General features: G+C 55.4%; 1 protein-coding gene, 1 long non-coding RNA gene and 1 pseudogene across 4 annotated transcripts; all 3 read left to right on the forward strand.

Annotated features, from left to right (window-relative positions):
* The first annotated feature begins 3,057 nt into the window (after window positions 1-3,057).
* Window positions 3,058-12,776, forward strand: LOC116571665 (annotated as a pseudogene).
* Window positions 12,777-18,074: 5,298 nt separating this feature from the next.
* Window positions 18,075-23,691, forward strand: LOC116571667. The gene is made up of 4 exons (XR_004277942.1): window positions 18,075-18,491; window positions 19,347-19,435; window positions 19,994-20,956; window positions 21,752-23,691. It is a non-coding gene; the product is annotated as an uncharacterized LOC116571667 (long non-coding RNA).
* A 20,742-nt stretch (window positions 23,692-44,433) lies between these two features.
* Window positions 44,434-58,352, forward strand: RFLNA (refilin A). 3 transcript variants are annotated; one of them, XM_032309812.1, is made up of 4 exons: window positions 44,434-44,466; window positions 44,783-44,965; window positions 55,187-55,296; window positions 56,889-58,352. In XM_032309812.1, the coding sequence occupies exons 2-4, from the start codon at window positions 44,786-44,788 to the stop codon at window positions 57,217-57,219; spliced, it is 621 nt and encodes a 206-aa protein (XP_032165703.1). In that variant the 5' UTR covers window positions 44,434-44,466; window positions 44,783-44,785; the 3' UTR covers window positions 57,220-58,352. The 3 variants fall into 3 exon arrangements, with proteins under 3 accessions (XP_032165703.1, XP_032165704.1, XP_032165702.1); XM_032309813.1 differs by lacking the exon at window positions 44,434-44,466 and adding an exon at window positions 44,480-44,497; XM_032309811.1 differs by lacking the exon at window positions 44,434-44,466 and having other exon boundaries at window positions 44,619-44,965; window positions 56,889-57,219.
* The last annotated feature ends 429 nt before the right edge of the window (window positions 58,353-58,781 follow it).

Below are 58,781 nucleotides of genomic sequence, written 5' to 3' on the forward strand. Positions count from 1 at the left end.
AAGTAAAAAGAAACAGGTGAAATTAATTCTAATAAATACTTTATTGCACCCAATTTATTTAACACGCTTTCATTTCCAGGTAATCAATACACAACATGGTTAATGTTTCACAGTTTTCTCGCGTTACACCTTTGGAATCCTGCGTAGTTCACATGCACAGCTTATCCCCGTTTGGATGAATTCATTTTAAGAAGAATGTCCGAAGGACCCACCAGGCTGCAGGAGACTACACAGCCGCCACCCCCACACCTGGGCACCTACTGCCTCCCAGCTCAGACACCTGCCACCCCTCCCTGAGGACTTCCTCTGCCCGCAGGAGCCACCTTCATCCTTGAGGCGCAGGGACACCCGGCCCCCAGCAGACCACTCTGAGATGTGCCCTCCACCAGCGGAACGGAACCCCAGATGCCCACTTTGCCCCCTTCCCAGCTCCCCCTTTGCTGCCCTCTCTCTGTCTCCCCTTCCCCACCCCTCGCTGGCCTTCCTGGGATCACCTCCCACATTCACTCTTCATACCAAATCCTCTTAGGATCTGCCCTTAACGGAACCCAATTTGGAAAATACCTATGGTACCATATCACATGTATAAGTTTTTAAACCACACGAAGCCGTACATTAAGCCTAGTCTGGGGGATATGAAGACATGTCCGGGAATGAGAAATACCAGATTCAGGGTGGGTGGGGGGTAAAGGTCTCAAATGATTTGAAACATTTTCTCTTAAACACGGGTGGCGGGTACAGAGGGGTCTGCCCTTATACTTCCTGAATATCTGAAATACTTCCTCATCGTTAGGAAGGAAACACAAGACAGGTGTATGTGCATCTGGGCAGTTGAAGGGAAGGGGGCAGTTCAGTGAAGAAATGTTGGGAGAGCAAATAAGCTGAGCCCAGGCTCTTGCCGAGGCCGCGGGGACACCTCCGACCCCTTACAGCAGGGGCAGCCCGGGTGACGCTGGCTCTTCTGTGTCACTCTGCCTGGGTCCTGGGGACCCAAGGCAGCCAGGAGGGCCGAGGCAGGGAGACCACGGTCACAGCCCCAGCACGACGGCAGGGGTGGGGACAGAGTCCGAACAGCAGAAAGCATGGGAAAACATCACAAAGGTGGAACCCTCCGCCCTCTTTAGCTAATTGCAAGCAGGAGCCCCCAGCAAGCCAGGAGTCAGCGGGAGGCTTCGTCTGGGTGGCAGGTAAAGGGGAGGGCCTCCCTCAGGAGTCTGGACACCCAGGGGGTTTATTTATTTGAATCTGTCGGTTTGCACAGACCGACACATCATTTGTACTTATTTGGGAGACGGGCCGAGCCTGGAAGCTCTCTGACCTCAGCACGCTGGCTTTCCAGGTAACAACGGGGCTCTGTGTCCTCCCCGAGCTCTGAGCCCCCATTCAGGCCGGCCAGCCCCTGCCTGCACTGTGCACGTGACCGCCGCCTCCGGGGCTGTGCAGGCGCCTGGGGGAGGAGAGGAGACAGGTCCACGGTGGCAGGCTCCTAACCCTTCTCCGTGCCAGGCTGTCCTGGGGTGCAGGCGCTCTCGGGAGATCACTGGGTGCTGTAGGATTAATGACCTCAACTCTTCATCTCTCTTCATAGCCCCATACTGTGCTGTGTAACTCACTTCTCCAGCTCGATCAGGCTTCGTTTAAGAGTACAGCTCCATGGGGAGCCTGGGGGGCTCGGTCGGGTAAGGGTCAGCCTCTTGATCTCAGCTTAGGTCTTGATCTGAGGGTTGTGTGTTCAAGCCCAGCGTGGAGCTCACTTAAAAAAAAAAAAAATACAGTTCAATGGGTTTTGGCAATTGTGTAGCGAATTGATGTCATGTCACTAGCACCAAGAACATGACCTAGAGCTTTCCAGTCACCCCCGACAGGTTCCCTCTTGCCCTTTCGCAGGCTAGCCTTACCTCCAAACCTCACCCCAGGCAACCTGACATTTTGCTTCTTCTAGAATTTTATATAAAAAGGATCTCATCTATTTACTTATTTGAGAGCGAGAGCATAAGTGGGAGGGAGGGACAAGGAGAAGGAGAAGCAGACTCCCCGTCGAGCAGGGACACCCCACCCCACCCCCACCCTGACGCAGCGCTCGGTCCCAGGACCCTGAGATCATGAGCTGAGCCAAAGGCAGATGTTTAATTGACTGAGCCACCCAGATGCCTCTCTTATGATTTTCTTAATAACGTTTTATTTCCTCTGGCTTACTTTAAGAAGAAAGCATATAATACACACAGCATACAGAATATGTAATCATCATTTTTTTGTATTATCTGTAAGGATTTTGGTCAACAGTAGGCTATTGGTAGTTAAATTTGGGGAGTCAAAATTATATGCAGATTTTCAACTGTGTGGGGGCCAGCGCCCCAAACCCTGTGTTGTTGAAGGGTCAGCTGTCTTTGTCTTTCTGTGTCTGGTTTGTTTCACTTGCCATAATGTCCTCTAGGCTTACCCCTATGGCAAATGGCAGGATTCCCTTCTTTCTTGCGCCTGAGTGATATTCCGTTGTAAATATGTATCACATCTTGATCCATTCTTCTGTCAAGGTACATATTTAGGTCATTTCCGTATCTTGGCTATTATGAATAATGCTGTGGTGAATGTGAGAGTAGACACCTCTTTGGTTTTTTAAAGATTTTAAAGATTTTTAAAAATATTTAATTTTAAAATTAAAAAAAATTAAATTTAAAATTTAAAATTAAATAAAAATAAAATTTAAATTTAAAAATTTTAGAAATTAAAAATAAAATCTTTTTAAAAGATTTAAAAAATTTGTTTGACACAGAGAGAGAAAGCGCAAGTAGGGGGTGCCAGAGAGGGAGAAGCAGGCTCCCCGCTGAGCAGGGAGTCCGATGCAGGATTCGATCCCAGGACTCTAGATCATGACCTGAGCCAAAGGCAGAAGCTAAACCATCTAAGCCACCCAGGCGCCCGAGAGTAGATACCTCTTTAAGACCATGATTTCATTTCCTTTGGATATATACCCAGAAATGTGATTGCTGGATCAAAGAGTAGTTCTAGTTTTAGCTTTTTGAGGAAACTCCGTACTGTTTTCCACAGTGGCTGCACCAGTCTGCCTGCCCACCAACAGTGCATGGGGGCTCCTTCTCCACACCCTTGCCAAGCCCTGTTGTTCCTTGTCTTCTTGGGACTAGCCATCCTGACAAATACGAGGTGAGATCTCATTGTGGTCTCAATTTTCATTTCCCTGATGATGAGCAATGTTGAGCATCTTTTCATGTACCTGTCAGCCATCTGTAAGTCTTCTTTGGAATAAACATCTCTTTAGGGTTTCTTCCCAGTTTTAAAGCAGGTTGTGACTATTTTTTTATACTGAGCTGTATGAGTTCCTTATATATTTTGAATGCCAGCCCCCTGTCGGATAGTCTGCAAATAGTTTTTCTCATTCTGTACGCTGCCTTTTTGTGGTGTTGATTGTTGACTTTGTGATGCAGACATGTCTGGGTTCATGGATCAGAAGAATTAATATTGTGAAAATGTCCGTACTACCAGAAGCGATCTGCAGACTGAATGCAACCCCTTTCAAAATTCTAATTGTTTTCTCAGAAATAGAAAAAAAAAAAATTCTAAAATTCATACAGAACCCCAAAGCGATCTTGAGAAAGAAGAACAAAGATGTGGGCACCACGTTTTCTGATGTCAAGTCATATTACAAAAATACAGTAATCAAAAGAGTATGCACTGACCTAAAAACAGACTCACAGGTCAACAGAACAGAGTAGAGAGCCCAGAAATAAACCCACGCCAATATGGTCAGTTAATCTTTGAGGAGGGTGCTGGGAGCACACGCGGGAAAAATTGTCTCTTTAATAAGTAGTGTCAGGAAGACTGGATTTCCACATACAAAAGAATACAATTGGATCCTTACCGTGCATCCTCTACAAAAATCAACTCAAGCAGGATTAAAGACTTAAAACGTAGGATGTCAAACCATAACCCCTCCCAAGATAAGAATTTGAGTGCAAGGAGCGTGTTTTTTTGGAAAGTGACAACAGGAAGCAGACAAAGGAAAGGGCAGCCCTGGAAGACTGGGGTTGAGACGGGGGAGCGCGCCTTAGAGCCACACCCCCACCCCTTCTCCCCCAACCAGGGCTGCTCCGTGGGCACCACTCAGGGCTGCCCCTGTGGGTGGTGGGTCATGGCCATGAACTCCGGAGTGCAGAGGACATGCGCATGTAGCAGCCATAGCCTCTCCTCCCCTCTCCGTCTCCTCTGTCCCTTTTGGATGATGGGGAAGCGCAAGGATCCTAAGTAGGCGGGAACATGCTTAAGTCTCAGAGCTCCCGAGGTCACCACCGCACTTTGGAGCCCTCTGATGAGCCCCACGACTCGGGGTCTGCGCAAGGGGGGGCTCCAGGTGTGATCCATGCACATCTTTGGGGCTCTACCCCCACCCCCAACCCCCGTCCTTGCCCCGTCAGTGCCCGAGTCTGGTCCCTGAATCCTCCTCACGGTCACTGCCGCTGATAATTCTTGAGCTAACAAGCATCCCCTTTCCTGCCCGGGGCCTTGATTGGTTTGTAGCCTGGGTTATGCCTTCGGGTGGATGGAGCTTAGGAGTGCCAGGGCTGCCTCCGGAAACCCAGGGCCCTCCTCCTCTGGGATCAGCTGGGTCCCCAGGACACCTGACCTCTGCTGCTGGGTTACCACCTCCCACGCAGAGCCCCTGCCGACCTGGGGTTCACCAGCGCAGTGCAGAGACCGGGCTGCCGGACAGGACGGGGCTGGCTGGGCCCTGCTGGGCAGTGCACACTCCTCCAGGTGCTAGGGTGGCGTATCCTGGGGCATCCTCAGAGCGGGGCTCCCCCGACAGCGCAGGGCCTGTCGCTTGTAATAACCCAGCAGGAGGGGTTCTCCTCTCTGCTCTAACCCATGAGGGCAGAGCCTACCCCTGGGGTGTGTGGCCTGTTCGGGGGTGGGGGGGGGGCTCTCTGCCTCTTGGAAGTCACTCGCCCTGGTTGTCTCACACGGTTTGGGATTTCTCCTGGGGTAGGGGTTGCCTTGGAAAGGGTCACTGCAGGGGAGCAAAAGGACGATTTCCCCGTGCAAAAAACTAAGTTGACTTAAATGGGCTGAAGTCACAGGACAAAAAAGCTATCTCTTCCCAACCCCTCCCACCCCACCGCTTTCCCCCAGCTGATTCTTACAAGGAGAAAGATTCAGCTTGGCACCAAGGAGTCTATAATGCCGCTCCAGATTTCTCTAATTTTCCTTTCCCTTTTTTTTTAAACAGCAAAGGTTAGGCCTCGGGCTGCAAATCTTACCCAGCTCATCCTCCCAGTTAGAATTGAACAAACCTTCTTTTGTTCTCATCAAATTTCCTTTTCCAGTTGTCTGCACATGGCGTGTGCTCCTGGTTTTGCATTTAGGGGTCAGATAGGAAATCTTCTTTGAAATTAATTTATTGTAGCTTTTTTTTTTTCCTCTTACAGTGAGTCTTTAATATATTTTGTAAATAATAATGTGAGTTGGGATCGGCAAACTCTGGTCCTGGGTCAAATGGAGTGTGCATCCTGTTTTTGTCAATAAAGTTTTATTGGTACTTAGCCACACCATCATGCACACTGACTCTGACTGCTTAAAGCCTACACAGCAGAATGGAGTAGCAGCAACAGAGACCATCAGGCCCATGAAGCTTGAAATACGGACTGCCTGACCCTTTACAGAAGAAATTTACTGATCTCTAGTATAGCTGGAAAACCCATGTAGGAAAAAATAAATAAATAAATAAATTATATATATATATATGTATATATATATATATATATATATATATATATATATCTGGTTAGCAAATGATTGACATTTGGAAAATATTAAAGAAACTAAACATGAATTCCATCTGCAGGGTCTTCAGTAATCATAGAAACTTACCAACCTTACAGTTGTGTGTCTAGCTACTGACTCAATCACTCTGAGATTCTGACATGATGACCTCACGAGCTGGAATTTGACATCTCAGGGGGATTGTGACTGAACGAATTGGTGAGGTATTGGGGACAAGGGTGTAATTGATTCTCTTTTCCAGCTGGGTGAGACTTTGATTTTCTTTTCTATCTTAGGGCTTCAGACCCATGCCTTGTTTTCCATTTTGTTCTCTGGTAAATTTGAGTTGTCTGCCAACTAATTATTTAATTATAGTATCTGCCACTGATTCAATAAGCATTTATTAAGCTGAAAGCTGAATTAGAGATATAAAATGAAAGACACCAACTGTCCTCATATTTCCTGGAGCTCACCACTACCACTACATTGACTGCCACCACTTCTGTCACCATCACTACGACTGTCATCACCACCGTCACCACCATCACCATCACCACCATCATCCCCACCATCACCAACATCACCATCATCATCACCATCACCATCACCATCAACACCATGACCATCACCACCATCACCATCACCATCACAACCACCACCACCACCACCATCACCACCATCACCATCATCACCATGACCATCACAACCACCACCACCACCACCACCATCACCACCATCACCATCATCACCATGACCATCACAACCACCACCAGCACCATCACCACCATCACCACCATCATCATTACCATCACCAGCACCATGACCATCAGCACCACCACAAGAACCATCACCACCTCCAGCATCACAAGAACCATCACCACCACCAGCATCACCATCACCAGCATCACCACCAGCACCAGCACCATCACCACCACCATCATCACCAGCACCATCACCACCACCATCATCACCATCACCAATATCACCACCACCACCATCATACATCATGATCATCATCATCATCACCATCACCACCCCACCCCCACCATTATTACACAAATGAGACAACTTTAAATTGCCTCCATGCTTGAAACACCATAAGGGTGCCACAAGTGGTCTTAGAGATAAAATTTCTGAAGAACGTTAAGGAACCCCCATCTTGCTATAGCAAGATGCCTGGTGCAATGTCCACCAGGCTGGAAATAGATCGATCAGGGCTGTCCCCTGCCAGGAAGATCAATCTTTAATGGCTTTGCTCCAATTTCCCCGGGAAAGTGTTTATGGCTGAGGAAATCGTATATTAAATTTGAGTGGTTCATAAATGCATTTTCTAAAACTCTGTTTCCTCTTTTCTTTATTTGCTTACTCTAACTTAGTCACTTAGAGTGACTAAGCAAAATTTAGTGAGTGAGTCTCTGTCAGCCACCAGGAATAGAAAATGGGTGACTTGTACTCGGAAAAGCACGACCAAGGCTCGGAGGGCTCTCATCATTGAGGTGCCAAGACAAACACACTCATAGCCATTGCCGTGGAAGTAGTGGCTTGTAGTTCAATGCCAAAGGGGGAATAGGAAAAAAAAATCAGGAGGGCAACATAGAGAATGATTTCCCTCAACAACGTTTGTGCAGAGCCTACCTGTGGCATTGGGGCAGAGGACCTACAAACTACATGACAGCCCTTTGGGTAATTTCCACAAGAATGGAGGTTGACAGAGACCAAAAGAACCATGCCTCCATTTCAGAAGCAGAAGTCCTTGGCTTAGACAACCATATGGGCAACGACATACCTGGGTGAAGGGTATAAAACAAGGAAAGACAGATCACGGGCAAACCAAGTCTGAGGGCTCGCCTGGGGCTCCCCCTGTTAGTTGGGGACAAGGAGACAGGATCAAACAGAGCAAGATCAGACACTGGATGGTGTTGAGAAGTGTCATAATTATTGTCCAATATGGCAGCCTATGACCCACGTGGCTAGAAGCATTTGAAATGTGGGTGCTTTGATGGAGAAACCAAATCTTTAGTTTAATTAAATTTTAATCAATTTAAATTTAAAAAACTGATATTTGGCTCTGTTCTGAGAGAGCTTTACGTATGTTTGGAATAACTCTGGTTGATGAATGTAGCTTTTCAACTGTGCATTTTATGAAATTTACAATTTCTTACAAATTATAAAATTTACACAATTTACACATTTCCGATAGAAATGTAAAACATCAAATTGACTGGTGTGTAAGTACAACCTGCATATTAAATTTTGAAGACTTAGTATCCCCCCAAAAAGAAGGTAAAATATCTCATTAATAGTTTTTTTATTTTGACTGTGCATTGGAATAATATTTTAGCTGTACCGAATTAAATAATGTATTACTAAATTTAACTTCACCTGCTTCTTTTTACCCTTTTTTTTAAAAAAAAGATTTTATTTATCTATGTGACTCAGAGAGACAGAGAGAGCAAGAGCAGGGGGAGAGGCAGAGGGAGAGGGAGAAGCAGACCCCCTGCTGAGCAGGGAGCCCGACACAGGGCTGAGATCCCAAGACCCTGGAATCATGACCTGAGCGGAAGGCGGAAGCTTAACCTACTGAGCTACCCAGGCGCCCCTCCCCTTTTAATGTGATGAGTAGAAAATACAAAATTACACACACAGCTTGCATTTGATTTTCCCTGAAGGGTGCTGCCACGGTCACCCAGAAGCCAGCAGACACTGCGGGACCCTCCAGAGTGTCCACTGACTCTGGCCAACTGTCTAGGTGCCCTCCGTCCTCTGCCCACTCCCCAGCCACACCTCAGGAGTAAATGTTTGCCCAGAAGCTGTGGTTCACCCAGAGAGGAAGTATAGTATCATTAGAAAAATGAATCACATGTTAGACATTTTACAGTTCACAGTGTTATCACTGATTCTGTAATATTCCACAGTCTCAGTTCAAGTAGTTCGCTGGGAATTTTGACTTGGGTCACCAAAGGAATTGGATCAGCCTCGGTTGGGCTTCTCAAGACCCCGCGAGTCCTGTGTCCTGGAAGCACTGGGTTCTAGTGACCGCAGGGAGATTTTTTCGGAGTTTGAGAAACATCGCAATGCAAGGTCTCTGTAAATCTAGAATTACTTCAAATGAAATTTGGTCATCAAAAAGATATGTTCTGGGGGCGCCTGGGTGGCTCAGTGGGTTAAGCCTCTGCCTTCGGCTCAGGACATGATCCCGGGGTCCTGGGATCGAGCCCTGCATTGGGCTCTTTGCTCAGCAGGGAGCCTGTTTCCCCCTGTCCCTCTGCCTGCCTCTCTGCCTACTTTTGATCTCTCTCTCTCTCTCTGCCAAATAAATAAATAAATAAAATCTTTGTTTTTTAAAAAGGTATGTTCTGAATCTTGGACATGAAACCACTCCGGAGATTCCTTATTTGAGGCCCCAGCCTCGCACTCTGTGCTTTTTGAAGGAGTCACACTCGAGCTTTGGCGTTCCAGCTGCGCAGCACTCAGCACGGCTGGCTCCAGGGCACAGACCCGGGGTTCGTCCACACTGAGACATGGCCTAAGCTTAAAATACATGCCAGATTTCAAAGGCTTTGTATGAAAAAATAATGTAAATGTTTAACTAATAATATATATACTGATCACCTGTTGAAATAACATTTTAGATATATTGTATTACATAAAATACACTGTTATAATTAATTTCTTTCTTTCTTTTTTTTTTTTTTTTTTAGCCTACACGGCTACTGGGAAATTCAAAAACACGCACGTGGCTTGCATCTGGGGCTTGTGTCCTGTTTCCGTTGGACGGTGCTGCTTGGAACATCCTTCTCCTGGTGCTCCTGGAACATCCTCAACTGGTAAGTGCTCCCCCTCGGGCGGATAGCGGGAGACCCTGTCCGAATCCGCTGAGTGCGACCGCAGACAGACGCTAGGTAAGCCTCACTCTCCTCCTCTGGAGGGTGGGTGTTGTGACAGTGGCCACAGCCGGAGCCTGTTACGTGGATTAAATGTTGTATTCCGTGTCAAGTGCTTAGCGCCCTGCCTGCCTCATCGCAAGCCTTCGCCGCATCAATCAAAGGTCATTGTCCACCCCCCCTTGAGTCTGTCTCCTTTTCTTGCCCAACACGGTTTTGCTTTCCCCCGCCCGTCCTCCGTGGCACCCTGCCCTCTTTCCCCACAGACCTTCCTTCTTCTAAGATGCGTGGCTCTCCATAGTTCTTCCAGGAAAAATATCTTCGTGGTATCTTTGTCCCCCTACTTACTGTCCAGTTTCTCCATTTCTTTTTGCAACTCCCAGGGAGTGGCCCACATTTCGTTCCTCTACCTCTTTTCCTTTTCTTTTTTAAGACTTTTGGGGCGCCTGGGTGGCTCAGTGGGTTAAGCCGCTGCCTTCGGCTCAGGTCATGATCTCAGGGTCCTGGGATCGAGTCCCGCATCGGGCTCTCTGCTCAGCAGGGAGCCTGCTTCCTTCTCTCTCTCTCTCTCTCTGCCTGCCTCTCAGTGTACTTGTAATTTCTCTCTGTCAAATAAATAAATAAAATCTTTAAAAAAAAATTTATAAGACTTTTATTTGTTAGAGCAGTTTCAGGTTCACCGGGAAATTGAGGGGAAGGTGCAGAGAGCTCCCATGTACCCCCAGCCCCCCATGCACAGCCTCCCCCATCGCCATCCCACCAGATGGCGCGTTTGTGGCACCTGAGGAACCGTCAGTCGCCACAGCACGTGGCTTACCTAATCGTCCACTCTTGGCCTCAAACACTCCGTGGGTCTAGACAGATGTGTGGCACATACCCATCGTTATGGTCTAGACAGAGGTTCGTACTGGCCTGGAGGTCCCCTGTGCTCCCCCTGTTCATCCCTCCCCTTCAACCCTCAACCCCTGGCAACCTCCCATCTCTGTACGGTCTCCTTAGCTTTGCCTTTTCCAGAATGTTCCATCGTTGGAATCATACAGTAGGCAGCTGTTCCCATTGGCTTTTCTCAGCTCATCAGAGGCGTTTAATAGCCCGCTTTATCCACCCGTCACCTGCTGAAGGACGTCTTTGTGGCTTCCACGTGTGGACGCATGAATAACGATGCTTTAAACGTCCGTGTGCAGGCTTTTGTGCGGACGCAAGTTTTTAGCTCCACTGGGGAAATACCGAGGAGCACGACTGTGGGATCTTATGGTTGTTTCTCCACTTTTGACTCATCTTCCACTTCCCCCAGGCTCCCCAGCCAGGCCGGCTGCTGCCTGCGCACGGGGCCCAACCCGTCTTAACACTCCCCGCCGGGAGTCTCACCCCAGCACACCTCCTACCCAGTCTTCAATCTTCTCAACCCTTTAGAATAAAAACAAAACGAAAACAAACCTAAGAGCGTTCTTTTTTACCGAAGTACTTCTTGGGACTACAAGCCAGCTCAGTCCCAAAGACATCCAAGACTCCGCCTGCCCGTACGTGGCGGTGGGGGGTGGGGGGAGTGGGGGAGCCCACCTCCTGCAGCCTGCAGGCCACTGTCCGCGGCGGGATGGAACCCTTCCCCCTGGCCCCGAGGCGAGGGGTTCCCCCGGGGAACAGAGCCCCGTGCGGGCGCCCCTCCGAGCCCGGTCACTGGAGTGGAACGCTGGGGTCTGCCGTCGGCTCCCTCCTTTGTCCCGCACGTGCTAAGCAGTAAACAGCCCTTCAGGACCCAAATAAAAAGGCCTTTATGGAGAGAACAAACACAAGCAAATGCCAGAATCCAATTTAAGTGAATAAATAAACCCAATTCCAGAGAGTACAGGCCACAAGATTTCAGGGACACGAGCCAAGCACGTTGGTTTCTCGTAAATGTGGGGGCGAGGGGGAGGTCTCGGCCCCTGTCAGCAAGCCCGGGCCCTCCAGCACTGAGGGTCCCGGGCCCTCAAAGGGAAGGCTCCCCTACTTCTCCACGCGCAACGAGCTTTCAAGTTTGCATAGGAAGGCGAGTGCAGCCTCCCAGCACGCTGCGGACGGGCACCTCGTCCTCCTGGGGCCTGAGACGGGGCTGGGGACGGGGACGGTGATGCTGGACCCGTGTCATGGTCAGTGCGTCCTGCCGGCCACGCTAGCTACTGTGTCATTTCCCCCCACGAGCCCCACCGCCTCGTCCCCTCCTCTGAGGACCTTCCCTTTCCTCCGTTGGTCTGCGCTATGCACAATGTTCGCTAGAAGCTTCTCTCTAAGGCGACACGCTCCCTTCTCTCTGCTCGCTGAAGCTTCTGTCTCCTCCAGACTTTGGCTTCCTGCATGGCTTCCCTTGCCTCACGGCCCCAGGGCTCCCTTTGTGTCTCTTGACTTCCGTCTCTCCATCCCTGGAGAGACACCCCCCGAGAAGCCAAGTGTGGGACAGGCTTCATACCTGGCGATTTTACGACCCGCCACCCCTCCTTCTGGGGGGTCCTCAGACCACCCTCCGGGCAGGAGGGAGGAGTGGGCACTTTGGTCCTGGCTAGGGGACACGGGTCTGGCCCGCACCTTGCACCAGATTGGTACAATATCTCTTCCCAGCATATCCATCCACCCACACCACCATTTAAGTACTCTCCTGCGCCAGGCAGTGGGCAGGGAAGCATAAGAGAATTAAACATTCTTCCTCACAGGGAGCTCTCCGTCTGCAGGCAGAGAGCCACAGCAGCTTCTAAGACAGCGCCCCAAGCACGGGGAGTGGGGCGGGAGGGGCAGGGGGGAGGTGTGTGGGCAGGAAAGTGTGCCTGGAGCAGGGCTGAGTGCTGGGGGCCGGGTCAGAGGCAACGGCCAGAACTGTCCCTCCATCGTCACCGGGCCCAGGCCTGGAGCGCGGCCGGCCAGCACCGCGGTGGCCTTCTGGGGCGCAGAAACAACGTGGTATTATTTGGGGGAAATGGGGCATCTTTGCGTGTCCGCTCTGTCACTTACACCTCTGGTTTTGACCTGAAGTCTGGCTTCTGGGGGGCGCCGGGAGCTGTGGCTGCCAGTATGAGGAGGGGCCAAAATAATAATAATAATAATAATAATAATAATAATAATAATAATATCTATGTCTTTGCCCCAGACGCCCTCCACCCCCCACACACTGTGCTCTTGTGCAGGAGAATTGGAACAAAACCAGAAGCCAAGGTCCTGAGCCTCAGGGCCCGCTGAGGGGCTGGGGAGCTTGCTCAGCTCTGGGCTCCCTGAAATCCCGACTCTTTTTCAAATACTGTGGAATTGGTTGAAATCCAAAGTCAGTTTTTTCAAGTTGGGCTCCCCCCCCCCCCTTGACCCTGCTTGTGGCTCTGTGGAAACTTAACCTTCCTGTGGACGTGCATGTGTGTGTGTGTGTGTGCACACGCATGTGAGTGCATGGGCAGGTGTGTGTGCACACGCATATGACAAGAGAATGAGACGGAGGATAGGAACTTGGGAACCGATCAGCGAGCCCAGAACTGCGGTGAATTCCTCTTCGTCTCCGTGGCCCACTCGCACTCAACAGCGTAAGTTGGAAACGATGTTTAAAGTTGACGCTATGTCATTCTGTGCCGAAGAAGAGTTGTGTGGGCTCAGTGGTGTCTCCTACACCCAGTCATATGTTGAAGTTCTAAACCCAGGACTCCGGAATATGACTTGATTCTGAAATAAGGTCTTTCCAGGTATAATTAGTTAAGATAAGGTGACACAGCAGTAGTGTGGCCCTAGCCAATAGGACAGGGGCATTTTGGACACGGACACACAAGCAGAACGACATGTGGAGTTGAGATCTGTATCTCCAGGAGCCAAGAAACTTCCTGAAGCTGGGACACAGTCTTCCCAGCACCTTCAGGGAGAGGATGGCCTGCCAACACCTTGATCTTGGACTCCAGCCTTCAAAACGATGAGACAAGACATTTCTCTTGTTTAAACCACTCAGTTTGCTGTTGTGGGAACCCCAGGAAACCCACGCGGGATTTGCGAAGCTGTTGGTTTCCACGGGTGAGTCATTAAAAGGCATTCTTTTCAGTAGCTTGGGATGCATTTTATTATTATTATTTTTTCCCAGCACGTACCTTCCTTTGTTGCTAATTGCTGGGTAGTGAATTTATAAAAAAATGAGGCTGCTTTTCTTCACCACACACCAGGACTGTGGTGTTCCTTCCTTCCTCCTTTCCAGCACCCCTGTGTGCTTAATCCACATCTGCTTCATTGTTTCTCCTTCATGTTAAAACAAAATAACACTCCGACCCAGGCTTCAATCCTGCGAAATGGGGAGCAACATGCCTTGATGGGCAAGATAGGGCTGTGAAGACAAACGTTTTGGTTACAATGCTTCCAAAGTCCTTTTTATCTCCAGCTGTCACGTGGGGACATCAACATCTTATGAGACCTGAAAAGGTCATACACACAATACAGACACAAAATACGTGACCTGGGCAAAATATCATGCCAAAGGCCCCGGTTTACCAAGATGCATTAAGTTGCTCATTCATTTGGTAAGCACCATCGAGAACTTTCTCCCCGTCAAGGAGTGCTCTAGGTTTTGGGATGCAAACTAGAGCAGAATGTTCCTTGCCCCTTTAGGATTTCCCAGTCCTACCGGCGTGTCAGCGCCGTAAGTAGCAGAATGTGATCGTAGCTATGGGAATGATATCTGAGTGGTTTTTTCAGCCCTCAGTGACAGAAACCCAACGTAAATCAATGAAAACAGGAAAAGGAAATTTATTGGGTCTCTTCACTGCAAAATCTAAAGGCAAGTAGATGCCTTCAGGCATGGCGGGTACCAGCAGTGCCATCAGGCATTGACCTTGCTCTGCCTCTCGGTTCTCCTTTGTCCTGTGTTGTCATTCTTAGATAGGTGACAAAGTGGCTGCTGAAAGCTCCCAGTGTCCATTTAGGGACCCAGCCGTAGAATCTCCTGCCCAAAGACGCCGACCAAAATCCTAGGGAGTGTTCTGGTTGGCTTGGTTTCACTCGTATCCCTGTCTGGTGGCCCCGTTCCGTGGCTAGGGGTCGGAAATACACCAGATGGCCAGGTCTGGCTCATGGGTCCACGCCTGGTGCCAGGGAGGAGAACCAGCTCCTCTCAAACCAGAAGGATTTAATGTGGAAGAGAAGTGGTGTCCCCAAAGGCAAATGGGGAATGGGGAATGAGGATTGAGTGGGCAGAAACAACAGAGTCTGTTATAGAACAGGGGAGGAGGCGAGTGCTCTGCCTAAGACAGGAGTGAGGGGGCAGAGGAAGCTCCAGGAAAGGGAAAATGCTTTGTGCCAAATACTTGAGCATGTCGCCAAGTGGAGAAGTCATTCTGTCCATTTGGGATGAGGTTAATTTAATAAGAACAGCAGACCGACCTCCATGATTTTCTTTCCTGGATTGTATATTTCAGTTCTAGAATTTCCATTCCGTTCTTTTCTTCTTCTTCTTCTTTTTTTTTTTTTTTTACAGTTTCTATTTCCCTGCTGAGATTTCCCATCTTCTTTATTCTTGTGAGTGTGTTTTCCTTTATACCATTGAACACAATAATAACGGTGGCTGTAAAATGCATATGTGATTGTCCCAAAATCTAGATCGTCTCAAGGTGGTCTCCTGGATTGACATTTCTCTTAAGAGTAAGCCACCTGTTGGGGCACCTGGGTGGCTCAGTGGGTTAAGGCTCTGCCTTTGGCTCAGGTCATGATCTCAGGGTCCTGGGATCGAGTCCCGCATCGGGATCTCTGCTCAGCAGGGAGCCTGCTTCCACCTCCTCTCTCTCTCTCTCTCTGCCTGTCTCTCTGCCCACTTGTGATCTCTGTCTGTCAAATAAATAAATAAATTCTTTAAAAAAAGAGTAAGCCACATGTTCCTGGTTTTTTGTATATTGAGTAATTTGGGGTTGCATCTTGAGCATGAAGAAAGTTACATTGTGAGGGCTTTGGACCCTATTTCTCCAAAGATTGTTGTTATTTTTGTTAGACATGACATTAGGTGGGTGGAGCTAATCCTTCAAACTGTGTCTTGGGGTTTTAGGTGGATGGAGATTATAGTGCGCTGGTGGCCAGAAAGCACCGGCCATCATCCTCCTCTTTCCCTGCCTGCCCAGAGGAGGAACTTTCTCTCGGGGTCCAGACTCACATATCCTGGCATGCTCTCAGGACTAGGAAAGGAAACAGGACTAGAGAGACTGACCTTTGTGTTCTCTGAAGCTGCCTACGAGGCTGTGATGTGGGGCACGGTGACTGTAGTTCACGATGATGTATTATGTACTTGGAAGTTGATAAGAAAACCAACCTTCATTGTTCTCACCCCTCCAATAAGGTAGCTCTGTGAATGACGGAGGTGTTCACCAATCATTTCCAAATATAAACAAGTATCACATCGTCACGTCAAACACCTTAAACTTACCCAGTGTTCTATGTTAATTATATCTCAGTCAAGCTGGGAAGACGGCCATCCATCAAGGTCCCTCCCTCTTCCGCCATGAGAGCACACAGTGAGAAGATGCCGTCTGTGCGCCAGGAAGCCGTCCTCACCAGCCGCCAAATCTGCTGGCTTTGATCTTTGACTTTGACCTTTGATCTCGGACCTCCTGCCTCCAGAGCTGTGAGAAACAAATGTATGTTGTTGTAAACCCCCCCAGTCTGCAATTTTGTTACACAAACCCAGCCCGAGACAGCCGTGTTCCTCCAACTTTTCAAACTATGACCCACAGTTAGGAACACTTTCTGTCTCCATCTGGACAGCACACACGGTCCCCCCACACGCACTTACAAATAATACACACTCACACACTCAGGTACACTCCCCCCCATACACCACGCATATATACTCACACCCACGCACACACACTCACATACACCCACACCCACACTCACACACACAGACACGCACGCACACTTCCCTGATCCAGACCAATCTGATGCCCTCTACTACCTTGTGTTCTCTTTCATTATTTAAATGCTGCTCTAGGGCTCACTAAGTTGATTCCGATACTCATTCGTGGGCACCGTCCTCGTTTTGAAAAATAGGGCGCTGGAGAGACAAGGAGGCAGGGGCAGGAGGGTTTATAACCGCTTTGGTCATGATAGGAGAAACGAACCAAACAAAACCAAACCAGGAAACAAAGTGCTGGTGAGGAGGAGTAGGAATGGAGGGCCTTCACGCGGAGCGGAATTGTCCATGACGGGCAGGACATGATGAACCACGAACCAGCAGGGTGTGTATCCATGTGGACGAACCCACAAAATAATGTGGAGTCAAAGAAGCAAGTTGTAGAAGAATAGATACAGTTGCAGCGATACATATGGAAACAATAGCTTCTACATATACGACGTAAATATCTGTATATCGTGTTTGGGGAGATATTTTTTTATAGGTAGACATGTTCACAGAGCTGCATCGTCAGAGTAACTAACCCCAAGTTCAGGATCACTGTTAACTCAGGTCGGACCCCAGAACTTCGGCCGTTTTGTCTGGCGGTGTTTCTGTCCTTCACCCCGTGGAGGGTGTGTGGCTTCTGTTGTGTTAGTCTCTAGACCGTTTTGATCATCTGTAGTTTTTATTCCTTAAAACATCCTGGGGTGTCTGGGTGGCTCAGTGGGTTAAAGCCTCTGCCTTCGGCTCAGGTCACGATTCCAGCGTCCTGAGACGGAGCCCCGCATCGGGCTCTCTGCTCAGCGGGGAGCCTGCTTCTCCCTCTCCCTTTGCCTCTCCTTCTGCGCATGTTCTCTCTCTGTGTATCTCTGTCTCAAATAAATAAATAAAATCCTTTAAAAAAAACTTTTGTTTAAAACATCCAATGAAACATAACAGGATTCGGAACCTGGAGTCCACTCTTGGGACATCCGGGCTGCCCACACTTTGGGTCACTTCTGCTCCCTGCCAGCCCTCAGTGACTGAAAACTTGCTCAGGCCCTTTAAGTTTTCGGTGGCGAGTGTGTGCAGAAAACCCCAAACGCACCTCAGCGACTCCGTGCTCATTTTATGCTGCACATTATAACGTTTTAATTTATATGGGAAAATCTGGAGCACACTGCTTGTCCCCAGGCCCGTAACTGAGAAAGATTGTTCAGAAACATGCACTCTTTTATATATTTAATGACCTCAGGAATGCAGAAAGAGAGGAGGGAGCTCAGTTATTTACTATGACTCTATCCCCCAGCCCTTTTCCCCAACAACAAATTCTTTCCAGGTCTCTTGTAAAAGGTTTCATGGCGAACCAGTGAATAAAGACCCCATAGCAGGCCGGCCTTTATAAACAACAGAATTCGGCTACTGTGGAATGAGGGACCTGCTTAGCGGCGAGGCACCTGAGACGGGAAGAAAGAAGGAATGTGTGGATGCAATTGGGTCTCACTGGAGAGCAAATTAAGGTAGTATGTGTCTTGTTACTCGGGGACCCCATTGGGAGGGTTCTGGAATGTTTCCAAGAAAAGAAAATATGGCCCCACTGATGTGGAAAACCACAGGGACAGGGTGGATTTAGGCGGGAACATCTCGCCTTGAAATGGCCCGGGCCCTCTCCTGCCATCGGAAGCCGGCTCTGTCGTGGGCGGCTCGAGGGACCTGCAGGGAGGCTGTGATTTCGCTACGAAACCACTGATCCCGTGAGGACACCCGTCGGACTGCTGCCTTGCGATCCCGCCTTTATTCCCCAATTTGAGATGAGACTGAGTAAAAGCTCATCCTACTAGAAATCTGACCGTGATCCGGCCTTTCGGGCACGTGATGGTAGAGTGAACTCACCTGCGTAGGTCAGACGTGGGACGCCGGGCCCTCCTCCTAGGCCACCAGGAATGTCCCGGAAACTATGGCTGGTGCCGGAGCTGTCACGTCAGGTGAGCGGCTGAAGCTTTGTCCCCATCATGGGTTGAAATCACAGGCGGTGACCTCCGTCCAGAAAAGGGGCAAGAAAGGTTGGGGGTCCTTGAGAGGGGAAGGCAAGGCAGGAAGAGCAAGATATGGGGGCGCCTGGGGGGTTCCGTCAGTGAAGCGTCTGTCTTCGGCTCGGGTCATGATCCCGGGGTCATGATCCCGGGGTCCTGGGATCGAGCCCCATGCCGGGATCTCTCATCCCAAGACACCCTCATCACGCAAAAGAAAATGCCAGATCCATTAAACAACCACTCCCTGTTGTCCCTTTCCACACAACCCGTAACCATCCGTCTGCTTCCTGTCTTTACGGATTTGCCTGTTCCGCACGTCTCCTCTCGGTGGCGATCATACTCTTACGTGGCCTCGGCATCGTGTTTTCAAGGGTCCCCCGTGTGATCGCAGATGTCTCTATTCCCTTTTACGGACAAAGAGCATTCCATTGTGTGGACGGGCCACGCTTTGCTTATCGGGTCATTCACTGCTGGACATTTGGGTGGTTTGGGGATCTAGGACATCTTGAGCAAAGTTCACATATTCGAGAATGTCAGGGGTCCAGTTTATCTGGAAGTGTTCGTCCAATCGTCCCTGAAGATCAAGGAGGTGTTAGCGGCACTTCCTGCAGTAGACAGTATCCTCCAGGGCTCAGTGCAGAATGAGACAGAAAGTTGGAGCTACAAGTGATGCTGCTCCTGTCCGGCCCCTGAAGGGAAGGTGTCAGGAGATGAGACCTTTAGGGGTGATAGAGATTAGATGAGGCCGTGAGCATGGGATCTCCCCGTGGTGGGATCAGACCCCCGAGCTCCCTCCCTCCCCCGCAGCCGGGCACAGGGAGAAGGCAGCCGTCTGCCAGCCAGGAAGCTGTCCCACCTGCCAGCACCTTGAGCTTGGACTTTCAGCCTCCACGGCGGTGAGAAATACATGTCTATGGTTTGAGCCACCCAGGCTGTGGGGTTTTGTTGAGCAGAGTGACCTGCGACCAGTGCCTGGGCCCTCGGTGGCGAGGCTGCCGGGCAGGGGTGCCGTCGAGTCTCAGTTATGGGGCTTCCCATCCTGCGGCTGCATCCCAGCCCCTCCTGGCAGACGCTCTGCGCCTTCCCCATAGCTCTGCGCTTGTCCCTGGAGCCAGGTCTGTGTCCCCGCCCAGCGGCCAGGTCCCAGGAGCCCTGCAGTGTCCACAGAGACTTCCCAGGGTCCTCTGGTAGTAGGTGGGCAGGACCTGGTAAGAAGGTAGAATGGACTTCCAAGCCACCCTCTCTCCCCTGTTCTCGCCATCACCGTGGGCAGCTCACCGGGACAGCTCCTGTAGCGTCCCCGCTTCCTGGGCTCATGACTCCAGTTCCCGCGTGTCCTCTTACTGCAAACGTCAGGGTGCCAGGCGCGGACATAGTTTTTTGTCTGTTAGGGAACACAGACGCGATACCAACGTTGACTGACGTTTTATTTTCCAAAATAAAACTGTGGCCAGAGAGAGAAGCTCCCCAGGACCTATAATGTCCACTACTTATTCAAAAGAAATGACAACAAATGAATGATCAGAGCCCCAAATGAATAAAACCGACCAGCACAGAACCTCAAGGCTTTCTTCTTTGTCTTATTTCGTCCGAGACCAAAAAACTTCTGTCCAGTCCGGGCCCCGAGGAGCAGGTAGGCATTCAGAACCTGCTGGGCCACGGAAGAAAACCCAAACTCTAGCGTAACTCACAAGACCACAGTCTCTGTGGGCAGGGACGGAGAACAGGTCAAGGTAACAAGGCATCTGGGCAAGAGAAGGAGGAATTCGTACAAAAAGAAACACCACCCTGGCTCCTTAGAACAGCGTGTTGGAGAAATCAAAGGAGAAGACAGCCCAGAAGGGAGCCAACAAGGTGTTTGCCCAGTTCAGGGAAGGAAAAGATAAACAGATGAAAACTGATAAGAGGACGTTGGTGGAAATAAGTGACCGTATCTTAGTAACTCGCAGAAGGATGGTGGCCCACAAAATCAGATCTGTCAGAAATTATTGGTGAAAGAGAAATCTCATAATGTTTGAAAACAGAGATAATGTTCTAAAATCACAGGTGACCTACAAAAACCGGGAGCGGGCAGCGGAGAGTGGGAAATTATTTCACATTATTCGTCTCATTTTACATAAATGCCATTTCATTCCTGACCCTGATAATCACAGAGACCTGACTATCCTTTATTTAAAGGCTGGCGTTAGGGTAACTAAAACTTCTTCGTGAGAGAGAACAAGCGGGCAAGTGTCCATCTATAAAGGGTATCGAATAACGGACACGGCAAAGACAACCAAACGACCGCAGACCCGACGAGAGGAAGAATGCGGAGCGGATTCGCCGTGGAAATGGGCGCCGGCGTGCGGGTCCAAGGACAGAGCACGGGATCCAGCTGTACGCCGTCTACAAGGGACACGCCGAGAGCAACGGGACGGGTGAGGTTAGAAATACAAAGGAGCGCGAATGCCGAAGGGGCAGCGGGGTGTGAGATGGAGAATTCGGGGTGTCCCCGGGGGTTGATGAACTCAGCGTGGGGACACACTTCGGACGCAGGGACGAGAAAGCCACAAGCGGCCTGCGCTGTGGTCTCTGACCCCACCTGCCTCTCGGCTCCCTCGTCCCCAACACACTTCTGGGTCCTCAGTTCTGAACTGAAGCTGCTGCTGCTGCTTCCTCTTTTTTTAAAATATATTTTTATTTGTTTATTTGACAGAGAGAGGCACAGCGAGAGAGGGAACACAAGCAGGGGGGAGTGGGAGAGGGAGAAGCAGGCTTCCCTCGGAGCAGAGAGCCCAATGCAGGGGTCGATCCCAGGACCCTGGGATCATGACCTGAGCCGAAGGCAGAGGCTTTAACCCACTGAGCTACCCAGGCGCCCCCTGAAGCTTATTCTTGTTCAAGAGTCTTTAACTCAGAGACCGGCCTTCTCTGTCTCCAAGAAACGTAGATTCAGAACTCGTTGCAGGCATTTGGGATTCAGAATAGAAATGTCTCTGAAGCCAAGCCCCAAACCCCTCCACGTGCCTTATTTTCCCCTTGACACCCGTCTCCTTGCTCCTTCCTCCCCGCCCCTCGCGGTGGGCTGCCTCCGGGGCAGCTCTCTCCGGGGACCAGAAAGACACTCACCCTTGTGTTCGCCGTTTCCAGCGGACCAACCCCCGCGCCGGGGACTCGAGAACATTGCGGTGTTCAGCCGTACAGTTATAAAAGCAGCATTCCTTTCATTCCAGCCCCAGGGTGGAAACCCCCATGTCCCTGGTCGGAGGAAGAGAGAAAGGGAATGTGGTCCGGCCACGCGACGGCGTGAACTACTGAGCCACGCCGTAACGTGGATGGACCTTGAGACCGTGATGCCGGGTAGAAGAAGCGAGACCCAGAAGGACAAAGGTGGTCTGATCCCACGGATCTGGGCTGCCCAGAATACGTAAACCCAGAGACAGAGAGGAGCCTGGAGATGACAGAGGTTACCGGAGCCAGAGGAGGGAAGACGAGGAGGTAAAAAGCTTCTGTTCGGGAGGATGAAGTTCTGGAGATGGACGGCGGTCACGGTGGGACGCGCCCACGAATATACTAACCTACGTGCGTGGTTAGTCTGAGGCATCCCAGAGGCTGTGTCCCTTTCCTGGGGTTGCCTTACCAAAGCAGCCCAACCCGGGAGCACAGCTGAAAACGACATGGATCCTGGGGACCCGGGACTAAAATCGAGGTGTGAGCCTACCTTTTCCAGCTCCGGATGCTGCTGCAAACCGTGGCACTCCGTGGCTGGCAGCGTGTGGCCCGCCTCTCGGCTCCACGGTCTCACGACCCTCTCCCGGCGTCTTCATACAAGGTCGCAGGGACACCAGCCCAGGGCCCACCTTACCAACCTCATCTTAACTCAGTGATGTCGACAAGGACTTGAACTTGTCTTTGGGGGGACGCAGTCGAGTCCGTATCAGGTGCTTTCTGCAGAGTGGTTGGTCAAGTTCCCTCTTGGCTTAGAAAAGGGGATAGGAGTCCACATCTGTTTGGAGAACAGCCTTTGCTCGCCTCCCAGGCGAGACGCCCGTGGGCTGCTGCTTTTCCCTGTGGTGCTCTGTCAGGCATCAAGTGCCCAAAGGCATAGATCCCCGAAGCACACTTTGAGAACCGCTCAAATCACTGCTAGGTAATGAGCTTGGCCTCAGACCCGGTCTTCCAAAGCTCACTGCGCCGCCGTCACTAAGGTACCTCCAGCCAGAGTATCCCCGGGGTCTCCATCAAGCGCAGACTCCCGGCTCCAACCCCAGAGACTCTAACCCAGCTGGCCTTAGGGTGGGAGTTGGGGGCAAAGGTGATTCCTGACATTCAGGGCAAGTTTGAAAATTTCCCCGGATCATAGCCAGTTGCATGCTGGGCCCCGCCACCTGGAAGTCATCCAGTCCTTCTGCTTGGTATTTCCAAGCCAAGCTCATAATCTCGTGCCTTCAAACCTTGCACATTTTTCTCTGTCTCTGGCCCCCGCATTCACCCAGTTCTCAGGCCCCGTACTTTGGAGACTGGTCAGCCCTACCTGGTCAGTTGCCGGCACACACCCAGACTCTCCTGAGCATGTCTCTGGTCTGATTCTCCTTGGTATTCCTGTTTCTGTCACCTTGGCTCAGGCATTTATCAGTTTTTGCTGGGACCCGTGCAGTAGCCTACAAACTGACTTTCTTTCCTTCAGTCTTGCCGTTTCTAGTCTGTTCGCTATATTATTGCTCTTAACCTCCTGCCCCATTTCTCCAGCTTTATCAGTTACAGTGTCCCTTTGTGAGTCCGTTATGCTCAGAAGAGTCCCACGTGAGTCATGTTTTTTATGCTCCTCACTTTTTTGAAGGTATGGCATTTATTCGGTTCAGCGCCACATCTTGTTTATTATCTTAATAAAGAGCTACATTAAATTAATACATTAAATTAATACAAAAGGACGAATGTTGTAAAATTCCACCTACACGGTGCACCCAGAATGGCCAAATTCTCCTCTCCTTTTCTCCCTTATAAGGATGCTCGTTGTTTTATTTCAGGTCCCACCAGATAATCTGGGATTACCTCTTTGTCCTCAAGAGCTTAATCACGTCTCTGCACAGACCCTTTCCCCAAATGCAGTCATATTCACAGGTTCCTGGGGCTTGACGAGGGTGTCTTTCGGGGCCCCACTGTCTGCTGAAGGGGCTCGAAGCACGAAACTGGTGTGCGGCATCTGAATCCTGGCGCTTTGGGAGCCAGAACATGGCCCCTTCCTCCCTCTCCCCCAGCGTCAGGCCGCACATTCCCCAAACTTCCAACATGCCCCCTCCATGATGCCGGGGCCTCAGCCTAGACATGGGGTCACCTCCCCACTCCCCCAGAGTCCCCGGGCGGGCAACAGTCTGAGCGGAAGTGAGGGCACCACAGAACCTGTCCTCTGGCGGCACCCGCCAAGTGGCTCCTTGCCTACACGCTGGTTCTGGTTTCTCCCGGGGGGGGGGGGTGCAGGGTGGCTTTGATGCAGATTAAGGGAGGGGACTTAAATGCCCCCAAGTCACCCGTGGGTGCTCCTGTGACCCTTCCCTGTTCCCATCGAGGGTAGCCCTTGTCAGGAATCCTGAGAAGGAGAGCAACACTGCAAAAGTAAGCCAGGGTAAGCCAGCAAGGCTCCATAGGGGAGGGGGGGTGCTGCTTCTAGATCCCGCTGGGCCCTCATGAGTGGCCCTCTGCCCCGAGAAGGAAGGGCGCCGCCAACAGTGCAGCTGAGGGCTTCCCAGGGTGCCGGGTGGTGTCCTGATGAGGCTTCTCTGTTAGAAATCAGGAAAATGGGGCTGGGGTGTGCAACATGCTGGGTACCGTGCTGAGTCCCTCCTGGTGCCTGCAGGGTGGAGGGAAGTGTTATCTGCGTGACCCCCTAGGCTCCCCCCGCAGACGGGCGGGCAGAGATGGTGTCGACAGAGAGGCAGGCCCCACGGGCTGGGGAGTAGCACCCTCCTGAGAGCCCAGAAGGAAGGCCGTGCTCTCCGGGGGCCCAGAGGAGGCCCTGCCCCTCCAGCATCCGGCTCCTACAGACGCTGGGAGGCCCCCGTCACCAGTTTTCACTTGTGAGCCTAAACCTTGACCGGTTGAGGGACGGTCTCCTTACGAGCCTTCCTTGTGGGTTTTTAAAAATTATTATGTTCGATTAGCCAACGTGTTTTAAAGTCTGTCTGTAAGGAACACCTCCCAGCTTCACCACCTCCCTATGCTGTCTCCAGATTTCAGCCTCTTTCTCCACAAGAAACCAGGGTGTGGCTACGCCACCCACCCACCCCCAAATTCAAGAGCCTTCTAGAACATTCTGAGGACACGTTCCTTCAGGCTGAGACTCTCGTTCCCAGAATGGGCATAAATGCTTTTGCTGGGGTTGGCCCCGCACCAGCTCTTTGGTAAAGGCCATCGCTCGGGGCCTGGGGATGGGGCTCCAGAAGCCGGGAAGGTCCATGGTGGGCGACGGGACGCGGCTGTCGCTGACGCACACTGGCTGTCCCTCCCTGCCCCTCCCTCCTTCCAGTGTCCTGTTTCCCCAACTTAAATGGAGCACTGATTCAGCGGAGAACACGCGAAATCTGTAGAAAGTGCCGGTTGTCACACAGAGATGACAAGGACATCAGTGGTGACACTCTATTGAATACACGCTGAGGGCTGGATACCACCAACACCACCAACACGTTTTTGGGGTGTTTTGGGTTTTTTTTTTGCTGCAAAAAGCTTTATAGTTTCCATTTGTTCCACGGAGTGGGCGAAGACTCCAGGCAGTGAGACAGGTGCCTAGTGGCCGCAGGGACAGGCGCGGGTGCAAACCCCCCGCACCAGGGGGATGCCAGGGTGAGAGGCCCTCAAAGCCTGCCGGGGTCTGGAAGCTTCTAGTCATGCTCAAGGGTGAGAGCTTCACTCAGCCTCCTGGAGGCCAGCCTGCAGGGGTGAGTCGGGGGCCCCCGGGTGTCTTTCTGACTAGCTCGCCTGCTCTCTAGGAAGTCCAGGGGCTGGGAGCTGTGCGGGCTCCTGGAAGAAGTGGCCCAGGCCTGCAGAGCCACGCCTTGTAGTGGAAATAGAGGCCCAGCGAGGCAGGTGCAGGGGCTGGCAGGTGCACTAATTCTGATGAACCTAGGAGCTCCTGGTTGGTCAGTGGGAAGAAATGGCTCAGATTGGCATGTTGGCTGGTCCCGGAGGCACAGGGTGACCGAGAAGATGGCTCGGAAGGTTGCAACCAGGAAAAAGGTTAGAGGGTGGTCGGAGGCTGATAGAGGGGGAGTCCCTGGGTCTGTTCTGTCCGAACACGGTCAAAGCAAGAGACAGATTGACGGGACCAGCGGGTGCGTTACTGCCACTAATGCGTTTAATCCCACAGCCACCCCAGCCATAGGTGCTCTCTTTGTGCCCATCTGTAGATGGGAAAACAGAGGCTCAGAGCCAGCCATGAGGGGGTCCTGAAACCTGAAGCTGCTGCTCAGGCCGCCAGCCTCTCCGAGCCGCTGCCCCTCGGGTCCCCGTGTCAGTGCACGTGTTCACCCGGACCCTCGCGAGGCCACAGCAGGAGCGCGCCCCCCGCGGCACGCTCTCCCCACTTAGCGCGTGCTGGTCTGCCCCCCCTCCATTTCCTCCCGGGAATGTCTGAAGGCACCGAGGGGAAGCTGAACCCTTCCCTCCGCCCCAAGTGTCAACATGTCAGCACCACGCTGCCCAAGAAGAGGGGAGAAGAAAGTCCACCTCGACCACGGCGAACCAAAGGGAGCTTTGTGCAGGGAGCCCGAAGGAGAGGGGGCGGGGGGCCGTGCCAGGGCCAAGCCCCCAGCCCCAGCTCATGCAGGCACAGGCTCGGGGTCAGGCAGAGCCGACTCTGGAAAGAGGCCTGGGTGCAGCTCCAGCCTCCCAAAGGGTCTTTCTGGTCCAAAGGCCAGGCTGGGGCCGCTGGGGGCAGTGGGCTTGGGCTCTGCAGAAAGGGGCTGAACTTGCTGAATTCGGGGGGCGGGGGCGCCAAGGGCAGCAGCAGTTGCCTTATCTCCGAGCTCTTGAAGACAGCAGAAGGTTTATTTTAAGGAAGAGAGGCCTGTAGAACTTCTGTGCAGGAGGGAAGGGCATTTAGCCCAGCCAGTGCTTCCAAGAGGCCAGGAGTCTCACTGACTGTTCAGTCCCCCTAACCACACGCTTCACCGAGATCTCCCAGTGGTATAGACACAGAGAAGGGCAGGCTCTCAGCCTATGCCGTGTGCTGGGTTCCGGATTATTCTGTTGCTGCTGTGGCCATGGCTCTGGGAATTCAACACTAGGCACAGAAGCTGTTCTCATTATAAACGTCCCCTGAGGATTTGGTGGAAGCGGGGAGCCTGAGGTATGACTGAGTCACGCTCAGCGCCCAGGGCACCAGCCAGAAGCAAGCATCACACTTCGGAGGTAACGGTCCACACCACGAACTGCATGCCTGCCGGAGGCCAGGCACCATTACAGAACCGTACACGGACTGCAAGTCGGTTGATCCCCACAGCAGCCCAAGGAGACTTGGGCACCACTACCGTCCATTTCACAGGGGAGGAAACCGAGTCACGGGACACGTGGCCTCCTCCCTCTGCGAGTCTCCACATGGCCTTCTTGGGGGGACACCAGCCGTCCAAACCCCGCAGACCCCATCTTAACTCGATCGAATCTGCAGACCGTCCCCAAATAAGGTCTGCTTTCAGGTCCTGGGGTCAGGAGTTGAATGTATCTTTTGGGAGGTGAACACAACTCAACCCACTATGGGCCCTATTTGCCAGTGGTTTGCCCCCATGTGTGTGCACATGTGTGTGACCGTGTGATCAACTCATGAAAGCTCCTGTCACAGGACTTCAGTGTTTAATTGGGCTGCGTTCGTCAGACGCTCTGGCCACAGACGCTCACACTCGCTAGCGCCAAGCAGGCTGCTGGTGACAGAGTCTCTAGCCGGCGTCTTGTCCACGGCCGTGAACAAGCCAGGCCCGCCAGCCTGGTTTCTCTGAGAGCCGCGGCTCTGAATTTCGCTTTGCTCATTCCTTCCCCAAAAGACACATTTCCCACCGACTCCTGTCCTCAGGCAGGGCTCTGTGTCTTTTCAGTGCTCCAAAAAGCTCTCTTTTCTCATAAAAGGGGGCTTCAGAGCTCTGGGGGTGGCCAGAAAGGAGAAGTGTGGGGTAGGGTGGTCTGTCGGTGGGGAAGGGAATGAATGGTCTGCTTCACGCCAGGACCTGCTGGTCCTGGGTGGCTGGACAGGCCAGACCTGTAGAGCCCAGAGGAGCTGGGAGCTGGGAGAGGGGCTCCCCAGAGCCTTGGGGACACGGCCTCCCGTGGGAGGAGAGGGACCCAGCCCACACGGGGGCTCCCCATCGAACAGCATGGACAGAGCCCCAGGACTCAAACTGGGGCCTTCTCAGCCGGCGGTCCTCCCTGTACGGCCCTGGGCTGAGGGTGTCCAGACCCGCTGCGGTGATTCCTGGGAGCCCTCACCCCCTGCCTCCCTCACAGTTAGCAGCCATGAAAGGGTTAACCCCCCACCCAACGCAATAAAGAACCTGTCTGATGATTATCTTGAAGGCTCCAGACCCCTGTTTCCAGCATGACTGCTATGGATAGAATGTTTATGTCCCCCTCAAAACTCACAGGTAGGAGCCCCAGCCCCCAGTACACTGGTACCAGAGGGTGTGGCCTCTGGGAGGCGATGGCGTCCTGACCGGGGGGGCCCTTGTGATGAGATTCGGGCCCCAGTAAGAGACCCCAGACAGCTTGCTCTCTGCACAGTGTGAGGGCAAAAGAAGGAATGGCCAGGAAGAGGACTCGGCCAAAAAGCCGATCCCACGGGCGCCCTGATCTCAGGCTTCCAGCCTCCGGAACTCGCCCGTCTGGACGCCCAGGGGACCGGCTCCTGTTAGAGCAGCTGGGGCCGCCGAGACAAGAAGCGCTCGGGAAGGAGCGGGCCGGGCGGTGAGCCAGCGTTCGATCCCCGGGGCCCAGGTCTGGGCTCCTGCGTGCAGAAGGCTCCCCAGTCGTGCCGGGCGCAGAGTTTGGGGCAGGAGTACCGTGTAGACGCACACACCTCCCGAACCCCGTGTGCATCCCGACCCCGCTGCTTACTAACTGAAGGACCCTGGACAGGTTCCATCCCCCACCCGCTGTAAATGGTGCCCCTGGACCCCGGGGAATCTTGGATCTCAACCCAACCCCATTAGTCTCTGCAATAGGGGTAAATCTCAAACATATTATTCGATAGAAAGAAGCAGATATTTTAAAAAAGCACAGGTTATAGGTTAGAGGACGTCATTTACATTTTACTAAGTTTTTCTATCCATCTTTAGGCAAAAAAAAAAAAAAAAATTAATCTTCATTTGTCTTTAGGCAAAAGTCATCGGTGATGGTCAAAGTACACGGGGTCGGGACCCTGGGGAGTGTGACGGGGCAGCAGGCGTGAGGGTCTCCGGGTGACGGACATGAGCCGCATCTTGGCCGAGCCAGGGTCACATCGGTGTCTACACGCGCAAAATGCGTTAAGATGGACATTTGAGGTGTGTGTCCCTGACGTGTGAGTGTGAAACCCCAGTGAAAGTGAGGACCATAGAGCAATGCTGTATTCTCCCCCCGGAGCCCACCGAAGGGCGTGCATGAATAAAGTGGGATGGAAAGGAGTTTGCTGCTTCCTGGGGTGGCCGGAGCGGAGCGCTGGGCCCCCTGAGCCTCCTGGCACTCCTTTCCGGCTCCTCCGAGAGGACGAGCGTCCCCAGTGTCCTCAGGTTTGTCCCAGGAGGAAACACACCCTGTGAGTCAGGGCTGTTGACTCAGCAAGGACTCCCTACAACTTGTCCCCCCCCCCATTTTACTTTCCACCCCCCCAGGAGCCTCCACGAGCCAGCCAGGGTGAGGAGGGCGACTTCCCATGCATCTGGCTCCACGGGGAGGCCACGGCCTCCTGGACTTGGGGCCCCTGCCTGGCTTTTCCTGCCTGTGTGAGCTCCGAGGCCCCAAGATGGGGTCGTGCCTGGGGAGTCTCCAGCCAAGGAAGTCACCTCCTGTCCAAGGGAATGTCCGAGTGTCCCGGCCCACCTCTGTCACATGGGCCCCAGCACCGTGGAGTTCTAGCACGTGGCTGCCCCCACCTTCCAATCAGGGCTGCTGAGTGGAGTAATTTCCAGAGTGGCCGGAGCCAAGGAACACTTGTGCCACAGCAGGGGTTTGCAAACCCCACCCCTGGGGCTCCCAGGGCAGCTGGGGCCCGCACACGGCCTGTCCTTGCCCGTACACAGAGCCCAGATGGGGACCGAGAAGGAATGGTATTGTAGGGATACCCTCTTGTACCCCAAACTCCGGCTAGACCTCCCCTTTGCCCGGTCCTGGGGAATCTCAGGGTTCACCCTTCCTCTGCTTGAAAAGAACCTTCTGGAAGGCAAGCTCAGCATCCCCTCACCACCCAACCTGGAGCCAGGCCTGAAGAATGGTGGCGGTCGGAGTGGCAGCTGCTGTTGAGCCGACTTTGAACTTGAACTATTTTGAAATCCAGCTCGTAAATCTCCAGCTCAGCATGGTGGGGGGGGAGGGGCGGGGAGGGGGAGGCTCACCTTCAGGTCTGGGCGTGGAGCTTACGGGAGAGGCCTGGGGTCTCCAGCACAAGGCGGCATTGACAGAACCGAGTCATGAGTGTGAGTGTGTGTGTGTACCTGGGGACAGAGTGCAGCGGCTGGTGCCAAAGGGAGGGCTCGGTGCATCTGGAAAGTGTCAGGTTTAATGCCCAAAGCCACGGGCCCAGGTCAGCTACGAGTCCGTGTTTGCTCCCAGCTGCAGCTGTGCAAACTCCCGCCACTCGGGCTCTGCTGGGCTCATGTCAAGTTCCCTCAAAGACAGTGGCCCCTTTGTCAAATTCCATTCCAATCCCCTGTTTCAAAGTCACTGGCCTGCCACGGGGCCCCCCGGCCGCAAACAGCTGTGGGGCGGCCTCTGTCTGAGGCTGCATTCATCCCACAGCCAGAGGGAAAATCTCGTAATTTAGGGCGCACGTCTATGGCCCGTCCGCCAGACCTCACCCTCCCCTCCTCCAGAAACCTCCATGTCCCCGCTGATTGTACACCCCCACCTCACCTGTGGTCAGGGTCACAGACAGCCCGAGGCCCGCCCCACTCTGCCCCTGGGGAGCTGGTTCTGCTTCCTTGGCATCTTTGTGGGAAATCTCCTTGTGGATGGGGTTTGATTTGTGTTGGGGAGGGGGCGGGAACACGACAGTGTGTGTGCGTGCGTGTGTGTGTGCATTTTCATGCTTAACAGACTAGGAATCATTTGGGGCAGCCAGTGTCTTAGCCTAGGTTCAGCCCTAAAGTGGAGATGGGGCTGGAGGCTCAAAGCAGGTAGTTCCTTGGGGCTGTGGTCCCGGAGAACAGGAGCGGGGGGTGGGGGGAAGGGAAGCCGGAAAGGAGGGGGCACCAGTGAGGGTCCTCGTGGACTAGTGGACCGTCCACCGGGGCTTTCTGACAACCCAGGAAATGCAACCTCAGAACCGTCCCCCAGGAAGACGGGCAGGGGAAGCATTTCCTTCAGCAGCAGACCCTACCCGCGGCCCCCGTGGACATTCACTCGCTGCCCTCCTGGGTTTCGCATGCACGGGGCAGGGTGGGCTCCTGCATGTGCCCCCCTGCTCCAACCCTGCCCCTTCACACACCTGGGCAAGGCCATCGGCGTCACAAGCAGCCAGAGCAAGACGGGCAGAGAGGGTCCCAAGTGGCCACCGAGAGAGTCTGGAACAACCAGCATGGGTCCCGAGCCTGGGGCTGCCCACCTTGCGTCATCCTGGGTTCGGCTCTGGCCCTGCTGAGCCCTTCAGGAACTGCGGGTTTGCCTGGCCGAGACCTTATCCCTCTTCGTCCAAACAGAATGGGCTGCTGGGGCTTTCCAGGCTTCGGTCTTCTGCCCAGGAAGACTGGACAAGCTCCCCCTGTCTAGGAGAAGGGAACCAGACCCCAGGTACTACTGGGTTCTCAGCTGCCTGGTTCTGTCTGCTCTGGGGGCACAGGTGGTGATGGTGGCATTCCCCCCACCCCGCATTACACATCACCCTTGACGTCACTGCCGGGGTCACATGACAATGGCTAAAGGCATAGGGCACCGCATAGTCTGTCTGTGCCAATGCCGACTCGCTCGACCCCTACAGCAGTTCTATGGCATTGACGCCGTCATGGCCCCATTTTACAGACCAGGAAACTGAGGCTCAGAGGGGCTAAGGAACTGGTCAAAACAATAGTAATACATTAGATGGTGATGTGTACCGTGAGTGGCAGAGGCAGAATTCAAACTCAGACTCCTTAAGTGGAAGAAGTGTTTTTTGTTTTGTTTTGTTTTTTAAATTAATAAACTGTTACGTAGAGCAGTTTCAGGTTTGCAGAAACGTGAGCAGAGCCTGCCCGTGTACCTGCTCCCGCTCAGACGACACCCCTGTTACCGAGGTCTTGCACTGGAGCGCTGCGCTGGAAACAGTTGATGAACTGGCATTTGATACATTGTTACTAGCGGACATCAAGAGGCCTCTCCTGTTCCACCCACTCTCGCTCTAGGGGCTTTAACAAAGGCATAAGGTCATGCATCTGCCTTTACACTCTTACATAGAATAGTTGACTGCCCCCCACGCCCCCAGTGCTCCGGCTGCTCACCCTCCCCCGGACCCCAGCCCCCGACAACCACTGATCTCTTTACCGTCTCCACGGTTTTGCCTTTTCCAGAACGTCCTATACAGACACAGCCTTTTCACATTGGCTGCTTTTGCTTAGTGATATGCATTTACATTTCCGCTATCCCTTTCCGTGGCTGGATGGCTGCTTCCTCTTTTTTTTTCATTCCTGAATAATATTCCAGCGTCTGGATATACCACAGTTCCCCACCCACCTCCTGAGGGCGTCTCTGTTGCTTCCAGGATTGGGTAAGCCATGAATAAAGTGGCCATAAGGGACGCCTGGGTGGCTCAGTGGGTTAAAGCCTCTGCCTTCTGCTTGGGTCATGATCTCAGGGTCCTGGGATCGAGCCCCGAGTCAGGCTCTCTGTTCAGCGGGGAGCCTGCTTCCCTCTCTCTCTCTCTGCCTGCCTCTCTGCCTACTTGTGACCTCTGTCTTTCAAATGAATAAATAAAATCTTTAAAAAAAAAAAAGAAATAAAGTGGCCATAAGATTTGGAGACACCCCTCCGCCCCCCACACACACTCCCACGTTTCCTAGCAAGGAGGGCATCCGAAGCAGAAGGAACATACATCAAAACCCTGACACAAAAGGGAATGGCGTGTCCCAGGGACAACACCACAGCACGAATGTGGAAAGGGGCTGGGGGGTCGGGGGGTGGGGAAGGGCAGAGTGGAAGTGGCTCGAATGAGGTCTTATGAGATCAAAATTGGGATAACACCATTGACTGGAGCATTTAGGATGTGCTAGACTCTTTGCTCAGTGTTTTCCCTGCATTATCTCATGTACATTAACCTCCTTATCTCAGAGCACAGCCTCCGCTGAAGGTTTAAAAAAGGGTGTCCTTGCATTTTGAAGGATCCCTCAGCCAGCGGGAGGAAGACGGGCCAGGCTGAGCAGGAGCGGAGACCAAGCAAGGGTCCATTAGGAAGTGATTTCATGGGTCCAGAGGAGGGGTGATATTTGATTTTGAACTTGGGCATGGCCCCAGTGTTGGGGACACAGGGACAGAACTTTGAGGCATTTCCGAGAAAGTCTATAGGATCTGGGGGTCCGTGGAGGGAGGGAGCGAGGGGAGTCTGGGGCTGGGGACGGAAGGAGGGGTGACGAGGCAGGTCGGTCAGGGAAGGCACCCTGAGGAGATGACATTGAACAAAGCCCTAAATGGTGAGGAAAATCCAGCCAGTGGTTTCAAGTCACACACTTCCTCACCCTCCTCTTCCTCTTTGATTAGAAGCCAGGGCACCAAGAAGGACAGCAGGAAATCTGCTTCCAGAGCCCAAGCACGAGGGGAGGGTCTCAGAAGCTTCCAGATGTGCCCAGCATTCTCACCAGCTGGCTTCTACGCCGTCTTCCCTGGGCCCTCAGCGCCGGCAGGTGCCAGGAGCCCCACCGTGGGCGAACTCTAGTGAGGGCACAGGAAGTGAATCTGGAACCGGGGGTTTGGTGGGGGGGATAATTTTCTTTAACTTGGATTTATTTTTGTGGCTATCAGTTTTCCTTGTACTTGAAGAAGCCCTAGGAAATTATTTGCTTAACTAGAGCATTAAGTGTTTCTCAAAGGCTTTCTCCCTCTTTTTTTTTTTTTAAACTTCTTTCCCTTTGCTCTTGTTTTTCTTCTCTTTGTTTGGCTTTTGAGCAAAAACTTCCTACCCACTGTGATATTTTCCCCCTGAATAGCTAAGTAGGCTAGAAAAACAGTAGTAGGAAACACAGCGGATGGCCGGGCATCAGGGTAAACAGCTGCTGGGAAGCTCCCAGAAGAAGCGGGTCAGCCTCTCCGGCCTCGGCTGCTGTAGCAGGCTGACCTTGAAGTTCCACAGAAGGTTCCCCCCCAGCCCCACCTCTGCAAGGCGCCACTTTTTTTATTTTTTTAAGATTTTATTTATTTATTTGACAGAGAGAGAGGTCACAAGTAGGCAGAGAGTCAGGCAGAGAGAGAGGGGGAGGCAGGCTCTCTGCTTAGCAGGGATGCTGAGGCAGATTCGGGGCTCGATCCCAGGACTCTGAGATCATGACCTGAGCCGAAGGCAGTGGCTTAATCCGCTGAGCCACCCAGGCGCCCCAAGGCGTCACTTTTTTAACAGCGGGACCGAATGGGGGACACAGAGACAGGAGGACAAGATGGATGTTTGGGATGCCCCAGGGGAGCCAAGAAAGAGGTGCCCTTTGGACCCTGTCGGCTGTGGGAGGGCGGTGACAAGGGCTCTTTGCATCCGGCAGCCACTCGAGGGACACTGAGTCAACCCTGTAAGACAATGAGCTGAGTCTGAGAAGATGGAGAGAAGCCGGTGGAAACAGCGATAGAGCACGGAGCTGCCGACACGTCCGATGGGAAGGGAGGGAGGGGCCGGGAGGAAAGTTCGCTGGGAGAAGACACTCGGTCTGCTCGGGGGCCAAGGCAGCCTTTCCGCACGTGGGGAGACGAAGATGACGCTCGCTCCTTTGGGGTTTTTACCGCTTCAGTTTTTTTTCAAGATGATGTTCCCATCAAACCTCCCCTTCTTTTTTAATCTGTTCATTTTTAAAATACAGAATTTGGGGGATGCTTGGGGGGCTCGTTGTTAAGGGATTGCCTCCGGCTCAGGTCACCATCCTGGGGTCCTGGGATCGAGTCCCGTGTCAGGCTTCCTGCTTGGTGGGGGAGACTGCTTCTCCCTCTGCGGCTCCCCCTGCTTGTGCGCTCTCTCTCTCTCTCTCTCGCTCTCTCTCTCTCTCTAAAATAAATTTTAAAAATCTTAAAAATAGTAATAATACAATATGGACTTTTGGACCCCACATCAAGCGGCTTCGCGTCGGGTGTCGTGTGAGAATCCGCCAGGCGGGTCCCAGAGACGAACACTTCACGTCCCTGTCCTGTGTCCTGCAAGGTGGCACCTAGACCCACCCAGCCGAAGTTCCTTCTTCAGGATCTGCTGTATGAAGGAAGCGCCCCTACTTCTCACCTGCCCCCCCTTCCGTACTGGAGGGGAAGCAGCGTGAGCAGCGGGCCACACGCCACCTCCGGTCTCAGGGCCTGGATGGCTGTCCCCCGGCGGGGCTTGTCCACACCGTGGTTTGGGGACCTGCAGCCAGGGGCACCATCCTTCCTGATGTTTTGGGGGTCCTCCCCGCTCAGCCAGGGACGGGGCAGGGATCGAGAGAAGCTTCTATGGCCCAGGCTTCCGGAGAGGGTATATCGACCCCAGCCGCGTGCCAGGGGTCAGAGCTCAATCTCGCGGCCACACGTAAGTGCGCTCCGCAGCCGTGGCCCCCGCTGGCCAGCTCGCGTCACTTCCCTCCTCTGCCTCCTCCTCTTCCCGACATCACCTCCTGGTTCCTGTTCGTCTCTGGGCTGCTGTGTCCGTGGAAGGCACAGGGCTCTTGCTGATCCTTGCTTTAGAAAAGCCCGAGTGTCCGAAACGTTTTGTGAGCTAAGTGAGCGCACGTGCTCACTTCCGTGCCTCACGCGGGCGCGCGCAAAATACGGATGCGGCCTGAGCTAAGTAGGAGTGACAAGGCTAACCGCAGAGAGACGCGTGCTACGTGGAGAATCCGTCCGTCCATCCACCCCCTGTGGTCCGTCCACCCCTTCGTTCAAACGATAGCAGACAGAGCCCCGTGCAAAGCGCCGTGCGGAAAGAGGAAAAAGAAGGCACGCGCTCAGCCTTGGAGACGTTTATAATCCAGTTCCCGAAATAAGAACCACACACACACACACACACACACACACACACACAACACTGGCAAGGAAGCCAGGTCCGGCGCGCAGAGACAAGTCGGAATCCCTCAGGAGCAAAGGCAACGTGGCCTGCTCTGCACCTACGCCCGCCTCCCTTTCCTCCTCCATGTGCGCACGGCGCAGGGGTCCTCCTGTCCTGTCCCTGTTCCTCCAGTCCTTCAGGACTGGCCTCACCCACTTTCACAGTCCCCACCCTATCACCCTATCCTCCTGTCTCTGCCTTTCCTTACATGCTTCCCCTTAGAAAGCCCACCTTGAGTTTGTGGCAGCCTCAGGGCCTTTGCACCTTCCGTGTCCTCTGCTAGGCTTTCTCGGAGCTAGCCCCTTTTTACCGGCTTCCTTGACGTTCCTGCCCCCCCCCCCCGGCCCCATCTGAAGCAGTTCTGGTGACTCTCCATCCCAACATCCCATTTTATGTGTATAATATTATAACTCGGAAACTATCTTAATTACTTATTTTTCTCCCCCCAGCCCCCACTGCAAACGCCATAAAATGGGGGCCAGGTTTGACTTGTCTGTAGTTGTATCCCCAGAGCCGGGCATCCAGTAGGTGCTCAGCTAAAAACTGTGGCTTGAAGGGATGTCAGGAAGCCCCTCTCCCTTTCCCTTGGCATCTCGGCAGCGCACGGCCAGCATGGCTGCGCCCTCGCCTCCCCCGAGCCGCGCACGCACCCCTGCCCCCCGTGTCTGATGCGGTCTCTGCCCTCCCTTGGGCCCCCAGGCATCACGCCAGGAGCAGGAGCCTGTCTGTCTGTCTTTCTTTCTTTCTTTCTTTCTTTCCTTATTTCTTCCCACTCTATGCCCTTTGTCTTCACTTTTCACTGAACCCCACGCAACCAGACTCTCTGCCCGGACCTGGGTCTTCCTTGAGGAAGGACTAGAAATGTGTTTGAGTGCCCTGCTCTGCAATGTGCTCACCCCGAGGGGCGCCTGCGAGGGGCCCTTGGGCCCCTGATGCGACGCTCCCTCCCTTGGTCTCTCCGGGCTCCGACTTCGGCAGGAGCCCGGGGAGTGCCCGCTCCCTCCTAGGCGTGCCTCCCAACCACTCTGGTCTCGCCTTGGCTCTGACCAAGCTAGACTCAGTCTTGGGTTATTTTTAATGCGCACAGAGCTGTCAGCCTCTTTCCTCAGAAGGAGCTCCAGACGACAATGGGAGTCACTGAGCATCTACCGTGATGCCCCTTGAAAGTTGAGGTCCTTTTGGGAGGACTCCTTTGGAGTCATTTTCCATTCCCCCCAACCTTTTGGCATTCCGGGTTCGGGTAGACAGGCTGGCAGCAGAGTTACCGGTCAGAGGAGATGGTCTGGGGCCCGTTTCGGTGGTGGCCCACACTCGGAAGATGCCGGAACGTGTGGCCTTTGTAGATTTGCCGCGTCGTGGGGCGTGCAGAAAAGTGGCTTCCGCAGAATGTAGTCTGCTGGGTCAAGTCCTGAAGACGTTTGCATTCAAACACAGCTTAGGAACAAGAGAACCTCAACCCCTGACCCTTGGATAATTAGTAACAGGGGCAGTGTGGAGAGACCGATGTGTCAAAGGCGACCTACGGAAGGTTACTCGTGGATCCACCTTCTGCCCCCACCACTCCCGGGGCTCCGCACACTTCTGCAAAGGGCCGCCAAGGAGAAACCGTGTCGGGCTCTGCAGGAGGCGGACATCACCATCACCGGGGGACGGAGGCTGTCGCCCAGCCCAGCACCCTCCACAGGTGGGCCCAGTGGGCTTTGCAAGGGTTAAAGCTTGTCAGGGAACAGGCTGTGCCTGTGGCCTCTCACAGCATCTGCCCCCAGATTCCTGATCCATCACAAAGGGCAGGGTAACTTCGCAACGAAGTCACGGGGCAGACGGCACCTCGACCAGGTGCCAAGATGTTAGCAGGGTCAATCCTGGGACAAGCTGACGTGACGTCCCTTCTTCTGTGGGCGCCCCAACATCAACCCTGTAAGATTCTACATACGTGTTCATCCCAAGTCTAATCTCAAAGGAGCCATCAGACAAATGCAGATTGTGAGACTTTTTTTTTTTTTAAGATTTTATTTTGTTTGAGAGAGAGAGAGAGAGCACAAGCAGGGAGACGAGCAGAGGGACTAAGCAGACTTCCTGCTGAGCAGGGACCCCTTCCATCCCCCTAACCGCCCTGTGGGACTCGATCCCAGGACCTTGAAATCATGACCTGAACAGAAGGCAGATGCTTAACCAACTGAGCCACCCAGGCACCCCAGATCACGGGACTTTCTGCACAATTACTGAACTGAACTCAAAATTACCACTGTCTGGAGAGACGGAGGAAAACCTGGGATGCTTAGATTCAAGGAGGTAAAAGAGAAGCGATGATTTGTGGGGCAAAGTGACTCGCACCTGTGTGTGAAAAGGACAATCACAGACCGTCAAGAATCTGTGGTTCCACTTTCCCGACCAGCTGAGTGATTAACCCCCCACCGGCGCCTGGACCTGGCAGGAGACACGGGGCTCCTGGGTCAGTGACTAAGGATGCATAATGACATCTTGGGCCATTTCTCAGGCCCGGGTTCCGACCGGGCCACTCAAAGAAGGCCAAGTGACCCCTGCACGCACATTGTCTGTCATTGCAACAGAGGAAGCCTGAGCGAAGGGAACCCAAATGTTTTCTAATAGGCACAAGCCTGCCTGATCTGTTACCCAGAGGGAGATATCATCTTTCTTATTGCGGACTGTGCGCACACCTACCCTTTGCTCAGAAGGAAGACACTATCCCCACTTTCTGAGGCTGTTTTCCATACACACATCTTTGAAATGACAGCCCGGACAGGGAGCACAAAAGCCCCATGAGGAATTGTCTTCCCACAGCTCTGGATTGAAAAAGAAAGCAGCTTTCAGGGGCCTTAGTGGGATAACTGGGGAGAAGGGGGTTGATATAGAATACAGGTCGTAGAATATCTTTGCCCCAGTGTTGAATTCCTTTGGTGTGGTCACACTATTGTTTCTGTGTAGGAGATCGCTTTGTTCTCAAAGATGTCACTTAAGGGGCGCCTGGGTGGCTCGGTGGCTCGGTGGGTTGAGCCTCTGCCTTCTGCTCCAGTCATGATCTCAGGGTCCTGGGTTCGAGCCCTGAATCAGGCTCTCTGCTCAGTGGGGAGCCTGCTTCCTCCTCTCTCTGCCTGCCTCTCTCTGCCTACTTGAGATCTGTCTCTCTCTGTCAAATAAATAAATACAATATTTTTTAAAAAAAGATGTCACTTAAGTATGGGGGCTGGAGGGTCACAATGTCTGCTCTTCACTTTTCAAGGGTTCAGAGAAACAGACAACGCACAGGGATCACGCAGACACACGTGCCCACGGGAGAGAGAGAGAGAAAGAGACCGAAAGAGGCCAGATGTGTCACCGTGTCCCCCAATGATGCAAGTATTCTCTCAACTTTATAAAACCAAAATTAGGGGGGACCTGGCTTCCCCAGGTACACGTCTCAGGCCTGGGCCAGCGGCCCCCTCCCGACATGAAGGACTGTGTTGTTACTACGCTCCGTCGGTGAATTTTATCCCTGCGCTGCCTCCATTAAGTGCTCTGAGGACATAAATAGGTTTTTTGTTTACTCAAGCTTGGGAGAAGCTGGCAAGAAAAGACCTTTTCAGCTAAAACTCCTTAAACCCCAAGGTGTGAACCAGCAAGCTAGCAGCCGGGACAGCGCTCAGCTGCGGGCTCCCCTGCCTGCGCCCACCCGGGACAGGAGGCAGCCAGCCCCCGAGCCAGCCCTCTTCGGGGGCAGGGGGGTGGGTGGAGAGTGGCAGGATTCCAAGCCGGGAAGTTGGCGGCAGAGTTTTCATTATTTCGCACAAAGCGCTGTTCCAGACACGCACACACACTCAGATGTCAGCCCAAGGACATGCCCCCACTTACAGACGCACCTTGGGAATGTTCTGTCCCCGCGTCCCTCCCTTCGGCGGGCAGGTGGGCGAGAGACGGTCTCAGGGACGGACGCGGGTCCCTGTCCTCCGGGGGCACCGACCAGAGGCAGGCCCCGACCCCCAGACAGGCAGCTGCCCGGCCAAGACAGAGCCGCGGGCACGGTGAGGACGCGAGCTAAAAATGAAGCCGTGAGTCATTATGGAAGCTGTGTCCTGGGCAGGGACGGTTGTGGCTCACGCAGGGGACGCAGCTAGGGTGCTGGGGACAATCTGATTCTCCCCTTGGGCCCGGCGGCGATGGGTATCCTCTGGGCCCCAAAGTCACAGTCATGCAGCATTGGGCCCAGAAAGAAGGACCCATCTCTTTGCAACCCATACCCTTGGGGGCAGTTCAAGGAAGAGCTGTCAATAGCTTATGATGAAAAACCAACCCCCTGCCCTCCTCTCTGGGCCTCCTTGGAACTCCACTCAGAGTCTCCCCAGGCTCCCTTCAAATGCTAAATAACGTGGGCTTACTGCCAGCCCGGATTCCCTACAGGAAGACAGAATCTGTGGGCTCTCCATGGGGAAGAGAAAGATTTTGCTCACATTTTACCCCTTTCTCTTCTCCTCCTAAGGTAAAAGAAAATACACATGCACATACATGTGTGTCTGGGTCTGTGTGTGTGTGCTGTATACAACTGCGTTGTGTGTGCACACGTTTGTGTGTATACATGTGTGTCCTCCGTCTACTGATTGCCTCGGTCTCTTCAATCAGACGAGGAGATGCCGTGATTGAGAGCGAGCCTGGCCAGGAAGCCTGCAGATTTTCACCGTGTCGTGTCGAGGGGGCAGCCCCAGTCTTGCTGCCCTAGAAGCCTACACCAGCCATATTTAATCCCAGTAGGGTCAATCCTCATTCAATCTCTTTATTTAAACCCCGTTTTCTGGAGCAGACACGGAGGCACAGAGAGGGCATTGCCAATTGCCCAGGTCACACAGCCGGGAAGTGTTAGAGTTAGGGCGGGGCCCTGCTGTGTGAGCTCAGGTGAAACAGTTACAATCTCTGAGCTTCCCTCTTGTCATCTCTGAAAGTGATGCAACTCTCCAGTCTTTCCAGATCACGGCAGCGAGACAAGTCTGATGAAACCAAACAGCCAGCACCTCCCCAGGGACTGCTGTGTGGGTGACCAGGATCTGCCCTGGGGGAGGGAGGGGGTCGAGTCGGTACTATCCATTCCCTAGACTTGCTTGGTCTGGTGCACACAGCCCCCCAGGGACAGGAGTGCCCAGCCTTGTCCTCAAGTCACTTTCAGGGCCGTTGGCAAGAGCGGGAAGTGATCTGTAAACAGTCACCGTGTCACTTGAGTGGGATCTTTGCTTTCAACTCAGCCTGGGCTTTTGGGGTCTTTGGCATGATTGCCTAAACGGCTTGTTGGCTTCGGAACGGCCCCTGCTGGTCACAGACCTGCCTTATCGTCAGGCATTAGAACCTCCGTCTTCCTGCTTCACTATTTCATGATACTTTGGGACCCACGGACAGCCTTCCCCCACATCCATCTCACAGCCTCCAAGCTGGCTTCCTACTGAGCAGCTGTGTGACCCCTGGCAAGTCGCTCAACCTCTCTGAGCCTCCCTGGCTCAATCCGCTTTATTTTAAAATAGAAGGGATCCATATCCATTTTGGGCATCAGGGTAGTTTGCAGGGTTCAAGGGCAAGACAATAACGTGTGCAGAGGCCTTTGTAAGCTGTCCGTGAATGAAGGGCCCTACTTCTATGAATGTCTCCAGAGCTGCTTAGAACAAGTGGCCAACGGCTCTCAATGAAAAAGCCTTTATTCCTGCGTGCCCTTCCCCTTAATCCTCTGGCATTTCTCGGAGCAGTGAGCTTCCTTCTCACAAAGCGGCCCAGGGGACGTCCCTCTGAGGCTGAGATGCTGGGATGTTGGGTGAGTCCCCAGAGTTGGCGATCACCCCTCCGCGTTTGCTGGTGACCTCACAAGGTCCTGGATGAATGGGTTCCGTGGCGAGGGGAGCAGTATGGGGGCTCATCCTTTTCTCTAGCATGGAACACACACTTAGGACCCCTTGTAGTGTACCCCAATACCTCTTTTCTATTAAATACCTACTTTTTTTCTATTAAATATCCAATCTCTCTGTCTCTCTCCTCTCCTATATTTGATCTAACTTTGGAAGCAACTTGGGTCAGATTATTCCTCAAACCTGCTTCAAAACCTCTGCAGATTCCCGATCTCCTGTAGATGAAGTCCAAAAGCCTTAGCAACACATTCCCATCTCCGAAAACCCGCCTCCTCCTGCCCCTGCCTCTGCCCGCAGCCCCTGGCCCAGAGCAAATGCTTAGATCCCGAAAAGACCACCCCTTCTTGTTCCTCTAGCTTCCTGGTGGTCGCAGAAGAAAGGTTCAAGCACCCTCTCCGCTCGAGATGTGCCAGGATATCCACCCATCCACCCCCTGGCCCCTGGCTCAAGCTAACTTATGGAAATTTTGACCTTTCTTCCCCTCTTTGACATTTGTAGACCATCTGGCTCTGTGCGAACTAGAAGCTTCTACAGTACAAGCTTTCAGTCGACGGGCAGCCCCCCCCCCAGCCTGCAGTAGTGGATCCGATGAGGTCAGAGGTCATGGTCACCGGGATCATCTGTGTGGGCCACTAACTGGGTGTTTGACATTTGGAGGGCGGGCAAGTTTTTCCTGCCCTGGATGTACACACATCTCCAACATTATTCCACACAACAGAGTCCATTTCAGGGGAGGCTGTGTGTGCGGGTGCAGGGGAACTTCTGGAACCTATGTGGGCATCGACATTGAGTTTACTCTTGGTGATTGTAAATGACACAAGGGGGCCAGGATCAGGGTGAGGGGAGCGAGGCACTCACCAATGACACAAAATTTGTGGAAATGTCCCACATATGGAAATCACGACGAATACGATTTTCCTTTTGAAGGTCACGTTGATGGTCAAAACGGACGCAGAAAATTCAACGTGAGCAAGATCTCAAAATTAAAAAAAAAAAAAAGTCAGGAGGACCCTTCCATTGTGCAACACAGCCCACGTGCCTCTACCCTAACACCCCCGGGGTGGGGGTGGGCAAGCCAAGGGAGCAGTTGAAGCAAGCCCTCTCCTATGGGCATGTGGGGAGAAGGTGACTCTTACTGTGTTCATGTTCCAGAAAGCTCAGCCTCCCTCTTTGGCCCTATGAGAGGACAGCAGTCACCCTCACACCCACTTCTGCTCAAGTGGCCCCTGGAAGGCCCGTCTTGTCTACTAAGATTTGAAGGAAATGGAGTCTGTTCAGTTTCTTGTGTTTTGTTTTGTTTTCCCTCCAGAATGTTCCAGATGTTCAAACCTCTGGTCAAGTCTGTTTGGGAAGCAGACTCCCCATGCCCTTCCCGGTTGATACGGAAATGGGTTGTCAATTCACCTGATAACAGGTCCCTCAGTGTTCCCCAGCACTTCAGGAAGCTGCCTGGGCCCTTCTGGAACGGCCCTCACAGTTCTCTAACTGAAGCAGGTGGGCGTGAGTCCCCGTGGTCCCGGACGTCTCCCCCACCTGCGAGTAAATTCCGTCTCCAGCTCTCGGCTTGACAGTCGAGGTCTCGTCTTAAAATGTCATCTCAGAGCCACCGTCCCTGGACACCAGAGCCATAAGCCGTCCCCCAGCTCTACTTGCTTGGAGGGCCTGATGAATTCCCCCATCAAACCCACCCCCTCTGCCCCCTGGTGTGTTCACCACCCCCTCCCCAAACAGGGTGCCCCAGCGCCAGGCTATCCCCCGCCAGGGTTCAGGGTGCTGTGGGGCCCTGATCACCTTGACCCAATCAACAAGATTTAACCAAGACAAACAGCAGAGATGTCTGTCCACACCCTCCTCCTCTCCGCCGCTCCCTCCTGCCTCCCTCCCACTCCTGCCCCTTTCAAAGCAACCTGTGGGCCCCCTGGGTGCTGGGGAGCCGCATGGGGGCGTCTAGGTGAATGGGTGGGTAGATGGGAAAATGGAAGCAAAGAGGTGCTTCTCCGTCACCTGCAGAAGAGGCGGCAAGTGCCCTTCTCCCTTGGGAGGAAGGAAAAGACAGGGGACCGGGACACGCGTGAATGAGAAAGAACGTGTTGGGAGGAAATGAGGAACAGGCCAGATGCAGACAGCCTTCCTGGAAGGGTTTCTTCTCTCCCCTACTTGCCCCCAGCCCCATTTCCACCCCAGGCTTTCTACCCCGACGGCCAGATAATCAGATGGCGGAGACCCGGGCACGCCGGGCCTAAACGAAGGGTGTGCGTTCTGTTTGGAGAGGGCAGGAGCCGCGGGCACCTGGCACCTCGTTTCCCTTCCCTCCTAAGTCCCAGATCTTCTAAAACAGAGGTTTCTAAAGATTGCTGCATCGTGGCTTCAGCGAGTTGGAGAAAACTTGGGTGGCCACAGCCAACATTACTACCGCCAGCACTCGGGGTACCGCGGGGAACCCCCAAGCACCGGGGTGTGTCGGGGGCGCACGGAAAGCCGCTAGCCCGGCCGGGCGGCGGTGCCGTCCCTGGGCGCGGCGGCGGGAGGGCGGGCGGAGGCCGGACCGGGGCGGGTGCCCACCGCGCAGGCCGGGCGGGGTGGGCCGGGGGAGGGGAGGAGGAGGAGGAGGAGGAGGAGGAGGAGGAGGAGGAGGAGGCGCCTAGAAAAGGAGGCGCGGGCCGGGAAGGTGCGGAGAGGGCCGGCGGCGGAGCGCGGAGGCGAGGCCGGGCGGGCGGGCGCGCGGCGGGGCGGGCGGGGGCGCAGGCGGCGGCGGCGCGCACGGAGCGGCCGGGCGCGGGGGAGCCGGGGGGCCGGGGCGCGGGGGTTGGAGGGGGGGCGCCGGGCCAGACGCGCCGCCGCTCGGCTCTGCCCGCGGGTCCCGGGCGCGCAGCCCTCGGCCCGCCGCCCGGCCCGGGCCCCGGAGCGCGGTGGAGGAGCCCCCCGAGGAGCCGGGGGCCCGCGCCCCGCGCCCCCCAGACATGGTGGGCCACCTGCATCTGCAGGGCATGGAGGAGAGCCTCAAGGAGAAGAGCCGGGAGGGCTTGCTGGACAGCCCCGACTCCGGGCTGCCCCCCAGCCCCAGCCCCAGCCCGCCCTTCTACTCGCTGGCGCCCGGCATCCTCGACGCGCGCGCGGGGGGCGCCAGCGCCTCCTCGGAGCCCCCGGGACCCGGCGAGGCCAGAGCGGTAAGCGCGCGCCTTCACGCACAACCCGGTCGGGGTCGGCGAGGGGCGACGGGCCGCTCTCACCGCGCCCCCACACGCGGAGCCTCGGAAGCCAGGACGGGGTCCCCCTACCCCGCACCCCTGGCTCCAGACCAGAAGGGGTCCCGGCGACAGCGGAGCTCCGCGGGTGGGTCGGGGACTCGGAGGTGGAGGGGATCCGGCCTGACCCCGGGACCTGGAGGCGTCTCCCCAGCCGTGGGCCTCTCTGCGGGATGATCGTCTTGCTGTCAGCTCTGGAGGGCTGGGGGGTGAGGGAACACGTCCAGAATCCCCAGGGAAGTAGGCTCCAGCTCGGTGGGCTTGAACCCCAGGCCACCGTGTGCTGCAGATCTTAGCCAGGTCCCTTCTGCTCCTGACCCAGGTCCCTGTTTACTGTTCCCAGTGCTGCCAGAGTGAAAGCCCTTTTTTTTTTTTAAAACCAACCCCAGACACTAACCCTTCCTTCTCTGGTTGTTGAGGGGTGTTGACGTGGAGCTGAGGCAGGCCTGGGGGAGGCCCGAACCCCAGGGCAGGAGACTCGAGTGCTCTCTTCCCCCTGGACTTAGTGTGGGGCCTCCAGGTGGATTTGGGTAGGCACCCAGCCTGGCAGCTGAGCCAGGGTGGCCCCTGGCCTGGAGCGGGGTGCAAAGTAGGCGGGACCCAGCACCTTCACCACTTGAGAAATGACAAGATGAAATTGGGAAGTCGCTTAGGATCCCAGTGGCATTTCCCCCGTCCCTGCCTGCTCTCCGCACGCCTTACATCTTGCCTGCCAAGTGTATGTGCTGGCTCAGCTCCAGCGTGGCTCCACTTTCCTGGGGCCCCCCGTGATGCTCGCCCGGCACCTCGCAAGGCACAAAATGCCTCCCCCCCGGCCCAGCTGAAAATCCTCCCGACAGCAGGAAGGAACGCTGGCCTTGCCTCAAGCCTCATGACATGAATTGCCCTTGTGCCTCCCTTGCTCCCTAGTCTGGTGAGTCCCAAACTTGACCGGGCACTGGCATCTCTCAGAGATGTCTTTGAACAATACCCAGGCCGACCTCCTGGGATCCCTGCCTGTTTCCTTGGTAGAGACCGTGCCCTGAGCGCCAGGATTTTATAAAACCTTTGCAGATGATGCTGGTGGGCAGCTCAGTTTGGGAGCTGAAATCCCGGACCGAAATCACGTGGCGAATTTGAGCGTTGGGCTGGGGGAGGGGGTGGGGGGAGGGGGGCATTGAGGACTCGCAGGGGTGACACAGGCTGTTTGCAGGAAAATCGATCCTGCGGTATGAACCTGCCAGCTTTCCTGCACGAGGGGCTTGTACTCGGCTGGACTGCTTGGAGGGTGTTTGGGCTCGCGCGCACTGGGCGTTAATCTGGTGTCCAAGAGGACCGGACTTAGAAAGGGACAGGGAGCGGGCTTCCCCTTTATTTTTTTGGATGACCTAGAGTCTTCCTTAAAGAGGGTTTTCTAGAAGCTTTCTCTGGCAGCCAGGACAGCCAGGGGCAGTCATAAGGACCGTGCGCCTGGCTTCCTTGTCTTGGCTGTTCTGGTTGATTTTATTTTATTTTTTCCCCTTCCTTGTTAAACTAGTTGCCAGGTATGGAACAGCGCTCTCCCTGATCTTTTAATTCGGCTTGAAGGCAAAACCTGGGGCTATTTCTGCACAGGTAGTGCCCTCAGCTTTTAGATAGCCCTTCCTCCAGGCCAGAAACTCTCCTAACCCTTTGAGGAGCTACACATTGGCTTGTTTGCTTTCCACAAATAGCCCAATGAAGTAAGCACCCTCATTACCCCATTTTCCAGAGGGCCAGACTGAGGCAGGGGTTAGCAACTTACCCAAGGTTGTTGGTAAGTTGCCTTGCTGGGATGGAACCCAGGGAATCTGGATCTGGAATCCTTTTTTTTTTTTTTTTTGTTAAAGATTTTATTTATTTATTTGACAGAGATCACAAGTAGGCAGAGGCAGGCAGAGAGAGAGAGGAAAGCAGACTCCCTGCCTGATGCAGGGCTCGATCCCAGGACCCTGAGATCATGACCTGAGCCAAAGGCAGAGGCTTAACCCACTGAGCCACCCAGGTACCCCTGGATCTGGAATCTTTACACTTAATCTTTCTGTTACCCTACTTTTCACTCTTTAGCTTATTAACGACCTTGTGAGGCTTTCTTCTTCTTTTTTTTTAAGTCAAAACACAAAATGCCTGGGAACGTATGAAGTTTTGAGATGCTGCTTTTAATAAAAAGAGAGGAAGTGGTTACCCCGGGCAACCTCTTCTCAGCCCCAAGCACCTGCCGCTGGGGCCCCGCCCCCCTAACCCACAGGGCACCCCACTGCCTGGTGAACTCCTGCTGTTTAACAACACCCTTCTCTAAACAGCACCCTTCTCGCTGCTGACTCACAGAGAACGCTTTCCAGGCGCAGACGTAGGCAGGTTCCCTGCCCGTCTTGCACGGCTCTGGGGACACGGACGGAAACCCGTCCCGCATCTTGGACCCGATGGTTTCAAACGCCCAAGCAGAGAGAGGCCGGTGGCACGCGGGGCCCGGTTTCTTCTGGCGTCCCCTCGGTGCCGTGCGCCGGACCGTACGGGTCTGGGTGTGTGCCTGGTCTGCACGGGCTGTTCTGACCCCCGGTTCCCAGCACTGCTGCCGCAGCCAGGGCCATAAGCAGTGAGGGCCGTCCCCAGTCCTGAGCTGGTGTGGTCCTCCCCAGCTCGTCACTCTCTGTATGCTGGACACGAATGTCACTCATTTCATCACAGAGGTCCCGTTCCCCAGCCCATGCTTTGTGTTAGAGGCTCAGTCCCCGTCTGCACGGTGCCCCGTTGGCGCTGGGTGTCTGGCTGACTGCGAGAGGACCCCCCTCCACCCAAGCCGCAGAGGCCCCGGGGGGCCAGGCTGGGTGCACTCTCTGGAGCAAAGAGAGTCCTGTTCCCTGATTCCCGAATCGGAGGACCAGGTGGGAGCCCATCATTCGTCCCAGCAGCGGTTACTGAGGGCCGGCTGTGCACTGTGTACTCTCAGGGCCCGGGGGCCCAGGAGCACTGGGCCGTCATGGAACTGGTGTTCTAGTGAGAGACACAGTCACCAAATTAAGTGGAACACCATACCAGGTGGCTTGATAAGCGTTCTCAAAAGACTGGCTTGGGGCACTTGGGGCGCTCATTGGTTAAGGGTCTGCCTTCAGCTCAGGTCATGGTCCTGGGGTCTTGGGATCCAGCCCCACGTCAGGCTCCCTGGTCAGCAAAGAGTCTGCTTCTCTCTCTGCACCCCCTCCACCCCAGCTTGTGTTCCCTCAATAAATAAATAAATAGATAAATAAAATCTTTTAAAAAGTAATTAAAAGGCTGGGTAAGGGTAGAATGCCATAGCCAGGGTGGTCAGGAAAGTGGTGATCAACAGAAACCAAAGCAGATGGTTCCAGGGTGGAAGTGTGGTGAAAGTCCAAGAGGGTGGCAAGTGCAAAGGTCCTGAGGTGGGAGCAGGATAGGTGTGCTTGGGGAGCAAGGTGGAGGCTGGCCAAGGCCTGAGCAGGGACTTGGGGGCCAAGCTGAGGCCAGAAAGTAAAATTACATTGGTCTTTTAAACATGTACTTGTGACTATTTTATTTTTTTCTTTCAAAGGGCATCTTGAGCCCCCACAGCCCCTCAAGCTAGAGACCTGAGTCAGACTTGACCAAGAGAGATGCCATGAGGAATGAGGTCTGTGTGGGACCGGCCCCCTGTGGGCGCCCTGCTCCCCTGCCGGACAGAGGGACAGCTAAGGCTGCCTTGGGCCAGGAGGGCTCACCTGTCAGCTGTGCTCATTCCGCAAATGCGTGAGCCAGGCCAGGCGCGGGATGCAGAGTGAGTGAGACACACGCCATCTGTCCGAGCCATCCGCTGACTGCTGGGGCCGGGACTGCCTGCGCGAGATCGAGCACAGCCCTGATGTGCTCCCTCTTGCCTCCTGGGCCTGCCCTGCTGAGCTGTGGGGACAGAGGGATGCTGTGGGCCGAGGGACAGGCCTGTGAGGGTGAGCGGTGTGTGCAGCAGAGACCACTAACTCCGGGCAGGTCCGGGACCTAGCCCTGCCCCGTCTTATGTCCTCAGGGAAGCCACCAACAGCATCTGGGGTCTCAGGCTGTGCTCTCTGGGCACGTGTTTGAGAGAACAGCCACCGCTGGGGGGCGGGACCTGTGGACAGATCTGGAGGCTGGGGCAGGGGAGGGACTCAGCTCACTGTCGCGGGTGGCCGGGGGTGACTCAGGGAGACGGGGCTCTCTTGCCCTGACCTCCATCCATAGCCAGCGGCCTGGGCTCCTTTGCGCATGGCCGCTGACAGCCGTCTGGGCTCCCGGGACCGTTTTCTTTCTCTCTCTCTCTTTTTAAAAGATTGTATTTATTTATTTGAGAGAGAGAGAATGGGAGAGAGCATGAGAGGGGAGAAGGTCAGAGGGGGAAGCAGACTCCCCATGGAGCTGGGAGCCCGATGTGGGACTAGAACCTGGGGCTCCGGGATCTTGACCTGAGCCAAAGACAGTCACTGAACAACTGGGTCCCCCAGGCGCCCCTCGGGACTGTTTCTTTGTTGAATAGAGCGGCACACGGGAGAATTTCCCTAAGGATGCGGTGCTGCTTCCCTGGACCCGGATTCTAGGAGGAGCGTGTGGCAGGCGTGGGGAGACCCCGCGGAGGGGAGCGAGAGCCTGTGCGCCATCCTGGGGAATGCCCCGGGGCTGCCCAGCCCTTTGAGAATACCCATGGTCACGGCCACCTCCTGGGCGCTGGGCCGTCCCCGCTCCCCCTCCCCGCCAGAAGTCCTGGATTTTCTCAGTTCGGCTTCTGGACTGTGCGGGTGACACCAAGGGTCCCAGAGGGAGGTGGGATTTCGGGACTTAGTGCCCGGAGCTGGGAAGGAAGGACAGACAGTTGGACAGAGGAATGAATGCATGCACAGGTGGACAGATGGGTAGATGGACGGATGGATACTTATGAGTGGACAAATGGATGGCTGGACGGATGGACAGGTGGATGGATGAACGGACAGATGGACTAAGGAGACAGTGGTCAGTCCCCACGGCCCCCTGGCAGGCTTGTCGGTGTGTCCCTGACTAGTAGAGGTGTGTAAGCAAGCTCAGGGGGCAGAGAGCCAGGTGCGGCAGGCCAAGGGGGGCGGAGCCCGTTTGCAGGAAGGGGGGCTGGGAGGCGGGAAGGAGCCAGAGACACCGGCGCCTCCATTCAGCCTTTGTCTGCTTAACCCTGGATGAGTCGGCCTCCAGCAAAGCCCCACAAGTCGTGCTGGTGGGCTCACCTGTCTGAGAGCTCTAGCTGTGGCTTTCGCACAGAAAGGGAACAAACTGGCCGGCCTCCTTCCGGGGGCTCTGGGGAGGAGGGAGCGAGCAGGAGCCACCTTCCTGGGAAGACTGGCCTTCAGGGGCCGGCACAACCTCGCAGGTGCCTGCCGGAGCTCGCCGGGGCTGTGCAGCCAAGTCACCAACGGGGGGGCTTAGAGTGATACACATTCCTTCTCTCAGTTCTGGAGCCAAGAGTCTGAAATCAAGGCGTCAGCTAGGCCACGCTCCCTCCAAAGGCTCTGGGGTGGGCAGGGAGTGGGAGTCAATCCTGTGTGTCCGCTCCAGCTTCTGGTGGTGGCTCGCAGTCCTTGTCCCGTCTCTGCCCCGTCCTTGTGTGGCCGTCCTCCCTGCGTGTGTCCCACAGGTCCCCTGCTGACAAGGGCACCAGTCCTCGGATTCGGGGACTTAGGGCCCAGCCTTATCCAGTAGGACCTCATATTTGCAGAGACCTTATTTCCAAATAGGTCACATCCTTTGTGGTGGTCACAGGCCAATCTGCCACCCGCTGTCCCGCTGGCTTGGGTCCGTCTGGCCGCCTGTCACAGGGAGCAGCTGGTCTTCAAGCCCTGCCTGCAAGCCGATGTTGGTGTTTGCTTAGTTCTCCTGTTCTGAGGGTCAGACCTCAGGCCTGTGGTGTGTGTGCTTGGCCCCGGATGGTTTATGGCTTTCCAGGGGGTGACCTGCTCCATGCAGGGTCTCCGGGGCTCCCCCAGCCAGGCCCATACAGCCCCACAGAGGTGCCGTGTTGGGGGAGGGCAGTGAGCCTAAGGAACCCCCTCCCCACCACGCTAGGATTTGTCGCATGGCCCCAGGCCCTAAAGAAGAGTGGGAACTCTTGAATGTGTCCTCCTTGGGTCACTTTCCTCATGGGTGAAAGTCACGGGAACAGATCCCAAATGCCCAGCGGAGATAATCCAATATAATTCGGAGAGCGGGAAAAGCCATCGCCGGCTACCTGAGGTCAGTGACCTGGAGAGAGGGTCGTTAGAGCCATTGCAGTGGTCCCACATGGCCTTGGTGAGGACCCCCTCCGCCATGTCAGTGGAGGGGGCAGGGGGTCCCCAGCGGCCTCGTTCTCCCCAGGAGCAGCAGGGTTCTCTGGACCCTGCTCCTGTCACACCCCCTCCACGGAGGGAGCTCCCCGATGGACGGGAGAGCTCACGGCCACCATGCGTCCCCCTGGGTTGGGCACAGACACGGCTGGGCTGTCCCTCGGCGTCCCTGGGAGCCAGGGCGGGACCCATGGGCGGGCTGGGCTGTCACCACATGGCACGGAGCTCTCACAACGGAGCCCTTATCTTCTTTTGCCGTCCTGTGGGCCGTGCCTGTCTGGCCGCCAGGAGTGGGGGGCTCCAAAACCCCCCTGTGTTTGTAGGCCCCAGGGTAGGCCTCAAACGGCATGGCCTTATTTTATAGGTGACTCGAGCGGCTCCTGGTGGGTTCTCTTTAGGACGGAACCAGAATCTGGGCCTGCGGGGCAGCGGGGGTGATATCTGGGGGGTGGGTGAGGGCGGCGGGCTGTCTGGGGATGCTGCCTGCCCCAGGGGGGCCCTGGGCTGACGGAGCAGGTGCAGCGGCAGGGGGCCCCCTGGACGTGCGAGCCCCCGCCCCGCCCGGCCGGCCCCCTGCCTGGTGACTCCCATGAGAATGTGACCTGGTCTTGCAGGAGTGTCTGTTCCAGGGCGGCTGGAAAGTCCTTCCAGGGCCAGTGGTGTGCTTTCTTGGCCGTGAGAGGCACGTCCCTGGCCCACTCTCCAGGCTGGCTGCGTTCCGTGGGGCTGGCACTGCCATTTTGATGTTAAAATAACCCCGGAACAGTCCAGAAAGACTCCGCTCTGAGCTTCCGGACGGGCCAGTGGCTGCCAGGGGGAGGCCGAGTGCCGCGCGGCCACCGCCGCCTTCCCCGGCGCCTGTCCCCGGAGCCCCGCACGGCTGTCCTGGGCCCTTGGCGGTGACTTCCGGAGCTGTCTCGCCACCCTGGCCCGCTGGATGCCAGCCTGCGTCTGGGTTTTCGCTGGCTTCTCCTATCTCTTGCACAGCCCTTCCAGTTTGGGTAGATTTTAGATATTTTTCCACAGGGGCCCTTTGGAAAACGGTGCCCAGAGCTCGGGCTTCCCAGCCCAGCCTGTGAAGTGAGTCTTGTCTCCTTTCCTGGCAGCTGGTCAGGGAGCCAGATCCGGCCGGAATAGGGCTGCTCCCACGGGGCACACGGGGAGGTACCAGAAGGTCTGGAGTCTCTTTATCCTGGGCCGGCCCCAGGGGGATGGCCCGCTGCTCATCTCGGCCACAGCACGGAAACCTCTGCCCCCTCAAAGCTGTCCTCCCTGATCCCCAGCTCGGGCGTTACTTTTCGGGAGCGGTGGGGACAGCACATTCGTGTGATGAAAACCAGCGTCCTCCTCCTCCAAGCCTCTTATCCTTTCTCCCTGGGGCCCTTGGCTCTTGTTCTGGGGACCCCGTGGTCCGCTGGGGAGGGGCTGCGGCCGATCCTGTCCACAGGCTGACCCCAGGCAGCCTGGGGCCGGGCGTCTTTGCACGTGAGACCTCTCGTCGCTCAACAGCGCAGGCGCCCTGAGGTGCCCAGGCCTGGGGGACGCAGCCCATCGGGTCTTGAACCTTAGGGAGCGCCTGGTCAGGGGGTGACAGGCACACAAAGAGGTCCCAACACCGGACCAGGTGAGAAGGAACCAGAAGGACATTCCTGGTGCAGGAAGCAGCATGAGCCGGGGCACAGGGGCAATGCAGTGTGGCCGACGGGGTGAGGGAGGCGCGGACAGAGGCCAGTCCCACGTGTGCAAGAGGCCGTTGAGGAGTGCGAGTGGGGGCAGGGACTCTGGAGCCAGACCCCAGGGTTCGAATCCTAGTTCTGCCTCTTCCTAGCTGTGTGACCTCAAGCAAACTACTTGGTCGTTCTGGGCCTCTTTGTCAGCATCTATAAAATGGGCGTGCGGATAGCAGCTCTCGTGTGGTTGAACGAGTGAATGCATGGACCGTGCCCAGGGCAGTGCCTGGTGCTGTTAGGGCTCCAAAGCATGGGCTGCTGGGTTGTGTCCTCATCCCGGTGAGGACCAGGAGGACTGGGGTGGGGAGGGAACAGGTAGTGGACATCTCCAGTCGATGAAGAGGCAGGTCTGGGTCTGTACGTATGATTCCTAATCTTGTCCAATCTGGGGGGCGGGGGGCCGCCTAGAGGCTGAGCCCGCGACGTGCAGCAGGGGCGGAATTTGCCATTTTTGTTTAGTGGGAGTCAGGTCACACTGCAATCGTCCCACGGACCTAGTGGCTTCCGGCCGAGGCAGGGCAGCAGCGTCCCTAGAGTGTGGGGGTTGCAGGCGAGGTGTGGAAAACTTCCCCTAGGTGGTAAGATGTATGAGCGTGATTTACAGGGGACCCCAGACTCCAGGGACAGGACGGTGTTGAAGGAGAAAGCATGGGTCCGTTCCAAAGACGAAGGGTGTTAAGAGTGCAGGTGGCCCGGGGACACCGCAGGACCCGAGGAGTGGGCACAACTGGGCGGCCTCTGGGGAGTTTGGTCTCGTCTATCACCAACCTGGTGGGTTCCAGCAGGTGGAGCAGCGGGGGCAGGGCTGGGGGCCAGCGTGCTGTCTGGGGCTGAGGGGACCCCCACAGGGGGGCCTGATCGGGTGGGGCTCCAGGACACGTGACCTGTGACCTGTGAGGCCCGAATTCAGACCACTTCACCCTTCGGATTGCATCTCAAGGGCCACTTCCACACGGAAGCCCTCCTGGATTTCCCGATGGCCGACCCTCCCCCACACCCCCGAGGAGACCATCTTCTCTCTTCCCCGGGGCGACCACAGTAGAGCTCCCAGGAGCTCAGCACACGAACTGAAGGAAAGACCCGGAGCGCACCGAGCGCTCGCCGTGGGCACGCGGAGTTAGAGCAGAGACCGGCTGGCGATCCCCGCGTGGGACCCCTGCTGTGCCAGCCCAGGCTAGCTATGCCTGGTGACGCTGTCACAGACATCCCCAGCGGGCAGTGGGGCTGTACCTTCTGGCTCTCCTCACTCCGTGTTCGTCACGGGTTGACCGTGACGTTGAGACGGGGGCCGTCGGAGGAGAACTGAGGGTCCCTCAGGCTGGCGAGGAGGCCGCCGTGTTGAATGTCACCCCAGAAGGAACGGTTAGCGATCGGGGACTTCACCCTGGGCCCAGAGGTGACCCGTGTCACAGGTGCCACCACGTGCCCCTCCCCCATGTTGCTCCCCCGCGGGACTGCTGGGAAGTGTGGCTCCCCCCACACGAGTGGAAAGCAGAGAGCAGGCGCTCGCGGCTGGTGGGCTGGTGGTAGTAACGGGCCACACTCGCCACAATGGAGGTAAAACAGTGGGCAGGACTGGGGGCCGGTCTCGGAGGGAGCGGCCTCTGGTCCTCTCCCGGGGCAGATGCCCCCCCTTCCTGAGGACGATCGTACTGCTGTGTCCCTCCTCCCGATGGATGGGGCGCAGACCCAGGTGGGGGGGTCTGTCCACCCTCAGCCTTGGGCAGCACCAGGCAAGGTCAGGAGCAAAGATGACGCGGTTGCAGCCGCTAGCACGGGGGCAGCTTGGGGGGCCTCCCCGAGAAGGTCCCAGGGCTCTGAGCCTGGCCCCCGGGGCGTGCTGTGGGCCTGGGGTTGCAGGAAAAGGTCGGTACCACAGCCCCACATGGAGGTGTCTGGGAACTAGGAGGCCCTGGTGGTGGGGGGCGCTCCAGGGCCCAGGCGGCTGTGCCGGGGTGGTCTTCTTGAGGGACCCCACAGAGCAGGCTTCCAGACCAAGCCTGGGCTCGGAGGATGTGGGGAAGCCCTCGTGGGACCCATGGGGAGCTGGGGCCACAGGGCCAGAGGGCTGTGTAACCCCGTGTCCGTGGCTCTCCCGACAGCCCCCTGCCCTCCCCCTGAATTCTCCAGCGCTTGAGATGAGGCCCCGGATGCTGCCTGTGTTCTTTGGGGAGGGCATCGAGGTGCACCCGGAGTCCACGCACGAGATCCGGTGAGTGAGTGGGGCTGCTGGCCGGGGCGGGGGGGGGGGTGCCAGGCGCTGGTCCTGAACCCCCGCGGGGAAGTGTGGTCAGGCTCTGGGCCCAGCAGGCTCCCCGCTCCTGCCCCGAGCACCCCTCTGGTTGCTGCTCCCTGAGGAGGCAAGAGCGTATCCTGGCCAGCGATGAACTGACTGTACGAGATGCCCACCCGAGGGGACCCTCTCAGTCTCCCTCCCGTGCTCCGCGTCTGCACCGGACCATTTCCCCACTGCCCTGCTCCCTGCATCCAGTCGATCTTACTTTAACCCGACCTTCCAGAAAGTTTGCACGATGACCAGCACTCACGCAGCTCGTGGAGCTCCCTCCCTCCTCCGGTCCTGCCAGGATGTTCTGGCATCCGTGACCCAACCCCACACACGCAACCGGGGGCCCCTTTTCTGCTCAGGGCTTGCTGGGTGTCACGTGAACACAGACGTGCTCTGTGCTCCTGGGACTGTCGTGTCTCATGTACCTACTGAGGTGTCCTTGATCTCACATGTATCAGGGGCCCTCCCGGGTGTGGGACATCTTAGGTGCCTCTGAACTTCTGGGCTAAGGTGACCCCACCAGGAGATGTCCTGCATTGGGTTGCCCTCCTGGGAGGGCTTCTGGGGGTCAGGATTCCAGAAGGTGGAGTCCAGGGGCCACAGCACCCTTGGGAAGGATCTGTCCACGACAACCCTGGTCAGCCAGGGAGACCCACACCTGCCGCACCAGCTCTGGACGTGGTCCCAGGAGATGGCTCAGCTGTGCAATTCGCTCTTCCCAAAGAACCCCCGTTATTTAAATGTGGGCTGAACTGACCAGCCGGCCCCACGCAATGCACGAGAGCTGACTCTCGGGCCCTCTGATTCCCTTCCTAAACGGACTGTCTGTGGGGCTGTGATGGCGAGACGGGCACACCCCACCCCCCCGGCCCCGGCCAAGCCTTTGCTTACACTTTGCTTTTCTGAGCTCTGGAAGCAGAGCAGCGGGGCGCTGAGCTACTTTTGGGGAAACTTCTTTTGATACAATTTCAGACTTACAGGAAAGTGTCAGGGAGAACTCGAGGAAGCCCTGCATACCCATTACACAGATTCACTGGTTCATTACGTTTTGTCCCGTCTGCTTGAACATCGGCAGGCTCTCTCCTGTGCAGATGAATCTTTTTTTCTGAACCACTGGAGAGAGGCAAGTGGTGGTATCCTGACATTTAACCCGTAGTACTCTGGTGCCCTTCCCGAGAGCAGGGACACCCTCTCACGCAGTAACCCCACCGCCCCATCCCCACGGCCCAGATTTCGTCCGCTGTCCCCACATGGCCTTTCTCGGCAGATTTTCAGCCCAACTCGGATCCACCCTGAGTCACGGGTCACACTGAGAACCACTGCTTTCCTGCCCTGCAAGCGGGCACACTCCCACTGCCCTTTGACCCTGACCTTGGGGAAGTGCCCGGGCCGTCCTGTTCAGGGGTGCCCTCCTCACGTTCATGGACCCCCGCCCCCCCCAAGACGGCACGGTGAGCAGCGGGCGGCCCCCCTACCCCGTCCTGGGCTCACCCTGCCCCCGTTTCCACCCTCCATAGCTGCAACTCGGAGGTCAAGTACGCCTCGGAGAAGCACTTCCGGGACAATGTCTTCTATGCGCCGGTGCCCACGGTCACGGCCTACAGCGAGACGATCGTGGCGGCGCCCAACTGCACGTGGCGCAGCTACCGCAGCCAGCTGACCCTGGAGCCGCGGCCCCGGGCCCTGCGCTTCCGCAGCACCACCATCATCTTCCCCAAGCACGCCAGGAGCACTTTCCGGACCACCCTGCACTGCAGCCTGGGCCGGCCCAGCCGCTGGTTCACGGCCAGCGTGCAGCTCCAGCTGTGCGAGCACCCCCGGCTCCTGGGGCCCGCGGCGGCACTCTGACGGGCGAGCCGGCCCCCCCCACCACCAGCGACCTTGGGGGGTTACCCAAGGATGAACTCCACAGCTCAGCCTGGAGCCGGGGTGCGAGGGAGCTGGGGGAGGCCCGTTCCAGCGCCGTGGACTCCATTAACACGTCTCTTATTAGCACGTAAACAGGGGAGGCCGCGCAGGCATGGCCCCCTTGAAGACACAGTGGGGGGTGCCCCCCCAGGGGCCCGGCTGGAGAGAGGAAGGTGGGCGTTGGTGGTGCGGCCTTGGCACCCAGAACATTGTTGGCCGGTAGGGCCGCTGCGGCTCCTTGATACCGGCCACCTGGTCTGTCCGGGGCTGGTGGCCTGACTCCCGAGCCATGTGCGCGTGAAGAGGGGTGCCATCCAGACTCCCACGCTCCTGGGAAGAAATGTCTCCCAAGTGGGCCCTTTACCTGAGCGCTGCGAAGCTAGAGGCCCAGACCGAGCGACCTCTGGTGGCTGTTGAGCCGGGAGGTGAGGCAGAGGCTGTAGAAGCCGGGGCTCCTCCTGGTCAAGGCCTTGCCAGAGCGGCTCCCGGGTACTATGGCTTCAGGGACGAAGGTTTGGGGCGCAGCCCGCCTAAACAGAGGCCTTTGAGCTCTGTAGCCGGAGCCTTCCCGCCAGGGCAACCCCAGCAGGAGCAGGACTCTCAGCCTGGAGCCTTCCTGCCGGGTGCCAAGGGAGGCCATCGAAGCTCTCCGAACGTCTGCCATCCCCTGCGTGGGGGTCCAGGCTCAGCCGTTGGCTTAAAGAGATCCCATGGGGGTTTCTGCCTGCGGTGATACCGCGCAGGCCACAGGGGGGACGCCAGGATGCACCCGGGGCTGGGGGCCACGGTCTGGTGCCCCCAGTGTGGTCTGAATGGACCTGGCGGGTAGGGGGCTGTCCTGCCACTCTCTTGGTCACCCCTCCCGTGATGGGGGTGGGGCAGAAGGGCTCCCTGGGCCTGGAGCCCCACATTGGGTGGGAGAAGCAAGTCTGAGCTCACATCCAGGAGAGGCCAAGTGCTTGATGTATTTTTATGTATCTACCCAGACGGAGCGTGCTCGCGCCACAGTCTGATTAACAAAGAAATAACTTAAGAACTTGACCAATTATCCTAATAAAATGTGCAAACCCAAAGAGGCTCCCTCTTCTGTCTCTGAGCCCTCAGATCCCATGGGGCGGGGGCTCGTTTTCCTAGACCCCTGTACTCTATGGCCACCCCCTTACCTTCCCTCCCAGGCTTAGCTTCGGGGAACACTGCCTCCTCTCAGCCTCTCCTCTGCTCACAGGGAACAGGGAGGCGCTCACAGAGCTCCGAAACCTGTACCCCGCGCCCTCAACTTCCGTGGGCATGGCTTCACCCAAGAGCTGCTCAATAAATGCAGAGACCCAGGCCCCACCGTGGGACTTGGGTCCAAGGGTGGTTCTGAGGGGTCCTGGGAATCTAGAAGGGCCCCAGCTCCCTCAGCATGGGTCGTCCCAACCCCATGTTACAACTTGTCTCTCTCCATCCTGTGCATGGCTTTGGAGGGACCCCTGAGGCCCCAGGTAGCGAGTGCTATTAGG

Source organism: Mustela erminea, chromosome 13 (assembly GCF_009829155.1).
Source record: "Mustela erminea isolate mMusErm1 chromosome 13, mMusErm1.Pri, whole genome shotgun sequence".
In the NCBI taxonomy this organism is placed as follows: Eukaryota; Metazoa; Chordata; class Mammalia; order Carnivora; family Mustelidae; genus Mustela; species Mustela erminea.

Coding starts and splice junctions, on each gene's coding strand:
- RFLNA (XM_032309811.1), top strand. CDS start 44,759: ATGGTGGGCCACCTGCATCTGCAGGGCATGGAGGAGAGCCTCAAGGAG. Junction 44,966..55,186: donor GACCCGGCGAGGCCAGAGCG/GTAAGCGCGCGC, acceptor CTCTCCCGACAG/CCCCCTGCCCTCCCCCTGAA. Junction 55,297..56,888: donor GAGTCCACGCACGAGATCCG/GTGAGTGAGTGG, acceptor CACCCTCCATAG/CTGCAACTCGGAGGTCAAGT.